This window comes from Crinia signifera, chromosome 19 (assembly GCF_055691185.1).
Source record: "Crinia signifera chromosome 19, ASM5569118v1, whole genome shotgun sequence".
Lineage (NCBI taxonomy): Eukaryota > Metazoa > Chordata > Amphibia > Anura > Myobatrachidae > Crinia > Crinia signifera.
The window spans coordinates 83,317,532-83,389,620 of record NC_139226.1 but is presented as its reverse complement, the minus strand read 5'-3'; the positions used below and the strand labels follow the sequence as shown (position 1 = coordinate 83,389,620).

Genomic DNA, 72,089 nt, shown 5'->3' with positions numbered 1-72,089 from the left:
CACGCGGATAACGCAGCTACTGTACTACGCACAGCAGCGGATAACCTGGGTGCCGACACGCGGATAACACAGCTACTGTACCTCGCACAGCAGCGGATTACCTGGATGCCGACATATGGATAACACAGCTACTGTACCTCGCACAGCAGCAGATTACCTGGATGCCGACACACTGATAACGCAGCTACTATACCACGCACAGCAGCGGATTACCTGGATGAAGACACGCAGATAACGCAGCTACAATACCTTGCACAGCAGCGGATTACCTGAACAACGACATGTGGATAACGCAGCTACTGTACTTCGCACAGCAGCGGATTACCTGGGTGCCAACATGCGGATAACGCAGCTACTGTACCTCGCACAGCAGCGGATTACCTGGATGCCGACATATGGATAACACAGCTACTGTACCTCGCACAGTACCTGGATGCCGACACACTGATAACGCAGCTACTATACCACGCACAGCAGCGGATTACCTGGATGAAGACACGCAAATAACGCAGCTACTATACCTCGCACAGCAGCGGATTACCTGAACAACGACATGTGGATAACGCAGCTACTGTACTTCGCACAGCAGCGGATTACCTGGGTGCCAACACGCGGATAACGCAGCTACTGTACCTCGCACAGCAGCGGATTACCTGGGTGCCGACACGCGGATAACGCAACTACTATACCTCGCACAGCAGCGGATTACCTGGATGCCGACACACGGATAACGCAGTTACTACACCAGCGGATTACCTGGATGCTGAAGCTCTGGGACTCTATGAAGGGTAAGGTGATGCTCTTATAATCCTCGCCAGTTTCATGGATCAGATAAACCTCCTGCCGCAGATATTTCTTTATATGTTTATCGGTCGCCGGACAGATGATCGTCGCTTTCACGTCTGTATAAAGGGTAGAAGCAGCCAGATTTTAACAAGAGGAGATACACACGTGACCTCTGCATCCTGCCAGTGTGCACTGTATGTACACACTGAGCCCAGCAATACTGTACAGTCACGTGCTTCATACATGTGGCACGTATGGACCCAATTACCGCATGTTTATAGAAGCAGCTAATGTTTGCCTTTGGCCCAAGACCAGACCAGGAAGCCGCTCATTATAGTTTAACCCCCCACCGAATACCAAGCTGTGAGTTCCTGCTGCACTACTTTTTGAGATTATGTAATTCCAAGGACTGAAGGGACGATTACTGAATATTATATTTAATAGAATGTTGCTAGTGACAGATTTGCCCCCCCCCCCCCCCCCTCCACACACACACACACATTGCAAGCACAACAACAGTACTACCTGCACTTAAGATATTTTTAATAGCCGTCTAATAATTACACTAGAGGTTGGCAACCTAAGGCTCTATCATACATTTTCATCATTAGATTTCTTTGCTATTTAAAATGGAGCCCTTCACAAATATTTAAAACCTCTGGACCACGGACAGAGGAGGCTCTCTATCCTAATAGAGAAAGGGTTAATTAACCCACAAAATTGGAAAGTCTAATTCCTATGTGTGTCCTATTGAGAGTGTTGCAATTTACTGCTGATAACAATAATTTGTGTATGTATTGCTGATAACAATAATTTGTGTATGTGCATAGGTGTCCTACATATGTCATTGTGATTAAATTTAATTTCTATTTAGAAATGTATACTTTACTATTAATAAATGTATTGATTTTTATTACAAATGCGCTGCTTTCTTTTACCAAGAATTATTTATGCTTAAAATCTTGAGCGATACAGAATCACACTTAGGAGCAGCAAACTGTTATACATTTGTATTTATTTTATATAAGGAATATCACTAACTGTAGGTTATTGAGCGCCTGATTTTCATATCTGTGGTCTGCATCGTGTGTCTAAATATATCACACGTGTGTATTACCACAGATAGGTAATTGTATTGTCTCCATCATAGATGTCCTAGCATGACCTTATAGCACACAGCTGGTTGGCACTGACTCATTCCAGCCAGAAGAGCAGAGGTTGCATAAGCCTAGTAATTGTGTCTGTGCTACAAGGTGATGGGGTAACTGCGCCACCTTGTTTATTAATAACCACACTACAGGACCATTACCATTATTAGGCCTTCAGTAAGGAAACAGCCACATACTGTAAATGCTTGCCAACATGAAGGTGATGAGGTGGATTATTCTTTTAGCCAAAGGTAAAATCAATGTAAATGTTTATTCAACTGCAGTATACATCCATTACAGGGGAGGGAGAGCAGACTTCCTGTTCTTGGAACAGGTGCATTACAAATTATACACGTCATTAAATCACAATCCCCTGCAGCTAGGCGGCAGCCAGACGTGGTTCCCTAGTCTATACATTGTCATTTCCCATCAGTTCATTGTGTGAGTGCATCAGGTCCTGACTAGTCTATAAAAGAGTCGAATTATACTCACCGATAATTCCTTTTTCTTCCTAGAGATCCCATGGCAGCCATAACACTGGGATGTAGCCCTTCCCCCATATATCAGACAGGAGTTTTTTCTCTAGGCCCACCTTGGGTATAACAGCCTCCTCCTCCTTCACCTCAGTGTCTTTTGAATGTCTCAGTACTCCTGGAGAAAAAAACACAATAATAACACGGGAGGGCAATAAGTGGCTGCCATGGGATCTCTAGGAAGAAAAATGTATTATAGGTGAGTAGAATTCGACTCTTTCTTCTACGATCCCCATGGCAGCCATAACACTGGGACATACCCAAGGTAAAAACACACGGGAGGGATAGCTGCATGAATATTTAATATGGTGAAGCCAGTCAAACGGACATAGCTCCTTGCAGAACATGGTTCCCAAAGTGGGCAGTAGATACATTAAGTGTGTAATGGTTAGAGAAAGTATGGACCGATGACCAGGTAGCAGCTCTACAGATCTCTGTAACAGATGCCTTCGCCTTATTCGCCCATGATGTGGAGACTGCCCGAGTGGAATGTGCCTGGACGATAGGAGGCGCCACCTTGTTTTCCTTCTTGTAGGCAAATAGGATAACCTCTCTTATCCACCTTGAGATAGTTTGTTTAACTGGTGCTCCTCCTTTCTTTATTCCTTCTGGAATTACGAATAGATGTTTGGTGGATCTAAAAGTCTTGGTTCTTTCCAGATATACAGAGATGGCTCTCACCAGATCTAATTTGTGCCACATTTCTTCCTCTTCATTCTGAGGGTCTGGATAGAACTCGGGAAGTGTTATCTCTTGATTGAGGTGAAATCTTGAAATAACCTTAAGTAGGAATTGTGGGTGTGTTCTCAGCACCACCCTATCAGGAAACACAATAAGATAGGGTTCCTCAATCCACAACGCCTGTAGCTCACTCACTCTCCTAGCTGAGGTGACTGCTACGAGAAAAACCACTTTCCAGGTAAGTAATTTGAGCGGAATATCTATAAGTGGTTCAAATGGATGCTTGGTTAATACTGTAAGCAATAAGTTCAAGTCCCACGGGGCCACAATCGACTTGATTGGAGGCCTAATTCTCTTCATGGCCCTGCTGAACCTCTTTACCAACTTCTCTTCAGCTAATGGTCTGTCTAGCAGAACACTTAAGGCCGAAACCTGTGCCTTGATGGTGGCTGTTGCTAAACCTAATAGAAACCCGTCAAATAGGAATTGTAATACTTCTCCAGTGGAAATCTTGGAATATTCACCTGAGAACTGACCCCATTCGATGAATTTTATCCATGTCCTGTAATACGCTAATGAGGAGACATCTTTTCTGGCCTTCAGCATCATGTCAGTGACCTGTAATGAGAGATTATGTTTCTTTAGTATTTGCCGCTCAATCTCCACGCCCTTAGACATAATGTCGCGGGTTCTGAGTGTAGCACTGGACCTTGCTTCAGCAGATCCGGTCTGTTGGGTAACTCCCATGGTTTCTGTACAGATAACCTTAGGGCATTCGAGAACCAACCCCTTCGTGGCCAATATGGTAGGATTGCCACTAGGTCTGCTTTGTCCTCTTGTACCTTCTTTATCACCCTGTTTATCAAGGGAAAAGGTGGAAATATGTACCCTAGTTTGAACTGCCATTTGATTGTAAAGGCATCCAAAGTCGCTGCGTGGGCATGATAGTATTTTGAGCAGAATGTCCTCACCTTTCTGTTGGAGTGAGTAGCCATCAGGTCTATCTCCGGAACTCCGAATCTCTGTATTATCTCCCTGAATACATCTTCGTTCAGTTCCCATTCTCCTGGATCCAGCAAATTTCGACTCAGGAAATCTGCGATTATATTCCTTCTTCCTGGTATGTATACTGCCGAGATTGAGAGAAGATATCTCTCCGCCCATGTCATAATATCCTCTGATATTCTCATCAGTTTTCTGCTTCTGGTGCCTCCTTGATGATTTATGTGCGAGACCACCGTCACATTGTCTGACATAATTCTGACATGATTCCCCTCTGTGTAATTCTTCAGTTGTCTTATTGCTTCCCAGACCGCTTGAAGTTCTCTTACATTTGAGGAATTCATTGCTTCTTCCAGGGACCATATTCCTTGTACTGATGCATTCGTCATGTGTGCACCCCAACCAGTTAGGCTGGCATCTGTGGTTAATACCACGTATCTCGGGCTCTCTAGACTGGATTTCTTTTCTTCCAGGTCTCTTGTCCACCATAATATGGATCTTTTTATTGAGTCGTTTAGCAGTATTAGATGATGGTCCCTGCATCCTCTTCGAATCAGAGGTAACAGGTACCCTTGTAGTCTCCTCATATTTGCCTGGGCCCATGGTATAACTCTTATGCAGGACGTCATCATGCCCAACAATTGTACTGCCATCATCAGAGTCACCTTCTTTGAATAGAGAACTGTCTCTATTATTCCCTGAATTCTCAAACATCTCTCTGGTGAAAGAGCAATGTGGAAGTCTACAGTGTCTATTAGGACGCCCAGGAACTGAATATTTTGGCTTGGTAAAAGATGGCTCTTGGCTTCGTTTATGACCCAGCCGTGCTTCTGTAGAGTTGATAATGTCAGATCTATACTTTGTAGAACTTCTTCTTCTGAATCCCCAGCGATTAACAGATCGTCCAGATATGGCCATATCAGAACTCCTAGCTTTCTCAATTCTGCAATCAGGGTGACCAGGACCTTTGTGAATACCCTCGGAGATGTTCTTAGCCCAAAGGGTAGACAAGCAAACTGGAAGTGCCTGTTTGACACCGAGAACCTGAGGAATCTTCTGTGATAAGAGTTTACTGGAATGTGATAATTAGCGTCCTTTAGGTCTATTGAAGCTAAGAACGCCCCCTTCTTTATTCCAGCCACTATGGATGTCAAACTCTCCATCCTAACTTTATCTTCTTTATGTTCTTGTTCAGATCCCTCAGATCCAGGATTGTCCTGTATTCTCCATTGGTTTTCTTCACCAGAAATAAGTTTGAGTAAAACCCCCTTCTATGATGTTGTTTGGGAATTTCTTCTATGGCGTTTATTTCTAGCAGTTGTTCTATCTTTAGTGACAACTCTCTCCTTTCTTCCATCAATATTGGTGTTCTGGACCTTAAAAACCGATCTTGTCTCTCGGGTATCTTGCAAATTCTATTGAATAAGCTTTCTGAATTATATTCAGGACCCATCTGTCCCCAATCGTCTTTCTCCAGACCTCTGGGAAATTCAATAGCCTTGCTCCTATCTTGATTTTTTGTGGATAGTCATAGTCTTCCACCTCTGTCAGACTGAAATCTTTCCCGAAAGGACTGACGAGATAGGTTTGGATTCCCTCTTCTATAATATGGTTTTCCAGGCCTGTAACTTCTCGCCTCCTTAAAAGATGGTTTAGGTGTTCCTGGGTAAGCGAACCGATTCCTTCTGTCCTGTGGAAGTCTGACAGATTTACCTCCTGATAGTTTCTGGATCATGGCGTCAAGTTTGGACCCGAATAAATAATTTCCCTCAAAGGGTAATGCTGTTAATTTATTTTTAGAATTTGCGTCGGCACTCCATGGCTTTAGCCACAGCGCCCTTCTTGCTGTTACTCCAGCTGCCATGGATTTTGATGCAAAGGATACAGAATCAAGCGATGCTTCACATAAATAATCAATGGATTTTTGCATTATTTCTAAGTTGCGTAATATATAAGCCTTAGATATCTTGTCTTCTACATCAGTATGTAGATTGGCTGCCCAGTGCCTGAGGGCACGGGATACAGACGCAATTGCCACTGATGACCTGAGCACTCCTGAGGAAGCAGTATGCACCTTTCGTAAGGAGGTTTCTACCTTCTTGTCCATAGAATCCTTGAAGGCTGCTGCATCTTCCACAGGTATTGTTGATCTCGACGTGAGTTCTGCAACCGCTGCATCCACCTTTGGAATTTTACACCATACAATAAATTCTTCATCCTTATACGGATACATTTTATCCACTCTATTACTAAGGGTGAGCTTCTTGTCCACATTTGTCCACTCCTTAGCAATTATTTCTCTTACTACTTTATTAACTGGGAAGGACCTTCCCTTTCTGGATCTGTCTTCAAATAGAGGATCCTTTTCAACTGAAGTACCTGGGGCTTCCTGGTAGTTCATCGCCTTGTATATGTTCTTTAGTACATTTTCCACAATATCAAGATTGAAGGTTCTATCCTCCTCAACTTCACCTGATTCATCCGTGGAATCCTTAATTGGATCATCCATTCCAGATGAGCCATCATCCTGACTCAGTCCAGCTTGTGATCTGGATCTCTTTGCTGTCTGTGACTGTACAAATTCACACAAAATTTTGTTTCATCCATGCCATAAGTTCCTTTAACATCTCAGTATGTTCTGATTTCGGTACTTGTGAGTTATCTGGGCGCCCGATTTCTAAATCGGGTCGGATCGGGCACATCGCATCGCATCGCATGCGACCATCGGATGCGATGCGATGCGATGACCCGATTTTTCCATAGGAATCAATGTTAAAATGGACTGAGTCCATTTTAACATGGAATTCAATGGGAAAAAGGGGTCCTTTTCATACCCCTACTATCCAAGTGGGCATGGAGTTGGATATAAACCTGTGGCGAGCGTAGCGAGCCACCGAGCCCGAAGCGTGGCGAGCGTAGCGAGCCCCGCGAGGGGACACAGAATACCGTCCCCTCGCGGGGCTCGCTTCGCTCGCCACGCTTCGGGCTCGGTGGCTCGCTACGCTCGCCACAGGTTTATATCCAACTCCATGCCCACTTGGATAGTAGGGGTATGAAAAGGACCCCTTTTTCCCATTGAATTCCATGTTAAAATGGACTCAGTCCATTTTAACATTGATTCCTATGGAAAAATCGGGTCATCGCATCCGATGGTCGCATGCGATGCGATGCGATGCGATATCGCATCGCATCTGATTGTATGCCTTAACTTAAGGCATACAATCAAAAAATCGGGCGCCCAGATAACTCATAAGTACCCTGATTTCTTTGTCACTTCCCTTATGGGATCCTTATGTCTTATTTCACAATCTTCACATAGTGATTTGTTTTGACTGGCAGAAAACACTTTGTCACATGACATGCAATTTGACTCAATATATTTCTTCTTAGAAAGCCTTTTCTTCGGTACAGGGGTACCTTCTGTAGGCACACTATAAGAAATAATAAGTACACTAAGTAACTAGAAATAAAAATATTTCTAAATGCCCAAAACCAAAGGGCTTACCTCACAGGGGCATTATCCAGCTCAGGGGGAGAAGGCACATCCATATCAGCGACAGCTAACTCCAGTACAGCATGTGATGCCCTGAGTAGGGAAGCCAATCCCAGAGCATTTTTTTCAATCCCGGAATTCGGGATTGAAAAATGCCCAATCCCGGAAATTGGCTTCCCTAATTAAAAAAACCCGCCCCGGCCGCCCCGCATATTTACTTACATGTGCAGTGCGGCGGGGCGGGTGTTCGGTGAAGCTGGGAGGGTGGGCGGTCCGTTGCAGGAGACGGCCACTTCACTTCCGGAGCCGGGCAGGGAGGTGTGCGGGCGGCCGGGCGATGACAGGACGGGGCTGCGCAGCTTCTTGGCCTGCGCAGCGTGACCTCTGGCCTCGTCACGCTGCGCAGAGCCACAACGCCGGGACGGGAGTAGCCGGGCAGCGTCTGAGCACTTGCTCAGACACTGCCGGCATTAGACTGCGCATGCGCAGTCTAATCCCGAGATTGGAAACTCCAATCCCGGGATTTAAATCCCGGCGTTTTAGGGGCCAAATCCCGGGATCGGCCACCCTAGCCCTGAGTAGCGTTTATGCTGTGTTAAAATAGGGCGCCATAACCCTTCAAGTGCCGTCCATGCACTAGTCAGGATGGCCGAGCGGAACAAATATTGTTTTCACTGTTTCCCGGGGACACCTTAGTGCGCACACCAGGATAGCTCTGGGCGGAAGTCAGACGCCGCCGCGTACTTCCGCCTTTACAGTGTCTTAACACCGCAGCGTGCAGTCGCGGCTTACAGCCCGGACTGCCGTATGTCTCAGCCCACGCTGCCCGGCTACAGCAGCTGCCTCCATACCGGACTCCAAGCTCCAAAAAGTATGTGCCATACCAGTATCTTTTGCAGATGTCAGCGGGCGTATGTGCAGGGGTATAGATAAATCCAATCCCCCTCACATCTTCTCCTCCTCAGGAAGCCACTCCATAATAAGAGGTAACCCTGATTGAAATAAACAAAATACTCCTACTCTGTCCTCTCTAAACGGAGACAGGAAAAAAAGACACTGAGGTGAAGGAGGAGGAGGCTGTTATACCCAAGGTGGGCGGTCCTAGAGAAAAAACTCCTGTCTGATCTATGGGGAAAGGGATACATCCCAGTGTTATGGCTGCCATGGGGATCGTAGAAGAAAATATAATATTGGGGCGACTAGGACTGTGTCATATTGGATATCCCATTAAATAATAGGACACCTGCCTTGCAGATTTATAGACGGTGTTCACCTGATTACAGGGCGTCAGCTCTGTGACCTATACTCACCGTTTAGTGCAGGCGGAGGGCTCAGCTGGTAAACGCTATATATATCATTCTTTAGCTGCAGCTTCAGTTCAGGGTTACTGCTAAGTAGAGGAGATACTGTATCCACTTGGAAGGGCGCCCTCTCCAGGATGACTATTGCATCTTCTGCGCCCTGCCCAGCACCCGTCACCTGATGAAACCAAATCACAATTACAGCAGACTTTCACAGATCACTAATAGAGGACACAATGACACAGAGTTCCCATTCCTCCACCCTGCATGTCCCCCCCCCCCCGCATATGCCCCATACCACCCCTACTGTCCCTTGCATGTCCCCCACATCCCACCAAGTCCCCCTGCTCCCCATCCCCCCTGTCCCACTCCTCCTGTCCCCTGCATATCCCCCACTACCCCCGGCTCCTCACCCCTCCCCCTCCATGCGCCCCGGTTCCCCACCCTTCCCCTGCATGCGCCCCGTCTCCCCACCCTTCCCCTGCATGCGCCCTGATTCCCAACCTGTCCCCTGCATGACCCCCTGCTCCCCACCCCTCCATGTCCCCGCTCTCCCACTCCTCCTGTCCCAGCTTTCCCACCCTCCATGTCTAGAGATGGGCAAAGTGGCTCACTAAAAAGAGCGGTGCTCATTGGATCGCTCAGTGAAAAGAACTCGTTCTTTTGAACGGATCACTAGTTTACTGACTCATGAGTCAGTACAGTACCTCTAAGCTACCATGTGTGGCACTGCTGTGCTCAGGCAAATGCATTGTGTGAAGCAGAACTATGCTGGCATGCATCTTTCCCCCAGTATATTGGGTCACAAGCTACACTCCCAATCAGCCAAAGATTCAGGGGGTTATTCTGGTTCACTCGCAAAGGCAAATTCCTTCTCAAATGGACAAAACCATGTGCACTGCAGGTGGGGCAGATGTAATGTGGAAATCTCTTGTGTACGAACCAGAGTCTGTGACGATTGATCCGGGAGGAAGATTTTTTTTTTTTGGAGTGTAGTATAAATCATGTACGATTGTGTGTTCTTACAGTATATATCCCACCCCCATTTTCCTATGAAGTTATTAAAGCGGCAGTTGAGTTTGCCGCCTCTTTTCCAGATAGTCAGGTAATTTGTTTGGGGGACTGCAACCAGGTTTTGGATCCCCAGATAGACAGATGGGAGAGACCGGTTGAAGAATTGGCTAAGGAAGGTAAAAGATTTGCTGAGTTTATGAACAAGATTGGGTGGAGGGATCCGTGGAGTTTAAGATTTCCTGATCTCCAACAATATTCATGTTATTCTTCCTCGTATAAATCGTTATCATGTCGACCTTATGACCAGTCGACCTTCCTCATGTCGACCTTTATGCAAATTCGACCTTAAGTCATGTCGACCTTGGCCCATGTCGACCTTAAGTCAGGTCGACCTTCCTGCCAGTCGACCTAGTGGGGTCGACCTAATGACTGTAGACCTAACTGCAGTCTGACGAATGATCCCATTCCATGATATTTGTCTCAGAGGGCCTTCTTAATAAAATTACACAAATAGACTATAAAGCCCGTGAAATCTCAGATCATTCCCCTGTAGTTAGGATGGTTGAATGAGAAGGGGATGCTGGATTCAAATATTGGAAACGCCAGCCGTTTTGGCTCGCACAACTGGATAAGCGCGAGAGTTAGATTTGGGTGGGGTTTTACTTCAAGGTGAAGGATGTACCTATGGGAAACCAATCAGAATCTACTAATTTATTTTTCACCTTCTAGAAAATAATAGATAGTACCTGATTGGTTGCTCATAGGAACATCCATAGGAACATCCCATGTGAAATAGAACTCCCATCTTAGTAAATGTCCCCCATAAAGTGGTGCAATTACCCCTAACAACCAATCAGCTTCTGTCACATCTTACACTGTGCAAGATAAATGACAGAAGCTGACAGCTTACTTTGCAAACTCTTTGCTTTTTCTCTCTAAGGTCTGTTAGATTGGGGCAAAGATTTCCAGTTCAGCTCAGTAAGTACAGTTCCTCTGAGCTACCATGTGTGGCACTGCTGTGCTCAGGAAAATGCATTGTATGAGAACGAAACAGAACAATAGGCCTCCAAAAACAGAAGAACTAGGGATGGCCATCATTGCCATCAATGGCAATTCTGCAACTGGCCATATAGTGCTTAACTATGCAATGGATGACCATCGATATCTTTTACATATTGATGGTCATCCATTGTGTTTGATTGATTGGCCTGTGGGCCAATCAAAACGCGAGTGTGGGGTTTTGTGGGTGTCGGGGGCGGAGCTATGCTCCGTGTACCGGCACTTTTGGAAAAAAAGCAAAACATAATTTTGCTATTCCATCGATTGAGGGAAAACATCTGGTTCTCCCCTATCAATGGCAAAAGTATTAGACATGATTGTGAATCATCTATGGTCATCCCTAAGAAGAACTACCGTTCAGCTTTTAGTGAGCAACAGCTCACGCTCTCTTTCAAGAGAACTGGTTCACTCACCAACGACATATCTCTACACCGGGTGCCGGATGGCTGGCAGACAGTCGGGATTCCAACAGTCACTACACCAACGTCGGAATCCTGACTGTTAAAACCCAGACGGCCATCGGCTATTCTCCCTCGAGGGGGTCCACGACCCGCATAGAGGCGCCCGCAAGGGGCTTTGTTGCGCTCCCCCCGCTGTCTGACTCTGGGCAATAAGGGTCCTGACATCGGGCTAATGACTGTCAGGGTCCTATACCACACCCCTCTACCCATGTCCCATGCATGTCGCACCCCTCCTATCCCCTGCATGTCCAATTGGGGGGTCCAAGTCGACAGGTGTTGACACGGACACACACAAAACTCGTGTTATGGTTCAATCCTTTTTATGACGTACTTTTGGGTGTCATCCTATTGACTGTCTACCCAGACACTGTGTAGACTTCTCCAAACCCCAGCCCATTGACCACAGCTACATACCTCCCAACATGACCCTCTCCAGGAGGGACACATTGCTCTGCTCCTACACTTCCCTGGTAATGTATGATTACCATCACCTGTGTTGAAGCACCTTTCTTAGCCATTAACCTGTTCAACACAGATGAAGGTAATCATGCATTAAGAGGAAAGTCCAGGAGCAGAGCATTGTTTGTGTCCCTCCTGAAGAGGGTCATGTTGGGAGGTATGCAGCTAGGTGTACCCGACTATCCCTTCCCCCGGGTACCTGTCCATGCAGGAAGATGGTTTTGTCCCGGGATGACTCCCGCAGGACGGTCTGCAGCCGGAACCCGGACAGTGGATGCTGAGGTGCCGCCAGGTTCCCCGCATCCCCGCTGACGCCATTCTCCTCCTCGTCCCCTCGCTTCCTCTTCTCCCCGGCATGGGCCATTGCGATCAGGAGCATGCGCAATATTGGCATAAGAGCGCCCCCTGCTACACAGCCTGGGGAAGTATAGCGACACCAAACCAGCACACTGACTATGTGACGTCATGACGTCGGCGCCAGTGCAGAACAGGAAGCGTACGCACGACTACGCAGTATATGACAGGAAGCTGCCACGGTCAGTGCCGGCTGCAGCACCAGCGGGTTCCCTGGCGTTGGTAACTATAGCAACCCCTAATAGCCCCTGCGAGGGTTACCTGTAGTTTATGAGGGGATTAGTGTAATGTGTAATAGCCCCTGTGAGGGTGCCCTGTAGTGGGTGGGATTAGTGTAATACATGCCTCTCAACATGACTCGGACACATTGCTCTGTTTTTGCACTTCCCTCTTAATTTATAATTGCCATCACCTGTGTTGAAACACCTTTCTTAGCAATTTACCTGTTCAACACAGATAAGGGTACTCCTACATTAGGAGGGAAGTCCAGTAGCAGAGCATTGTGTCCCTCCTGGAGAGGGTCATTTTGGGAGGTATGGAATTTTTTTAGGGCAGGGTGCTGACCACCAGGCAGCACGTTGTCATACTCTGCTATGCCCATTACATAGTCTGTCATAATGACAATAACACATGATTGCACACTGTGATGCCTCTTACACATAATGGCATACACCATAATCCCCATTACACATGATTGCACACATAGAAAGTTCTCAGCGGTGTGTCAGCACAGTGGGGTCAGCGTAAGGGCGCACAGTGCCACACCCAAAATGAGTTAGTGCATTTTGAGGTTTTAAAAATGGGCAGGATGCAGCACCCTGCAAAAGAAGCTTAGAGCGAACACTAATCGTCAACGTAAGGGGGCCCTGTAGTGCTTGTGTGTATTGGGGGGGGGGAAGGTAGGGTAATGTGTAATAAGCCCTGCACGGGGCCCTGTACTGTATGGGGGAGGGATTAGGTGTAATAGTCTTTGTAAGTGGGGGGGGGGTGTCTGGGAACAAAACCTTTACACATATTTGTTTCCGCAAGGTTACAATCTCAACAACGCTCCTTCTGGACGTGTCGCGGAAGCTGGTGTGGCAGATTGACCCGGGAGAGTTACCTCTTCTTTGATTACATCTCTGCGTAGTATCAAGGAAGTCGTGTTCTCTCTGGCTGCAGCATGGGGCTCCTGACTATTTTAAAGAAGATGAAGCAGAAGGAGCGAGAAGTCCGCCTACTCATGTTGTATCCTGACTCATACGGGGCCGACGGTGGTCTGAGTGCCGCAGACTTCTTTTTTGCATTGCGACTCTTATGCTGCTTTCCCACTGCCAAGCCGTTTAAAGAACCGGTATTTTTAAACGGTATTTAAAACGGTATTAGCTTTCACATTGCAGTAGATTACCGTTTTAAATACCGTTTAAGTACCATTCACATTGCAGTAATACCGTTTAAACCCCTCGTGTACCCTGGTACCTGTCCTGCCCCCCCCCATCGTACCTGCCAGCTGGTACCCTCACTCCACCCCTCCCCCCCTGCCCTGGTACCCCCTCCCCCCCTGGTACCTTGCTCCCCCCCCCCCCTCCCCTGGTACCTTGCATCCAGGCAGCGGTGTAGGCAGCGGGCATTGAAATTCTCCTAGTCGGCAGGTCCCAGACTGATTGCACCAGCCTCCTCCTGCATGATGCTTTCAGCAATCAGTCTGGGACCTGCCGACTAGGAGCCCTTCAATGCCCGCTGCCTACCATGCTGCACTGCTTCCCGTACTCTGCCTACCATGCTGCACCGCTGCCCGTACTCTGCCTACCATGCTGCCCTGCTGCAAGGTACCAGCTGCAAGGTACCAGGGGAGGGGGTGGGGAGCATGGTACCAGGGCAGTGGGGGGGAGGGGGGAAGCGAGGGTACCAGCTGGCAGGTACGGGGGGGGGGGGGGTTAAGGACAGGTACCAGGGGAGGGGGAAAACTAGTGTAGGATCTTAAATATAGTTTAAAAGGCATTCCCACTGCCTAAAAAACGGCTTTGAAACGTGTAGGACTCTGCTTTTTAAACATGTTGAAATACTGGTTATCTTTGACCGGGAAATCAACTCTGGCGCTTTCCCACTGCAGCCTTAAATGTTTAGAAAGGGGGGAAAAACTGCGATATACCGTTTAAGACCTGCAGTGGGAAAGGGGCATTATTCATCTATGTGGTAGCAAGGTTCTGTGATTATATACAGTGATTGGGAGGAGTGACAGCAGCCGCCACACTTTATATAATGAGCGATATGCATTTGTGTAAGGAATGGCTATTGTTGAAGCTTCCATAGATGGTGGGAGACAGGACACACAGCTGGAGCCATCGATGGTATTAAAGTATGTGATGCTGTGCTATAGATGGTTTTTGTACGTGCAGAGAAGGCTAGCCCTACACTGACATCAGAGGCTGATCGAGCACAGAAAGTTTCCTTTATGTATTTGTGGCGGCTGGTCTATCACTGCTGTATGTGAGCCGGGGTTGGTGCTGGAGTGCTGACTGACAGCTGTGCCGTACACCTTGTCACAATCACTGCTGTATGTGAGCCGGGGTCGGTGCGGGAGTGCTAAGTGACAGCTGTGCTCAGCCTGTCCAGTCATTGAGGTGGGCCATGCTCCCTGGCACATTCACTGCTGTATGTGAGCCGGGGCTGGTGCGGGAATGCTGAGTGACGGCTGTGTTCAGCCTGTCCAGTCAGTGAAGTGCGCCATACACCCATGCACACTACCTGCTGTATGTGAGCTGGGGGCAGTGCTCTGCCTTTCCAGTCAGTGAAGAGAGCCGTACAACCTGGCATGCTTACTGCTGTATGGAGTGCTGACTTACATTTGTACCAGTCTATCCTGGCCCACACACTGTTGTATATGTAAGCAGGGGTCACTGCTTGCTGACAGCCTAGTAGAAAGAAAAAAATAAGAAAGCCATTGTGTTCATTGTTATCATCGATGGAGAGTGAACCACTGCAATTGATGGTTAAACAATCGCCCACCATTAGTTAGCCATCAATTATTTCTAGCAGTTGATGTAAAAAACCTCAAATTAGTGATGAGCATCACTGTGTGTATTATCAGACTGCAAGCTTTTATACAATTGTGATAGCGAGACAGTTATACAGGAAAGGCTGTCCTGCTGCTCTGTCACGTAATAGACCTTGCTGTGCTGGAATGTTCTATATCCATTCCTTAACTTACTGCTTCCCATAGAGGTTTAGACAATGCTGGCAAGACCACAATCCTGAAGAAGTTTAATGGTGAAGATATAAATACAATTTCTCCAACACTTGGTTTCAACATCAAAACATTGGAGCACAGGGGGTAAGCTGCGCACCCCCCTTTATTTGGGTCACAATTTGCATGTCATCTGTATGACTACCTTACACCACCATTGGTGTGCGGTCACTGGCAGTGGCATCGCATCCCCCTTTTATAGGCCTGCACTGTTCATTGATTCATGGTCCCGTTTCTCTTTAATTGTTCTGGCAATTTTTCTATAGCTTCAAGTTGAATATGTGGGATGTTGGAGGCCAGAAGTCTCTGCGTTCATACTGGAGAAATTACTTTGAGAGCACAGATGGTTTGATTTGGGTTGTTGACAGCGCTGATCGTGCGAGGTTACAGGACTGCGCTCAAGAACTGTCGGGGCTTCTGTTGGAAGAGGTGAGAATGTAAATGTGATAAAGTATCAGCATGAAGTGACATAAGTGATGTCACTGTAACACTGTCATGTGACCGGTGCCCCATAGAGATGGCAGGAAACAACTCATAGTCCTGTGACCCTATAACACAAGTCACTGTCCACAGGATGAATCTATCCCAAAAAATAAACATAGAATAATACAATACTGTATTTTTTTTTTTTATTACATTTTTTTCAAATTACAATATCTTGTTCACAGCGTAGTGGTAACAGTACAGAGTCCACTCGCTTTAAGGCAGTTGCAGAGTATCCGGGGAATTCACTTCTTCACAATAGTCCAATCATTTTCCGCAATGGGGCTTTTTGCGGACATCAACAAAAATTACCATAAAGCAGCAAATTTGTGCCCTCCTGCGGTTAGTTCTGTTCTATAGCAAACTTGTGAAAACTGGATACCTGCAATCAAAATTGTACTCCAAAAAAAGCCAAACTAACATAGAACAACAGTGTAGTATAGGACTATTAGTGCTCATAAAAAAAATGATTCGGAGTACATAAATTGGGTCCGATGGCTGTTACATGCAAAAACGTAAAAAAATGATTAAAAGAGTGTTTCGGCAAGATAAATGCTCAATTTAAATTGGGGGGTACATAAAAATAAGATTTTAATTAGGTCATTTTAAACCAGTTACTAGCCCAGTTACTTCCACCTGCAAGCCTAAAAAAAAGCTTGTCCCACTTACCTTGTACCCCCTATTTAAATTTTTTATTTTTTTTTACTGATTCTAAAAGTAATATTTTCCAATTAAAAACTTATAAGTGCCTTATTAGTCATTCAAGGGGGGTACCCAGGGGTTCTGAACTAAATCATGACATTTTTACCTTTTTAAATATGGATTTTAGGGAGGTTTTTCACCTGCTCACAGGCGGTTGAAAGTTGCATTAAACCTATGGAGAATTGTAAAATATTTATCTCTGACAATTGAAAAGCAAGTCATGATAAAAATTTAATTCAACCGCCAGAATAGGATATCATGGCTAATTGAATTCCCCACCTAAATATACTGTATTATCCAAAAGTATAACCAGCAGCTTGTTGTATGTTTTTGATGTTGGTTTGTTGACAATTGTATAGTTACAGGACTAGTCATATTTACTATACGTTACTTGAATTCTAAAATCTCTCTTTTCGCTTGCAGAGGTTGGCTGGGGCAACGTTACTGGTGTTTGCCAACAAACAGGATTTACCTGGTGCCTTGTCTAAGGACGCCATCTGTGAGGTGGGTGCCTGTTCTGTTACAGCAGTCAATAGAGAGCAGATGTAGAACTGGTGTTTATTAGTGTGTTATTCATGGAGCCGGGGTTGAGCCGTTTCTCTGACAAAAATCCTGGGTTCATGTGCAAAAAATTTACTTTAAAACCAGAATTGGGCCCACAGTGACGAGGTTCTTCAGATTAGCCATTATGTTGCAAAGGATTCGGTATACAGCCGATCCATTCACGCACAAGTCACTCTTATTGGACCAGGGTTTTGCTTACAGACTGGATATTTTTCTTATTGTTCCTACATATTCCTCAGATTTGTACCTTGCAGTGATAGCTTACCTATAGTGTCCTTGGTACTAAGGGTTAAAGTCCTGGTGCAGCTGAGTTGTAAAGTCCGTTGGATGCTGATCAGGGTTGTTTGGCGGGATCTGAGGATAGTTGTATGGGGACACGTCTATCCTTTAGTGATAATAGGATGTATTTCCCATGTAGTCCTACCTGCCTTTGTTATGCATTAAACATCCCTAACTGCCATTGTGGTGAATTCTATTGCTCTTCACATTCGGCTTTACAGTTCAGTTTAAAATAACAAAATGGACAATTATGCTATAGATACCACCCATCCTTGTGTGTCAATATCAATGCCAATGTAAGCTTGCGAGCGGGGCCCTCTTACCTCTATGTATGGTACAGGGTTTTGCAGCTGGCGCTTCCGTCTCTGTGTATACTATATGTAGAGGCAGCGAGTTACGTGTGAAGAGACCTGCCTCACAAAAATAATGTATCAAGCAAGGGGGTTTTTGTAACCTGCGCTCACAGAAAAAACATACATATATATATATATATATATATATATATATATATATATATATATATATATATATATATATATATATATATATATATATATATATATATATATATATATATATATGTGTATGGTACAATGTGATGGCAAAGACCATGATTAACTTTAGGTTGTAGCTTTTTGATCTATGTAAATAAGGCTGAGTTTTTCCAGGTAAAACTTAAACTTTTCTCCAAAAAAAAGATGGGATGGTGGGTAATGAAGGTCAAAGTAGAAGGTCAGGCTGGGTGGGGTACGCTTGGTAGGGTAATTGGGGCTGAGGTTGGCATGTGGCATGTGGGGTAAAGAATGGGGTATGGGTGGTCAGCAGGTAAAGTCAAAGTCTGTGGTTGGAATCAGGCAGGTAAAGAGGCTGGTGTCCCGTCCACCCCTGCAGGTGGTGACCACAGACCACTTCTTAACTCCTATGCTTTATGGCTGATGTTTTGGTCACTTTTGAAAGCTGGCAGTGCTTTCACTCTAGTGGTAGCATGAGACGGAGTCTACAACCCAAGTGGTTTAGGTAGTGCAGCTCATCCAGGATGGCATATCAATGCAAGCTGTGGCAAGAAGGTTTGCTGTGTCTGTCAGCAAGGGTGGTATGAGGGCCTGATGTCCACAGGTGGGGGTTGTGCTTACAGCCCAACACCGTGCAGGACGTTTGACATTTGCCAGAGAACACCAAGATTGGCAAATTCGCCACTGGCACCCTGTGCTCTTCACAGATGAAAGCAGGTTCACACTGAGCATGTGACAGACGTGACAGAGTCTGGAGACGCCAGTGAGAACGTTCTGCTGCCTGCAACATCCACCAGCATGACCGGTTTGGCAGTTGATCAGTAAGGTGTGGGGTGGCATTTCTTTGGGGGGCTGCACAGCCCTCCTTGTGCTCACCAGAGGTAGCCTGACTGCCATTATGTACCGAGACAAGATCCTCAGATCCCTTGTGAGACCATATGCTGGTGTGGTTGGCCCTGGGATCCTCCTAATGCAAGACAATGCTAGTCCTCATGTGGGTGGGGTGTGTCAGCAGTTCCTGCAAGACGACATTAAGGACATTGCATAGCATTGATGCTATGAACTAGCCCACCCGTTCCCCAGACCTGAATCCAATTGAGAACATTTGGGACATCTTGTCTCGCTCCATCCACCAATGCCACGTTGCACCACAGACTGTCCAGGAGTTGGCAGATGCTTTAGTCCAGGTCTGGGAGGAGATCCCTCAGGACACAATCTGCCACCTCACACAATACTGAGCCTCATTTTGACTTGTTTTAAGTACATTACATCAAAGTTGGATCAGCCTGTAGTGTGTTTTTCCACTTTAATTTTGAGTGGGACTGCAAATCCAGACCTCCATGGGTTAATAAATTTGATTTTCATTGATAATTTTTGTGTGATTTTATGGTCAGCACATTCAACTATATAAAGAACAAAGTATTTAATAAGAATATTTAATTCAGATCTAGGATGTGTTACGTTAATGTTCCCTTTTATTTTTTTGAGCAGTGTATATAAAAATCGGTACTTGTGAGTTATCTGGACGCCCGATTTTTTGATTGTATGCCTTAAGTTAAGGCATACAATCAGATGCGATGCGATATCGCATCGCATGCGACCATCGGATGCGATGACCCGATTTTTCCATAGGAATCAATGTTAAAATGGACTGAGTCCATTTTAACATGGAATTCAATGGGAAAAAGGGGTCCTTTTCATACCCCTACTATCCAAGTGGGCATGGAGTTGGATATAAACCTGTGGCGAGCGTAGCGAGCCACCGAGCCCGAAGCGTGGCGAGCGAAGCGAGCCCCGCGAGGGGACGGTATTCCGTGTCCCCTCGCGGGGCTCGCTACACTCGCCACGCTTCGGGCTCGGTGGCTCGCTACGCTCGCCACAGGTTTATATCCAACTCCATGCCCACTTGGATAGTAGGGGTATGAAAAGGACCCCTTTTTCCCATTGAATTCCATGTTAAAATGGACTCAGTCCATTTTAACATTGATTCCTATGGAAAAATCGGGTCATCGCATCGCATCCGATGGTCGCATGGGATGCGATGCGATGTCCCGATCCGACCCGATTTAGAAATCGGGCGTCCGGATAACTCACAAGTACCTAAAAATCATATATATGAAGCAATTCCGATGCATTGACTGTACATCCCATGTACCTGCAGGCGCTGGAGTTGGAGAACATTAAGACGCATCACTGGTGCATACAAGGCTGCAGCGCAGTAACCGGTGAGAACCTCCTGCTGGGGATAGACTGGTTACTGGATGACATCTCCAGTCGCATCTTCACAGCAGACTGATGGAAGAGATGCAGCAAGTGGAGACTGAAGGGAGCCGCAGCTTATTTATTATTTTGTGTCTAACACGTGGCCTAACATCGCTATGACGGGCGGAGATGAGCAGACGAGCATGTCGCGGAGTTCACTTACTGGGTGGATTGGCCCATAAGGAGAATTGGGCGCTTTTCTCAGCGACTTAATTTATATTTTACAATGTAAGAACTTATAGGCGCTAATATATAAAGCACACCCGTATAACATCTGGAGGGGCTTTGTTATTGCACTTATGTATTTACACTTGGTCATTGTGCCTACACATGCACTTCTCTCATACAATGACACACACATGCCAGTACGTTTAGTATATAGTGGCTCTGACCTAGGTCCACTGTGTACATTACTACACTGCAGAGAACCGCAGCTGTTCCCCAAAGTTCCGCTACTCCATACCGAGCAGCCAATAACATCCCTCTGCGGGTGGGGGTGTAGCTCAGCTCCCAGACGGTGTCTAGGTCAATATGCACAAGGTTGAAGCAGGATAAGGTCAACATAACTTTCTTTTTTCCCCCCACTATTTTAAGTATCAATTCGGACTCCCAAATAATGTACCCCTTGCCAAGCTTCAGGCCTTTTTACCATTCCCAGTCAGAGTCCAACGTGGATGCTAAAGTAAGGAGACCCAAAAATTGTGAAAAAACAGCATGTCTGCTTTTCTATGGTTTGATCATCACAATGTTGGCCTTTTGCTTGTGTAGACCTTTTGACAATATTGACTTTGTGAATGCCGACCTTGCACATGTCAACCTAGACATGTCAGCCATCCGGGTTCTCTGCCCATTTTTTCTCCATAGTGCACACTACTTCCTCTTCCATATAAGTGCTGCCACCCTCCTCGGCCGGGCACTTTGCTAACCGGCTTTCTTCACTTGTAGAAATGAAGGCGCATACCCCCCTCCCATTATTTGTACATGCATTTTGACAACGACAGCATGATCTTGGATGTGGCCGCATAGGCGGTGCAAGGGCAAAATCGTTAACTATTTTTGGGTACTTATGTAGTATCTGGGCGTCCGATTTTGTGATTGTATGCCTTACCTTAAGGCATACATTCAGATGCGATGCGATTTTGCATAGGATTCAATGTTAAGAAGGTCCTGTTCATTTCCCCACTATCCAAGTGGGCATAGAGTTGATTTTATATAGCGTGGCGAGCGCAGCGAGCCACCGAGCCTGAAGCGGGGCTCGCCACGCTTCGGGCTCGGTGGCTCGCTACGCTCGCCACAGGTTTATATCCAACTCCATGCCCACTTGGATAGTGGGGAAAGGAAAATGACCCCTTTTTCCCATTGAATTCTATGTTAAAATGGACTCAGACCATTTTAACATTGAATCCTATGGAAAAATCTTGACCATCGCATATGATTTGGTCGCATGCGATGCGATCCGATTTCTAAATCAGACGCCCAGATACTACATAAATACCTATTTTTGTACCTTAAGGGATTGAGGATTATATTCAGCACTAATATCACATCCTATATGCGGAGTGCATTGCTAATCGGTTTTAAAAGTTGTTTTCGATGTTTATATAACAAGGTAACAGAATAATTATTGTTTATTAATTAAACAATGTCCCTGATTAATGATGACTGCTCTTTTGTGAAGAACGTGCTTGTGTCAGTGAGAATGTTTGAGTTGTACTGTGTAGCTGAAGCAGGGGCAGGCTGGGTGTGTTCTGTGGTGTTGTACTGTGTAGCTTAAGCAGAGGCAGAATGGATGTATTCTGTGGAGTTACACAGTACAACGCCACAGAACACACCCATAAAAATTGTCATGTGCTCACCTAGTGTGATGGGATACAGTCTGTTAAAGTGAAAATACTTTTATTGTGGGTTAATACAAATGTTAAAAAAAAAAAAGTTATGGTGCATAAAAATGCAAGTCTGTGACCTGGAGGTGTCTGCAGGTCGATATATGGGTAGGTGAGGAATGCAATGAGCCCTGGTGGGGAATGAGGGTCTCCTCAGAGCCCTTTTACCATAAACCGCCTGTGGTTTATGTCTCATGGGGATGTGTGGACCATGAAGGTACCACAGAACACACCCAGCCTGCCACTGCTTCAGCTACACAGTGCAACACCACAGAACACACCCAGCCTGCCACTGCTTCAGCTACACAGTGCAACGCCACAGAACACACCCAGCCTGCCACTGCTTCAGCTACACAGTACAACGCCACAGAACACACCCAGCCTGCCACTGCTTCAGCTACACAGTACGCCAGGGAACACACCCAGCCTGATTCAGCTACAGGGTACAACACCACAGAACACACCCAGCCTGCTTCAGCTAGGATACAACACCACAGAACACACCCAGCCTGCTTCAGCTACAGGGTACAACACCACAGAACACACCCAGCCTGCCCCTGCTTCAGCTACAGGGTACAACACCACAGAACACACCCAGCCTGCCCCTGCTTCAGCTACAGGGTACAACACCACAGAACACACCCAGCCTGCCCCTGCTTCCGCTACAGGGTACAATGCCAAGGAACACACCCAGCCTGCCTCAGCTACACGGTACAATGCCACAGAACACACCCAGCCTGCCTCAGCTACACGGGACAATGCCACAGAACACACCCAGCCTGCCTCAGCTACACGGGACAATGCCACAGAAGACACCCAGCCTGCCTCAGCTACACGGGACAATGCCACAGAAGACACCCAGCCTGCCCCTGCTTCAGCTACACCGTACAATGCCCCAGAACACACCCAGCCTGCCCCTACTTCAGCTACAGGGTACAATACCACATAACACACCCAGCCTGCTTCAGCTACACTATGGGGAAAATTTACTAACCTACCCCTGCTTCAGCTGCACAGTACAACGCCACAGAACACACCCAGCCTGCCTCAGCTACACAGGACAATACCACAGAACACACCCAGCCTGCCCCTGCTTCAGCTACACCGTACAATGCCCCAGAACACACCCAGCCTGCCCCTACTTCAGCTACAGGGTACAATGCCCCAGAACACACCCAGCCTGCCCCTACTTCAGCTACAGGGTACAATGCCACAGAACACACCCAGCCTGCTTCAGCTACACTATGGGGAAAATTTACTAACCTACCCCTGCTTCAGCTGCACAGTACAACGCCACAGAACACACCCAGCCTGCCTCAGCTACACAGGACAATACCACAGAACACACCCAGCCTGCCCCTGCTTCAGCTACACCGTACAATGCCCCAGAACACACCCAGCCTGCCCCTACTTCAGCTACAGGGTACAATGCCCCAGAACACACCCAGCCTGCCCCTACTTCAGCTACAGGGTACGATGCCACAGAACACACCCAGCCTGCTTCAGCTACACTATGGGGAAAATTTACTAAGATTGGAATTAGACTTCACATGTAATGTTGCTATTGTCAACCAATCAGAATCTACTTATTTATTTAGCCTCCTCTAGAAGATAGTAGACATGATCTGATTTGGTTGTCCATGGCAACATCACATGTGAAGTCTAATTCCCATCTAAGTAAATTTCTCCCTATGCAATCTATCTCTTAAGGGCCATACACACTGAGCAGTTTCCACCTGTTTTAGTGATTTTTCCCAGAGGTGGACAGCTTTGCATAGCAGAACGCTATGCTCATCGCTGCCCCGTACACACTGGGCGGCTTTTGAGCTGAAAGCAGCTCGAACGAGCTTTCACACTTTCAGCTCAGTCGCCCAGTGTGTATGGACCATTAATTTTGGGGGAAATGTATCTAATGTTCTTTACACTGGAGACAATTATAGGAAGACTTTTTCACTTCTTTTAGAAATTTTGATACATTTCCTCTGTAGTATTTGTAGCATATTTGATTTTCACTGGTTCTCAATCTCTGTAATCAGAACCCTAAACAGTGCAGATTCCAGGTCTCATTACAGAACCACAAGTGAACTAATTGGCTTAGGGGGGTATTCAATCTGCTGCCGCTATTTCGTACGTGGGAAATAGCGTCAGCTCCCTATTTAATGCTGTCATTAACGACAGCATTGATGAGGGATCACGGCAGAACGGGCCCGCTCTGCCGATAACGGCAGTGGATTGTCGTTATCTGGGCCGCAGATCGACAATCCACGGGCGTTTTCGCCGCCACGCCCCCCTTGCACCGAGCTGCAGGCTGGACATTGAATCCTGCCTGTCGTTCTGCGGTCGATCTGAACGCAAACGTGCCTGGATCACGGCTGTCGGCGGGGATCGACAGCCGTGATCCCACATTGAATACCCCCATAGTCTGTGGATCATTTAAAATGTCTGATTAATGACTACACCTGTATACCTGCTGTGCAACCTGGAAACTGTGACCCGCTTGGGGCCCCGAGGACCAAGTTTCAAAACCACTTATCTTATTGCAAAGGGTTTCACAGCGATTTCCTCATGCATCACATCTGATTTGCTTTAATCTTGCAGAGTAATAAATTTGATATTATACTCCCAAGACCCAAGAGTCCAGCCAGGTATCTACCAGAATTGGACCTGAGTAACTCAGGACCTGATATGGCGGTGCAGCAGTGCTTGTGGTGGTCTTACCCATGAGTCGGTGGTATTCGGTTACTAGGTCGACACAAGCATTAGGTCAACAATGGGAAGGTCAGCTTGTGCCGCCAGGTGGTATTTCATACCCTACCACCCACTAGGACGTGGGGGGAGAATAAAATAGTGTGCTGAGAGCAGCGAGGCACCATGCCTGAAGCATGGCGAGTGCAGCGGTACACTCATATGGTGTCCATGTAGAAATTCTTCCAAAAATGTGAAAAACAGAGCAGAACCAGACTCCTTTATTATATAGTAGCTATCACTGTGTATATTGCATCTCTTATATATTTAGCCAGATCTGTCACTCATCCCCTGTGTATATAACGTTCCCGCCCAGCGGCATACACAAACCCACCACCCCCCCCCCCCCCCCCCCACCCCCCTAGGGAAAAGACCAGTGTTTTATGTGTATAACGTTCCACCCCCTTGACATCACCTCCCCCGGCCCAACCAGGGCTACAGTACACGCCCACCATCCACCATTACTCCACAGCCACCATCCACCATTACTCCCGCACCCCCCCCCCCCCCCCTCTGCCAGCACGACCCCCGCGACACCCCCTGCGATTCGCGGGACCCATGCGACCCCCCTCCCGCGTTTCGTGGGACCCCCGCGCCCCCCCCCACGATTTACGCCCCCCTCACGCAATTCTTCACAGCACCCCGCGCACCCCCCCTCCTGCGATTCGCAGTCCCCCACGACCCCCCTCCCCCCCGATTCATGCCCCCTCCCACGATTCACGGGTCCCCGCGCCCCCCCCCTCCCTTGATTCACGACGCCCCTCCCTTGATTCTCGGACCTCCACAACCCCCCTCCCGCAATTCACTGACCCCGACAACCCCCCTCCCGCAATTTGCGGACCCCCCTTCTTGCGATTCAAGCCCCCCCCACGATTTGCGGACCCCGCCCCCTCCCGCTAATCGCGGATCCCCGCACCCCCCCCCCACACACACACAATTTGCAGACCCCTCTGACCCCCTTCCGGCAATTGCACCCGCCAGTGGACCCCCGCGACCCCGCATTTCACGTACCCCTGTGACAATGGGGGATCCTGTACCGCCACAAGCAGGTGCCGCCCCTTGGTGGGAAATCCGGCCCTGGCTGCCGCTCTGCAGGTCCCCCCACTGCCAGAAGTGTCCCCACGGTCCTCTGCACCAGCGCCACAACTTTTATCAATGTCTTGCCCACATACCACTATTATACAGCCTCCTGCTCTCATGCACGCTCACTCCCTCCCAGTGGGAGGAGACGCTCACCCACTGCCGGGAGCTGCATACTGTCCCCCACCCTCCTCCAGTTCTAGGGATGCCCATCGACCATCAATGATTTCAAATCATCGATGGTTTATGGCCGATGTTGAATACTTTTGCCATCGATGTGGGAGGACCAGATGGTTTCCCTACATTGATGGCAAAGGAGAACCGATCAAGTTTCAAATGTTTTTAAGGTGCCGGGACACGGAGCATAGCTCCGCCCCCCACACCCAGAAGTCCCGCCACCAAGTTCTGATTGACCCACGGCCTATTCAGTCAGATATAATGGATGACCATAGATAGCTACAACAATCGATGTTTATCCAAGTAATATGTTACTACTATCGATGGCAGGGTGCAAAATCGCCATCAGTGCCAACCATCGATGGTGTCTGCACCAATGCCTATCCCTACTCAGCAACAGCCAAAAACTTTTACTACCCCTCATGCCCACACACCTCTATCACTGCCCTGCCTCCTGCCCCGTAACTTCCGCCAGTGGGGACCCGCTCACCCTGTGTTGCCCACATTCCCCTATCATGCTTTACCAACCAGTCTCCTGCTCTCATGCACCCTAACTCCCACCCAGTAGGAGGAGACACTGACTCAGGGGCACCGTCCTGTACTCCTGTGCTGCCACGCTGGACCCTCACCCACTGGCAGAAGCTGCACAGTGTCCCCCACCCTTCTCTTTAGTCCCCTGTATGCCAACACACTCCTATCACTACCCAGCTTCCTGCTCTCCTGAACCGTAACTCCACCACTGGGGAGTCGCTGACACTGTTTTGACCACATACCCCTATCATGCCTCATAGCCCAGCCTCCTGCTCTCATGCACCCTAACTCCCACCCAGTAGGTGGAGACACTGACTCGAGGCCACCGTCCTGTACTCCTGTGCTGCCACGCTGGACCCTCACCCACTGGCAGAAGCTGCACAGTGTCCCCCACCCTCCTCTTTAGTCCCCCATATGCCCACACACCCCTATCACTAACCAGCCTCCTGTTTTCCTGTGTCGTGACCTCACGAGTCGTGGGAGGGGGGAACGAATCACGGGAGGGGGGCGGGAATCGTGGGAAAATCGCAGGAGGGGGGGTGCCGTAAATCGCGGGAGGGGGTTTGCAAATCGCAGGAGGGGGGTGTAGCGAACCGCGGGAGGGGGTGCGGGGATGCCGTGAATTGTGGGGGTGCCGCAAATCGCAGGAGGGGGGGCGCAAATCGTGAGAGAGGGTCCACGGGGGGTGCCGTGAATAGCGGGGGGGGGTCCGCGAATCGTGGGAGGTGGGCACAGGGAGGCTGCGAATCGCATGAGAGGGGGCGCCGTGAATCGCTGGAGGGGGGGGGGGTCGCGGGGGTGCCACGAATCGTTGGAGGCCCGCGGATTTGCAAATCGCGGAAGGGGGGGTGGCGAATCGCGGGAGGGGGCGCGGGGGTGCCGTGAATTGCGGGAGTGCCGCGATTCGCGGGAAGGGGGGTTGCAAATTGTGGGAGGAGGTCCGCGGGGGGTGCAGTGAATAGCGGGAGGGGGCTTGGGTCCGCAAATCGCGGGAGGAGGCACAGGGGGGCCGCAAGTCGCGGGAGGGGCGCCGTGAATTGCTGGAGGGGGGGGGTCACGGGGGGTGCCACGAATCACTGGAGGGGGAGTCGCGGGGGCCCGCGAATCGTGGGAGTGACAGGGGGTGCCGCAAATCGCGTGGTAGGGGGAGTCGCGGGGGCCCGCGAATCGCAGGAGGGGGTGTCGCGATTCGCGGGAGAGGTCGCGGGGGACCCGCGAATCGCGGGTTTGCTGGCAGAGGGGGGGGGTGCCGAAATAATGGTGGATGGTGGCTGGTGGGCGTGTACTGTAGCCCTGGCTGGGTGGGGGGAGGTGATGTCAAAGGGGTGGGGTGTGTAGAACGTTATACACATAGAACACTTTTCCCGGGGGGGGGGGGGGGGGTGTTTGTATCCAGCTGGGCGGGAGTGTTATATACACAGGGGATGAGTGACAGATCTGGCTAAATATATAAGAGATTTCACCTATAACTCAAGTTGCAATACAGGGCATCTTTCATACAATTCTAACCATATTTCTCACAATACCCACGTTCACAAATTAAGGGGGCGCAGCCCCTTACACCGGTGTGAAGAGCGCCCGTAGGGCGCGATGAATCACCTAGTTTGGTATATTTGCTAAAGGTCAATGTTGGCCAGGTGTTATTATTTATTTTTTTTATTGCTGGGCTTCCAGGGCTAAAACACTTCTTATTATATATGTTTTATGTTAAATTTTAATTAATTATTAATGAACTCTTCTTTGAATTAGATTACGCTAAGAAATACAATGTGTATAGATAGATTTTTTTTTTTTTAATTGTGCTTTGTATATAAGAATTGTATGTGACTTTTTAAATTGATAAAATATGTGACAATACCGCTAATGTGACCTAATCTAAACCATTTGCTATAAACCATGAAATCGAGGCATGGAATACAAAGGATTAATGAGGCATAAGATGCGGAAAAGATCCGTCTGACCCATCACTAGCCTACAATTGAAATCGAGGCGCGGAGGACAAAGGGGCGCGAGATGCGGAAGGGCTGCACTTGAGCCCACACTAGCCGGCAAGTAAAACTGAGACTTGAAGCACAAGTGAGATCATCAGTGGGCGCGAGGTGCGGAAGTCGAGCACTCGTGCCCGTGGAAAAACGGCAAATGGTCGTGACCAAACCATGTGTTGTAATTAATGAAGGTCCTTCTAGACCAGAGCAAGGCTACGTTTTTCTTTTTTTAACCAAAACATTTTTTACATTTCCTTTTTGGAAGTTAGATTTCAAATGTTAAGGTGCCCATACACTTATACTTTTCACCCAATTCTGACACATTGGCTGAGAAATCGGGTGTAAAGTATCAAATCATATGTGCCTAACCTCCAATTTGCGGTCACATGTGTATCAGATTGGAGATCGCAAGGGCTGCATTAGGGATTTGTCTGATCCCGCAGCCCTTGTGATGTATCGTATGTGATGATGAAGCCCAGCAGGTAGTTGCAATGGAGGCATGTGATACCGTGCATAAGTGTATGGGCACCTTTAAGTTGATCCTTTTGTAACCTGTAGACAAAGCCACGCTTACAGCAGACCTTAAGGACCATGTACATTTGGCAAGTATCGGAGTAATTCCCTGTTTTGCTGATGCCTAGGTCAGGAAATTTTGGGAAACCTCGATTCACCAGATCCAACCAAAAAATTATCAGGATTGGCAAGTCAGGGATTTTTACAATTAAGAATTTTGCCCACCGCTGGATCTCTGATTTTCGAGGTCCAGACAATCGGCAGAAAGGGCAATAGGGATTTGGGAGTACAGTATGGCCCACATAACTGGCACAGGCTTCGTTCGCCAGAAGTCCAAGATTCACTAGATGTGAAGACCAAGCTTAGTTTCTTTTGTTTGGAGAGGGTCTTCTCTGTGAGGGAAGGAGAAGAAATAGAAGGGGGCAGGGGGTCAGTCCCTATGGTTACCTCTCAAAACATCCTCCAGTGCCACCTTGTATTGAGTGCGGAAACCAATTGTTATACACTAACAATGATACCTTAATCCACACTTGCACTAAATGGAAGACTCACATATTTCGGTGAGTTTCCCTGACTCCCAGCAGTGAGTGTGCGCTAGTCAAACATCCTTACACCTCAGTAAATAAATCTCATGACCAGTTTCAACAATTTGATTATAACGTATTTGACATTTTAATAATCCGTGACTACAGATCCTACCCTGTACCGCTTAGAAAGTAGGGACAGATGTTAGCGCTACATATAAAGTTGGGCACGCACTATACAGCCGGCAATCTTGCAGATGGTCGGGGGGATTTGATCTCTGCCCCAGGCCATGACAGATTGCTGTTACACGCTAAACTATATCTCTCCCTGTCAAACAATATCGTCAGATTTGCCTGCACTGCGATAAACGGCGTACAGGAGCGTGCACACAGCAAACACTCCAACAGCAAATCGTCCAAAATATTGTCTAGTGTGTAACAGGCATCACAGGCAGCAAATTGTCAATACTGAAGATTAGGGAGATTTTTTACAGGGCCATATGGATGTGGATCGTATTGTTGACCCGACTTAGGTCGACACCGTTGGGTCGACAGACAGCAAGGTCGACAGGGTTCTAGTTCGACAAGGGACAAGGTCGACATGGGTTTAGGTCGACAAATGGGTTAGGTCGACATGGGTTTTTTTGACCCGAATGTCAACATGGACACAGTTGGAAGTCAACCCCAGCCCCTCGCATCGCTCACTATGCTTCGGGCATGGTGCCTCGCTGTGATTGGCACACTATTTTATTCTCCCTCGAACTAACGCATTTGTCAACCTTGTCCCATGTCGACCTAGACACCTGTCGACCTTCATCCATGTCGACCTAAGTCAGGTCGACAATATGACCATATTACAGCCATATACATATAAAGCCTCAGCCTGGCGCTGTTTACTGGGCACAGCTATTATAAAGTTGAACACTTATTGGTATTAAACCCCTCAGCTACACATTGGGGCTAATGCAGATCCCATAGCAATTGCTACAGACTAGCATGCCAGTCTGCTGTGGCTGTTGGTGGCCAGGCCATGTTGGTTACATGCAGCAGGTATCACATTCCGTGGTCGGGAACACACTGGTCTGATGGCAGCACTGAGGGGCAGATTTATTAAGCTCGGTGAAGTGATAAAGTGCCTGGTTTTATCACTGGCCAATCAGCTCCTAACTGTGAAGTTACAGGCTTGGTTTGAAAAATGACAGGTAGGAGCTGATTGTACGGGGATAAAAACCAGACACTTTATAACTTCACCGAGCTTAATAAATCTACCACTGAGTTACCTACTGAATCATTGACCATCTTATTCCTCTGGGTATAAAAGTCACTGCTGAGCTGTGTGTCCATTACTTACTGCTTCTACACTATTACAACTTGTGTATAAATCGCTATAAGAAGGACAAATGTCCTGGCTCGCTGCTTGCACACCTGTGCAACTAGTGTATATATCACACCAGTGTGCATGAAGGTCATTGGTCATTGACTGTGCCCTACTGCAACTTGTGTCTCTACCACTCCCCATGCTATGAGAGTCTTTGCCTACTCCTTGCAAACCACTGCAACCTGGACATGATTCTTTGTTAATCCCAGAGGTCAGTGATTCAGGAGCGTCACTGTTCATGTACTGCAGTGAAGGAGTGGACGCTTCTGTGCTGCAGGGTCTCTCCTGTACGTCAGCTGTAACCTTGGATTCTGTTTTTTCACACATCTTTGTCTTGGTCATGCAGTTTATGTTTGTGCTGAAGTCATGTGTCTCATAGTCCTTCAGCAACCGATTGATGTTGGAGCTGTGTGTTATACAGGTTAAGGACATCTTACTGGAGGAGCTGGTGAGGAGCTCTGCACCATGGGAAACGTCACTCATAGAGCACCTCACAGACATGTTACTGATGGAATCCTGTGTCCCACAGCTACCGACAGACATGTCAGTGGTAAACTTCTGTGTTCCAGAGGTCCTCATGGCTAGGTCAGAGATGGACTCCCGTGTCTCTGAGGTCCTCATGGCCAGGTCCGAGGTGGACTCCTGTGTCCCAGAGGTCCTTATGGGCAGGTCAGAGGTGGACTCCTGTGTCCCAGATGTCCTCATGGCTAGGTCAGAGGTGGACTCCCGTGTCTCTGAGGACCTCAGGGCCAGGTCCGAGGTGGACTCCTGTGTCCCAGAGGTCCTTATGGGCAGGTCAGAGGTGGACTCCTGTGTCCCAGAGCTCCTCATGGCCAGGTCAAAGGTTGACTCTTTGTACTCCTGTGTTGTAGAACTCATGGAGATGCCATTGGTAGATTCCTGTGTTGTTGAACTCCTCATGGAGATGCCACTGGTGGTTTCCTGTGTTGTAGAGATCCTCATGGAAATGCCACTGGTGGATTCCTGTGTTGTAGAGCTCCTCATGGAGATGTCACTGGTGGATTCCTGTGTCCCAGAGCTCCTCATTGTGCTGCTTCTTTCGCTGATGGATTGGCTGCTTTCCGAGTTGCTGCTACTGGCTGTCACTGAGGGAACTTGCTCAGTAGTAATAGTCAGCAGTTTCGTCAGGTCTATAAAATAAATATATATGAAGATACATTACAAATCTGATGGCTCTTTATTTATTACCAGTTACTTATATAGCGCACACATATTCTGCAGTGCTTTATAGAGAATATTTGAACATTCACATCGGTCCTTGCCTGTGGAGCTTACAATCTATATTCCCTACCACATGTACACACACACAGACATTTTAGGGCTAATTTTGTTGGGAGCGAGTAACCTACCAGTGTATTTTTGGAATGTGGGAGGAAACCGGAGTACCAGGAGGAAACCCACGCAAGCACGGAGAGCATATACAAACTCCCAGTGCTTGCGGGCAACTTTAATAACAGAACTGAAGGTGCTCTGGTCAATGTTCACTATACTAGAAATAGCTTATTTACATTACATTGTACATGTTCTAGTCAATGTTGAGTTGCCCACACAGTCTATTTTTGTTTGCGATACCAACCCCGTGGGGGAGCACATCGGCATCGCAAGCTGTATACACACGGAGCAGTATGGACTATGTGTTATAGTGTTTTACCAATATGGACTATATAGTCGTTCAAATGTGTAAACCCTTTCTGTCACTGGGTGCCGGATGACGCTCCGACAGGGGGGATCCAGACAGTCAGTATCCCGACGTCGGAATCCTGACTGCCGGTGCTCCGACAGGGGGGATTCCAACTCACAGGGGATATTCTCCCTTGTAGTGAACGCAGCGAGCCCGCAAGGGGCTACTTTTCACTCGCCCCCCTGTCGGAGCACGGGCAATCGTTATTCCGACCGTCGGGATCCCCCCTGTCGGAGCGCCATACCACACCCCTGTCACTTCCTGGGGTTTCTGTAAAATGGCATCACACTCCCCACGTCCACTCCTATCTGTTCATTCTGTTCTCTCTTTCCACTCACTCTCACATTGGGCCAGATGCACTAAGCTTCAAAAGTGATAAAATGGAGAGTGATAAACAACCAACCAATCAGCTCCTGCCTGACATTTTTCAAACACAGCGGGGGAAATTTACTAACAGAAACTCGTGAAAAAAAATTGTATAAGTACTCATAAAGTCGTATATTTATGTCGTATTCGTATTTTCACCATTTACTAATTGTAAAATCCGTATATTCGTACACTGAGTATAGTCGTAATCATGCCAAAGTGAGGTCGTATTCGTATTTTAAAATTGGAATACGAATGTTTACGAATCTCTACACCATCGATAGAAAATGGCTAATGTTAACATTGATTATTTGTATTTTCATAATTTACTAACAAGTCGTATTTGTAAAAAATACGAATACGAATCGAAAACACATACGAATTGTAAAAAAATACGACAAAAAAATACACCTTGATTTGGAAGTGTATTTCACATCTTAGAGTGGAGGGAAAAAAAAGAAAATAACTCCCAGTTGATCAAAATCACAAATGTGTGACTTAAAAGCCCACTAAGCACACATACACACTTTTTAAATGATTTATTTATTTTAACATTTTTTTTACACTGCAGCCTGCACAGATCTGACTGATCCATGCAGGCTAAAACCAATACGAATTTGTATTTTAAAATACGAATTTGTATTTTAAAATACGAATTTGTATTTTAACATACAAATTTGTATTTACAAATACGAATTTGTGTTTAAAAATACGAATTTGTATTTAAAATACGAATTCGTATAAGAAAAAATACGAATCAATACGCCATTGGATAATACGAACCAATCAAATACGACTACATGATTAGTAAATTATCCTCCGGAATACGAATGAAAATACGACTACACCAGTCGTATTCATTCATATTAAGAATACAAATACTATTTTTTGGATTTGTATTCTTAGTAAATTTCCCCCAGAATGTGACATTGCAGGTAGGAGCTGATTGGCTGGCTGTTTATCACTCTCCATTTTATCACTTTTGAAGCTTAGTGCATCTGGCCCATTATCCACTGTATCGTGCTGTGCACTCTCACCCGCAAACCCACTTATATGCAACTCACTTCGCTCTTTGTCATGCTTCCCATCCACGCCACACACTTACATCCCACTCATTCTTATCTCCCTCATTCTCACCTTTCCCACTTACATTCCACTCATTCTCACCTTTCACACTCACCTCCCTCATTCTCACCTTTCCCACTTACATCCCACTCATTCTCACCTTTCCCACTAACATTCAACTTATTCTCACCTTTATTTATTTAGTTATGAACAATTTATTATATAGTGCACACATATTCCGCAGCGCTTTACAGAGTATAGTTGAACACTCACATCAGTCCCTGCCCCAGTGGAGCTTACAGTCTATATTCCCTACCACATATACAAGCACACACACAGACATTCTAGGGTTAATTTTTTTGTTGGGAGCCAATTAGCCTACCAGTATATTTTTGGATTTCTCACTTATCTCCCACTCAATTCGCTCTTTGTCATGCTGCCCATCCACACCACACACTTACATCCCACTCATTGTTATCTCCCTCATTTTTGCCACTTACATCCCACTAACTCTCACCTTTCCCAATTACATCCCACTCATTCTCACCTTTCCCACTTACATCCCACTCACTCTCATCTTTCCAACTTACATCCCACTCACTCTCACCTTTCCCACTTACATCCCACTCATTCTCACCTTTCCCACATACTCACCTCTCTCATTCTCACCTATCCCACTTACATCCTACTCATTCTCATCTTTCCCACTTACATTCTACTCATTCTCACTTATATCCCACTCACTTCGCTCTTTGTCATGCTGCCCATCCACGCCACACACTTACATCCCACTCATTCTTACCTCCCTCACCTTTCCCACTTACATCCCACTCATTCTCACCTTTCCCACATACATTCTACTCATTCTCACCTTTCCCACTTACATCCCACACATTCTCACCTATCCCACTCATTCTCACCTTCCTCACTTACATCCCACTCATTCTCACCTTTCCCACTCACATTCTACTCATTCTCACTTATATCCCACTCACTTCGCTCTTTGTCATGCTGCCCATCCACGCCACACACTTACATCCCACTCATTCTTATCTCCCTCACCTTTCCCACTGACATCCCCCCACCCGTTCTCACCTCTCTCATTCTCACCTTTCCCACTTACATCCTACACATTTTCAGCTCCCTCAGTCTCACCTTTCCAACTGACATCCCACTCATTCTCACCTTTCCCACTCACATTCTACTCATTCTCACTTATATCCCACTCACTTCGCTCTTTGTCATGCTGCCCATCCACGCTACACACTTACATCCCACTCATTCTTATTTCCCTCACCTTTCCCACTGACATCCCCCCACTCGTTCTCACCTCTCTCATTCTCACCTTTCCCACTTACATCCTACACATTCTCACCTCTCTCATTCTCACCTATCCCACTTACATCCCACTTATTCTCACCTCTCTCATTCTCACCTACTGTATTCCTCTTACATCACACTCATTATCACCTATCCCACTTACATCCCACTCATTCTCACCTCTCTCATTCTCACCTACTGTGTCCCTCTTACATCACATTCACTCACCTTTCCACTTACATCCCACTCATTCTCACCTTTCCCACTTACATTTTACTCTCTCACCTCCCTCATTCGCACCTTCCCCACTTACATTTTACTCTCTCACCTACCTCATTCTCACCTTTCCCACTTACATCCCACACATTCTCACCTCTCTCATTCTCACCTATCACACTTATTCTCACCTTTCCCACTTACATCCCACTCACCCTCACCTTTCCCACTTGCATCCCACTCATTCTCACCTACTGTATCCCACTTACATCCCACTTATTCTCACCTACTGTTTTACTAAAGTTTCTAAAAATGACAAGTGCTGACTAGTAGCAACCAATTAGATTTGTAACTGTTTCTAGAATGCAACAGGGAAACAAAAGCTATAAACTGATTGGTTGATAATGGCAACACTTACACTTGTCTCTTTTCAATGCATTATTAAATCTATCTCATAGAATCTCGTTGCTTGATACAGTATATATTTACTTAATTATCTCCCTCTATACTTTCAAAATGAATCTAGGGGCCTATTTCAAACGGAAGTCATTGTGCGGCAATTCTTCCCAGTGTATTGTGCGGTGTGTCCCATTATTTACACAGTGTCGCATTGTGTAATGCATTAACATACGTGCCTGAGGTATTTACTTACATGTCAGTATGGCTCTCTTAATTTGAGTGAACACTCTCTGGTCGCCGAGCGAGCCACTAAAGGCATACATGTGTCTCATCTCCGCTGGGTACTGTGAAAACGGCAGGCCCATCATCACGGGGATGATGCGCCCTTCTGCGCAGGGATCCTGGGTGAGGAACTGGTGCATCTGATAATTGCACCAAGTGTCCGATAGGAAGTGCGGAGTCAGCAGCATCACCCAGCAGTGGCTGCTCTTTGCCCCCCGGCACATCTCTGTACACATGGGGCTGCCACATTCCATGTCCCGAAGAGGCAGAAAGCATCGCAGCTTCTCCAGTTGCTCCTCCAGGTACGATAGCATCTGTATAGCATAAGAAGTATCTGCTTCTTCCCCGCTGTGACAGATGTACACGTCGTATGGCCTCTGCCAGCGGGCGCTGTTCTCCGGCCACACGAGGATGGGCCTGGCGGGTCTTGAGCTTGCTGATTGCAGCCGGATCATGTGGGTGCGGCTTCCAGTAGCAGGGGTGTTGTTTTTGGACCCTGATCCTATGGGGTCTGTGACGGAGGAGTTGTGTTTGCTCTCCCTGGTGCCCATCCCCAAGAACCTGCAACAAAAGAACAATCATGTTCATTAGACATTCTCTGCAATGGAATTTGTCGGTATTGTTAGCTTTCCACTTTGTTGAAACAGTCTTGCTGCTCGTAAAAAGGTTCAATGACGTTTTGCAGCAAAACAACCCTGGTCATACAAAATTATTTTTTTCTCAATGGCTGCCTGGCTCCTACACTGGGTTCCGAAGGAAACATAGGGCTAATAAGTAATAAATCACCCTTTATGGTGTGCATTCATAAATGTGCTCAGATTGTACGTTTTGTATGGGAGAGTGGGGTGCAAGTAGGAACAGGAAAATCCAGTGGTGAAATAGCCTCCCATCAGAGGTGGTAGAGGCAAATACAGTAGAACAATGTAAACATGCTTGGGATAGGCATATTGACATCCTTACAAAAAACATTAAGCATCAAATATGGTTTGAGGTAACATGTTTAAAAAGGAGGCATACTAGATGGGCCAAGTGGTTCTTATCTGCTGTCAAATTCTATGTTTCTATGTTACCCAGATAAAATCAGATTACATTGTGTTCATTCCAGAATCCCGCACCTTTCAAAACCTCTGTAGTTCATCCTTACTGCCTGGGGTGTCATGCTTTGTTTAGGTGCTTCTAGCACACACTGGTCTGTATTGCAATGCTGAGGTATATACCAGACCATGCTAGACGCACCTCAGCAAAAGAAAAAAAAAGACTCACCAGGCAGCAAAGAGGAACTACATGAGTTGGGGTGGGGTGCTAGAATGAACACTAGATTACGGTGATGCAGTATGATCAGGAGGCAACAGGGTCCACCTGTACGTAGTTGGTGCCCAAAGCTTGATAATGTAACGCCAGTCCTAAGACACAACCTCCCCCTTGGGGTCTGGTCACACAGGCATGTGTCAGATTGGCTAGATCGTGCTGCTGGGTCGGACGATTGTGCGTGCACAGCCATAGTGACACAGCTATTGGCACTGGAGCTTCACGTGTGGTGAAGTTGCTGAAGATGCTGCGCACTCCAGTTAACCAAATAGAACTAATCTAATGCAATATTACTGTCGGCATTGACCAATAGAATTTTTAAACAGCAACTGTATTAAATGCTAAATAAGCTTGCTTAAGTATTTGTCTTATATAGCGCAGCAGATTTCATTGAGCTTTACAATTGTGGACAGTGATAGAACAAACGGTAACAACAGCAGACTTGGAGGTTGGAGGGCCCTGCTGGAAGCTTACATTCTATAGGGACATAGGAGGGAAACACAAGGACAGGCACCAGTAATAGCAGAGCAGTCTAACCAAGTTGTAAGTCCAGAAGGGAAGCTATATAATACATAAGTGAGTTTGAAAAAACTCAGGAGCCCGAGGTGTGCTCCCTACCACCAGTGCTGTGCCTAAACACGTGCAAAGGGGGCCGTGCGATCGAAGTGGGTCCGTCTCCCGAAGGAGACAGGGCCCTGTTTTTCCCCTAACCCCTCTCAACCATAAGGCCGAAGAGGGGAAAATAGGGAACGGTGGGTCCTCTTCGCCGAAGCTTAGAGAGACCCTCATTCCTCAACCCCCGGAAGGGTTAGGATGGTGGGTCCTCCGCACCCGAAGGTTTGGAGAGACCCTCAGTAGACTTCCCTCGGCCTTGCGGCTCGGGGTCGTCCTCGGGGGGCACGAAGCTCTCCCCAAAAGGCGAGAGCTTTGGCACATTGGGGAAATGGAAGGCCCGAAAGGGTCGACCACACTACCCAAAAAAACGTGACAAAACTACAAAAAACAAGGAACGTGAAAAAGTGACGAACGTGAGAGGGGAAGAGAAATAAATAATAAAGATACCCTAGCCAGAGGGCCAGGGTGGGGGTGTGAAAAATTGTCCTACCCCATCCAAAAGGACGGGGTAAGGACGTGAAGCGCTACCTGAAGGGAAGTGCGCAGTGCAAGTGCCATACTAGTGCATAGTGATTTTGGGATCACCCGTGCATGTTCGGCACCCCCGAGTTTCCCCGGGGGCACAGTGCAGTCGTGGACTCCAAGCAACTGACCAAGGTTTCTCTGTTCCCATCGTAGGGCATTTTCCAGCCCCTGGCATGGGAATGGGTACTCCACTGGGCTTTTCAACTGACTCCCTTAGGGGCTGCAACCCCCTCGGAAGAGCAATCTACTCAGTCCCAGTGTTTCTCCGCTCCCAGGGTTAAGATACTAGGCTGAGCTTTTCGCTGTGCCCAGGCTGGTGGCTTGCCCAACCTGGACCAATCTACTCGGTCTCAGCTTTTCTCCGCTCCCTGGGAATGGATACTAGACTGAGCCTTTCGCTGTCTCATCCTTCGGGGGCTACGAACCCCGTCAAGAGAGCCAAACTACTAGGCCCAGTGTTTCTCCCCCCCTCTCACCAGTGGGTTTACGGAAACAACACCTCCTACCACTGGCAGAGGTGAAGGTACTCAGCCAGACTTTTCACCACTCCCAGGCAAAAAAGAGGGGTCCCACACCCTCCGCCCATCAGAGCAGCTACTCAGTCCAGCCTTTCTCTATTCTCTGCCAGAGGCCAGTCCATACCCACTGATAAGAACAGATACTACACTTGATCTTAGCCAAAAGGCTAATACATATAATACACTAGGTGATTCATCGCGCCCTACGGGCGCTCTTCACACCGGCGTAAGGGGCTACGCCCCTTAATTTGTGAACATTTGTATTGTGAGAAATATGGTTAGAATTGTATGAAAGATGCCCTGTATTGCAGCTTCTGGCAGTGGGTGAGGGTCCAGCGTGGCAGCACAGGAGTACCGGACAGTGGCCCTGAGTCAGTGTCTCCTCCTACTGGGTGGGAGTTAGGGTGCATGAGAGCAGGAGGCTGGGATATGAGGCATGATAGGGGTATGTGGGCAACACAGCGTCAGCGATTACCCAGTGGTGGAAGTTACGGTTCAGGAGAGCAGGAAGCTGGGTAGTGATAGGGGTGTGTGGGCATACGGGGGACTAAAGAGGGTGGTGGACACTGTGCAGCTTCTGCCAGTGGGTGAGGGTCCAGCGTGGCAGCACAGAAATACAGGAGTCAGTGTCTCCTCCGACTGGGTGGGAGTTAGGGTGCATGAGAGCAGGAGGCTGGGCGGTAAAGCATGATAGGGGAATGTGGGCAACACAGGGTGAGCGGGTCTCCACTGGCGGAAGTTACGGGGCAGGAGAACAGGAGGCAGGGCAGTGTCCTCCCACATTGATGGCAAAAGTATTCAACATCGGCCATAAACCATCGATTATTTGAAAATCATTGATGGTCGATGGGCATCCCTAGAACTGGAGGAGGGTGGGGGACAGTATGCAGCTCCCGGCAGTGGGTGAGTGTCTCCTCCCACTGGGAGGGAGTGAGCGTGCATGAGAGCAGGAGGCTGTATAATAGTGGTATGTGGGCAAGACATTGATAAAAGTTGTGGGGCTGGTGCAGAGGGCAGTGGGGAAACCTGCAGTGCGGCAGCCAGGGCCGGATTTCCCACCTAGGGGCGGTACCTGCTTGTGGTGGTACAGGATCCCCCATTGTCACAGGGGTACGTGAAATGCGGGAGCGGGGGCCGCGGTGGTCCGCTGGGGGGTGGAATTGCCGGAAGGGGGTCTGCAAATTGCGGGAGGGGGGGTGGTGTGTGGGGATCCGCGGTTAGCGGGAGGGGGCGGGGGTCCGCAAATCGTGGGCGGGGGCGCGGGGGGGCTTGAATCGTGGGAAGGGGGGTCCGCAAATTGCGGGAGGGGGGTTGTCGGGGTTAGTGAATTGCGGGAGGGGGGGTTGCGGAGGTCCGTGAATTGCGGGAGGGGCGCGTGGGGTGCCGTGAGTCAAGAGGGGGTGGTGCGGGGGTCCGTGAATCACGGGAGGGGTCATGAATCACAGGAGGCGGGGGTCGTGGGGGGGCTGCGAATCGCAGGAGGGGGGGTGTGGGGGGTTGCCGTGAATTGCATGAGGGGGGCGTGAATCAAGGGAGGGTGGGCGCAGGGGGGTGGTGCGGGGGTCCGTGAATCGCGGGAGGGGGCATGAATCGCGGGAGGGGGGGGTCGTGGGGGGTTCCGAATCGCAGGAAGGGGGGTATGGGGGGTGCCGTGAATTGCGTGAGGGGGGCATGAATCGCGGGAGGGGGGGTCCCCGAATGTGTGAATTACGGGGCGGTCGCAAATCGCGAGAGGTGCCGAGGGGGCCCGCAAATCGCGGGAGGGGGGCGCTACGGGGGGTTTTGTGAATCGCGGGAGGGGGGGTCGTGAGGGGTTGCGAATCGCAGGAAGGGGGGTGTGGGGGGTGCCGTGAATTGCGTGAGAGGGGCATGAATCGCGGGAGGTGGGGTCCCCGAATGTGTGAATTAGGGGGCGGTCGCAAATCGCGAGAAGTGCCGAGGGGGCCCGCAAATCGCGGGAGGGGGGCGCTACGGGGGGTTCCGTGAATCACGGGAGTGGGCGGCGCGAATTGCGGGAGGGGGGTCGCAAATCACAGTAGGGGGGAGGTGCCGTGAATCGCGGGAGGGGGGGTCGCGGGGGGCCCTTTTAATGCTGGGAGGGGGGGTCGCAGGGGTCCCGCGAATCGTGGGAGGGGAGGATGCAGGGGTCCTGCGAATCGCGGGAGGGGGCTCGCGGGAGGGGTCGCTGGGGTCCCGCGATTTGCGGGAGGGTCGCGGGGGTCCCGCGTTTCGCGGGAGGGGGTGGTCGCGGAGGTCCAGCGAATCGCGGGAGGGGGTGGTCGGGTCTGGGACGGATATTAGACAGCCATTACATCGACACCATTAGTTCGACAGCTCAATAGGTCGACATGGTTTTAGGTCGACATATCATTAGGTCGACATGTCATTATGTCGTCAGCTCATTAGGTCGACATGTCATTATGTCGTCAGCTCATTAGGTCGACAGCTCATTAGGTCGACAGCTTATTAGGTCGACATGTTTTTAGGTCGACACTGCCATTAGGTCGACAGAGTCTATGTCAACAGTCAAAAGGTCGACATGGGTTTTTTCAATGTTTTTTGGCCGAAATGTCGACACAGTCGACATGGACACAGTCTGAAGTGTACCGCAGCCGCTCGCTATGCTTCGGGCACGGTGCCTCGCTGCGCTCGGCACACTATTTTATTCTCCCACCACACCCTAGTGGATAGTAGGGCATGAAATACCGCCTGTCGGCACATGTCGGCTCAATAAACAGTGAAAAAACCCATGTCGACCTTTTGACTGTCGACATAGACACTGTCGACCTAATGGCAGTGTCGACCTAAAAACATGTCGACCTAATGAGCTGTCGACCTAATGAGCTGTCGACATAATGACATGTCGACCTAATGTTATGTCGACCTAAAACCATGTCGACCTATTGAGGTGTCGAACTAATGGTGTCGATGTAATGGCTGTCGATGTAAGTGCTGTCTAACAATAGTCCGGATACCGGGGTGGTCGCGGGGGTCCCGCGAATCGCGGGAGGGGGGTCGCAGGGGTCCCGCGAATCGCGGGAGGGTGGGTTCGCGGGGGTCCCGCGAATCACGGGAGGGGGGGTTCGCGGGGGTCCCGCGAATCACGGGAGGGGGGGTCGCGGGGGTCCCGCGACTTGCGGGAGGGTGGAAAGCGGGGGTCCAACGAATCGCGGGAGGGGGGGTGCGGGGTCCTGCGAATGGTGGGAGGGGGGGTCACGGGGGTTCCGCAAATCGCGGGAGGGGGGGTCGCGGGGGTCCCGCGAATCGTGGGAGGGGGGGTCGCGGGGGTCCCGCGATTCGCGGGAGGGGGGGGTCGCGGGGGTCCCGCGATTCGCGGGAGGGGGGGTCACGGGGGATCCCGCGAATCGCGGGAGGGGGGGTAGCGGGGGGGTCCCGCAAATCGCGGGAGGTTGGGGTCACGGGGGGTCCCGCGAATCGCGGGAGGGGGGTCGCGGGGGTCCTGGCAGGGATGTGCAGGAGTAATGGTGGATGGTGGCTGTGGAGTAATGGTGGATGGTGGGCGTGTACTGTAGCCCTGGCTGGGCGGGGGGAGGTTATGTCAAGGGGGTGGAACGTCAGACACATGAAAGTGAAACTGTTCTACACAGGAACGTTCTCCACAGGGGTTGAGTGACAGATCTGGCTAAATATATAAGAGATAAGTGCCTCAGAGGGTTATGCATGTGGTATTTAAATATGATAGGCTTGCCTGAAGAGGTGAGTTTTTAGGGAACGCTTGAAAGTTTGGAGGCTAGTGGAGAGTCTTATTGTGCGTGGAAGCCCCATTCCATGGGGTGCGAGCAGCCCGACAAAAGTATTGTAATAGCGAATGGGAGCTAGTGATCCATGCAGAAGAGAAATGCACATCTTGTGCAGAGCGGAGATATTTTATAATAACTAAAGAGATGTATGCTGGTGCAGCTGTATATGCAAATAGACGTATTTTATATTGAATACGGTAAAATACAGGCAACCAATGGAGGGACTGGCAGAGCGGATCGGCAGACAATGAGCGTCTTGCTAGGAAGATCAGCCTACAGTATCAGCAGCATTTAAAATGGATTGCAGTGGTGAGAGTCTGTTCTTGGGAAGACCAGTTAGGAGACTATTGCAATAGTCAATGTGTCACACCAGGCAGAGACTAAGACCTCTGGTGGGGGCCTGGACCGATACTGGAATCGGGGAGGCTGCAGAAGACCCCTGCACATATACCTTGCGTGACAGTGCACCCAGAGGCAGAAAAGAGTCAGTGGTAATATACAACTGGTTTTATTATAATGCAGGAAGGTTGTAATGTAACAGGCAGTAGGGTTTGCAAGGTGCAAGTCTCTGAACAATAAGTCTCTTGAACAGGAATATGTTACTGTAATGATGGAATGGTGGATCGATGTTGGAACATCGGAATCAGGATGACTTGATGAGATATGGAAGCAGGATGGAATATGAAGAAACGGAATCCGGAATATCGGAACTACTGTTGATGATGGAACATCAGAGTTAGGATCGATGACGGAACATCAGGGGTGGAGTGTATCCCTGTCTGTAGACCAAGGGAAACACAGCCACCAGGGATTGCTCCCAAATATGGGGTGTCATGAAGAAGCTAAACTGCGAAGCGCGTGCCGGCTAGCGGTGCGCAGGCAGTTGTTCTGTTTTGTTATTTTCTTTACAATGTATTTTGATTGATGTACCACAGTGTGTTGTCTTGGAAGCCCTTGTAAGGGCTACAATCCACACCTATGCCGCAGTGTGAACACCCCACCTTGGGAGTTCTCACTTTCTCTGACACCCCATATTTGGGAGCAATCCCTGGTGGCTGTGTTTCCCTTGGTCTACAGACAGGGATACACTCCACCCCTGAGTCCACACTAACAGCTGTTCCTATTTTTGCCACATTACTAGGTTTCTTGGGGTTGAGGTCTCTCTGATATTTTGACAGAGTAGACACCCCATTAGAAACTTATTTGGTACAGCTGGTAGGTGTCTGTGATTTATTACACACAGCACCTCAGATTTAAGTGTCAGATGCGGTACATTCATGTGTGCAATTCCTGACAATATGTGGAGCAACTAGAGGTCTGCTGACCCAGTTCCTCCTGGCACCCAATAGCCCTGATAGCAGGTGGAGATTGTAGATCCACCGCACGGACGTGGGCAGCCACACACTGTACAATCATCACACACCATAAATAAACAGTTTTCAGCTACACCTGCCTGCCACCTTTGTTTTAAATTGTGTTATCCCACCTCTGTATGGGGTTTATTCTAGTTCATTCTTTCTGACAAAATCCTTCTTAGATGGACAAAACCATGTGCACTGCAGGGGGGCAGATGTAACATGTGCAGAGAGAATTAGATTTGGGTGAGTTATTTTGTTTCTGTGCAGGGAAAATACTGACTGCATGATTTTACACTTCAATATAGATCTCACTTTGAAGAAACCCCCCCCCCCCAATCTAATTCTCTCTGCACAAGTTACATCTGCCCCACCTGCAGTGCACATGGTTTTGTCCATCTAAGAAGGATTTTGTCAGAAAGAATGTACTAGAATAACCCCCTATGTTATGCATGTTTTTTAATCATTATCGTAGCCCTTTTAGAGAATACTAATAAAGGTTATATTTTACTTATTTCTTGTGGTGCACCCGCAATAGGACACTCTTTTCCTTTTTTTCTCCTTATGCTCTCAATTTTAGTGTCCAGAGGTAGCACACTCCTGTCTATATAGTTAACAATCTAAGTACTATTTCAGGGTTCCATCTAAATTAAGTCTTGTGCGACCGACCAAAAACCCCCTAGTTTCCGAGAACTTGAGCTTAACTTGGAGAAGAGAGCACAGGCTTCGCCAGAATTTGGCCACGAACTGGACTCCTCTATCTGAAATAATTTCAAGTGGCAGTCCATGAAGCTTGAATATCTCCTTTACAAATAATTGTGACAGTTTGGAAGCTGAAGGAAGGCCGTGAGAGGGACGAAATGAGCCATCTTGGTGAAACGGTCAACAATCACCCAGATGGTATTGAATTTGTCAGATTCTGGAAGATCAGTTACAAAGTCCATTGAAAGGTGCGTCCAAGGATGATGTGGCACTGACAGTGGCATCAATTGCCCAGGAGGAGACTGACGACTGATCTTGTGCTGGGCACACTTAGCACAAGAAGAGACAAAGTCCTGTACATCTTGTTTAAGGGACGGCCACCAGTAGGACCTGGTGATAAACTCGTAAGTTTTCTGAATGCCTGCATGACCAGCAAACTTGGAAGAATGCGCCCAATTAAGCAACTTCTTTCTTAAGGCCGGTTTTACAAAACTTTTCCTTGTAGGAGGCGTGAGATTTGTTACTCCTGTCACGGAGAAAGCCGCTGGATCAATAATGAAGTGTTGATTCGTGGACTTCCACTCACCATCTTGCTCCCATGAATGGGAAAGGGCATCAGTTTTTCGATTCTGTGTCCCAGGACAGAATGACAGCTTCAAACTAAATCTGGAAAAGAAGAGCGCCCATCTGGCTTGGACGGGGATTAAGACATTGAGCAGACTTGAGATACAGAAGATTCTTGTGATCTGTGATTATTGTGACCTCATGAGCAGCACCCTCTAGAACAGGGCTGGGCAACACCGGCACTCCAGATGTTGATGAACTACACATCCCAGCATGCCTTGCATCAGTTTCAGCATGGCCACATAGCAAAACTAATGCAAAGCATCCTGGGATGTGTAGTTCATTAACATCTGGAGGGCCGGTGTTGCCCAGCCCTGCTCTAGAAGATATCTCCATTCTTCTAATGCCAACTTATTGGCAAGGAGTCTTGATCACCAATGGCATAATTACACTCCGCAGGTAAGAACTTACGTGAGAAGAACCCACAAGGGTGAAGACGTCCATCAGGTGCTTTCTGGGAGAGCACTGCCCAAACACCCACGGAGGAGGTGTCGACCTCAAGGATAAAGGGCAATGTGGTGTCAGGTTGTCTTAACACAGGAGCAGAAGTAAACCTCCGTTTCAACAGATGGAAGGCTTGGATGGCTTCTGCCGGCCACTTTGCTGGGTTGGCCCCTTTACGTGTTAGGGCAGTGATGGGTGCCACAATAGAAGAGAAATTACAGATTAACTTTCTGTAATAATTGGAGAATCCCAAGAAGCGTTGAATACCTTTCAATGAAGAAGGAATTGGCCAATCTTGGATAGCCTGCAATTTACCTGGATCCATTTGAAGACTGGAACAGGAGACTATGTATCCCAGGAAGGGTATGGACTTCACCTCAAAGACACATTTCTCCAGTTTAAAATAAAGATGATTAGCTTGCAGCTGAGACAGGACCTCTTTTACCCAATAACGATGATCCTCGAGATTGTTTGATTAAAATGTCATCGAGATACACGACCACATGTCGGTAGAGAATGTCCCGAAAGATCTCGTTGACATAGTTCTGAAATACGGCTGGGGCATTACTGAGCCCAAAGGGCATTACGAGGAACTCATAGTGGCCATCTCTGGTGTTAAATGCCGTCTTCCACTCCCTCTCGTATACGGATAAGATTGTACACGCCTCTCAGGTCGAGTTTGGTGAAGAGAGTCGCTCCACTGACGCGATCAAACAACTCGGCGATGAGGGGTAGAGGATACCTGTTTTTCACAGTAATTTCGTTGAGACCACGATAATCTATGCAGGGACGCAAACCTCCATCCTTCTTTTTCATGAAAAAGAACCCTGCACCAGCAGGGGAAGTTGAAGGACGAATAAATCCCTTGGCGAGATTTTCTTTTATGTAGTCAGCCATGGCCTGGGTCTCTGGAAGAGATAATGGATAGGTCATACCTTTCGGTGGCTCTTTACCGGGAACAAGATCAATAGGACAGTCCCACGGTCTATGAGGAGGCAGGATATCAGCACCAGATTTGCTGAACACATCAGAATAGTCTCTATATGGAAGAAGTTGAAGGTCATCAGAATCTGTGGAAGAATTGCGAGCTGGAAGTACCTTTTGAAGGCAGGTACTGGAGCAGGAAGGATCCCAGGCAAAAATTTGAGAAGTCTTCCAATCGATTCGAGGATTGTGGAGACGAAGCCAGGGCAGGCCCAGGACCAGTGAATGGGTGGCTATGGGTAACACAAGAAAATACAAAAGTTCTCCCACTTTAACTGAGACGCAATGTTCAGCGGGAGGCATCAGGAATCCTACTGCCATCCACTGCAGTAAGAAAGATAGCCTTGGGTAGGTAACCCCCACTTCTGGACCAGTTCAGCAGTTACAAAGTTCCCAGCGGCACCGGAATCAAGAAGCACGTGACTGTATTGAAATGCTGGCCAACTTGTAAGGATACATTCAGTCGCGGTTGGAGAGGACTTAATTACTCCTAGCCTAACCTCTCCTTGAAGGGCTAGGAGGAGGAGTTTTCCTGATGCTTGGGGCATGCAGAGATTTGATGTGATGGAGCCGCACAGTATAGGCATAGCTGTGCCAATCGGCGACGGTGACATTCTACTGGAGATAGAAGAAAGAGATTTACCTCCATAGGCTCTTCCTTGGGCTGTAGCACCGGAGTAGCAGGTGTAGGAGCTGGAGAAGCTTGTGTATTGTCTGGAGAAGATTTAATGCGTTCAATAGCCCTTTCACGAAAACGCAGGTCCACTTTAATACATAGTGAAACTAAATCCTCTAGTTTAGACGGTAAGTCTCTGATAGCGAGTTCATCTTTAAATCGGTCGGACAGACCATGCCAGAATGCTGCATACAGAGCCCCATCACACCAGGAGAGTTCAGAAGCAAGTATCTGGAATTGAACCAGATACTGCCCAACGGAGCGGGAACCTTGTCTGAGACGCAGTATTTCAGTGGAGGCAGAGTTACTCGCCCAGGCTCATCAAAGATGCGCTGGAATGCTGTGACAAAGTTAGATGACAGAATGGCGTCAGATCTTTCCCATAACGGTGAAGCCCAGTCCAAAGCTGCTCCAGACAGGAGTGAGATGATGTAGGCGACTTTAACTCTCTCCGTGGGAAACTTGCTGGGCTGTACCTCGAAATGGATCTCACACTGGTTTGAAAACCCTCTGCAGGTTTTTGGGTTCCCATTAAACTTGGTAGGAACGGATAGGTGAAGACGAGGTGCGGCAGCAAATACAGGAGGATGAACTGTGACTTGAGGAGCACTGACAGTCGTCTGAATTTTATCCAGCCTAGACTGAGGATAGGTCTTGAAGGCAATGGATCACTTGACCCTGCGCCGCTTCTTGCTGGTCCAAGTGGGCAGCCAGTTGTTGCACAGGGCTGGGTGGTGACGCTTGGCCTGAGGCTGGATCCATCTGGCTAGTGCTTACTGTCACACCAGGGGTTTGTGTCGCAGAGACTAAGACCTCTGGTGGGGGCTTGGACCGATACTGGAATCGGGGAGGCTGCAGAAGACCCCTGCGCATATACCTTGAGCGGCAGTGCACCCAGAGGCAGAAAAGAGTCAGTGGTAAAATACAACCGGTTTTATTATAATGCAGGAAGGTTGTAATGTAACAGGCAGTAAGGTGTGCAAGGTGGAAGTATCTGAACAATAAGTCTCTTGAACAGGAATTGCAATACGTTACTGTAATGATGTATCGATGTTGGACATCGGAATCAGAATGACTTGATGAGATATGGAAGCAGGATGGAATATGAAGAAACGGAATCTGGAATATCGGAACTACTGTTGATGATGGAACATCGGAGTTAGGATCGATGATGGAACATCGGAACTGGATCGATGGCGGAACATCGGATGAGGATCGGAATCCTGGAGCTAGGCTGGAACCGGCAGGTGAGTCTGGCAGCGGACACTGAATCACAGGAGATGGTAAACCTGGATGATCACAGGAGATGGTAAACCTGGATGGTCACAGGAGATGGTAAACCTGGACAGGCTCAGGAACACCTGGAGAATCACACTGCAGCAAGGAGAGACAAACACCAGCAGGCAACACTTGCATGTAGAAATGACAACTGAAGCACCAGCAATGGAGTGAGCGCTCCCAGCATACTTATACCCACAGGTTAGCCATGATTGCCGGGCAGGTATTACAGGGAGATCACTCCACGCAGGATTGGACAAGGAAGACATGTGACTGTGAAAATATGGCAGCCCCCATGTCAGACTAAGGCGGGAAAGACTGTTTGTAGTTGCCATGCTTGTGGCCGGGAGTAATGGCGGCAGAAAGGAAGATTGCTGAGCACTGGACACTGTCACTGTGTGTGAGGGAAGCGCTGCGCAGCCGCAGACTCAGCAGCGCTGAGAGGACTGGAGGATGACTGAGATGAAAGCGCACAGAACTCAGGATGCCGGCTGCATCGGGACTTGAAACGCAAGCTGAGCCTGCACAGACACTTAGCTGGTAAGAGAGCTTGCTTCAATACCCGGATCGTGACACAATGCAGGATATAATGAGTGCATGGATAAGAGATTTAGTAGTGTTTTGTGTAAGATAGGTTGTATTTTGGATATGTTTTGTAGATAAAACATAGAATTTGACAGCAGATAAGAACCATTTGGCCCATCTAGTCTGCCCCTTTTTTATCCTTCAGGTAATCTCAACCCTTTTTGATCCTTATTTCTTTGTAAGCATATTCGGGATGCAGTTGATTTGCCGGCGGTCGGAATCCCGACACTGGAATCCCGACCGCCGAAATCCCGAAACTTTCTCCCTCCGTGGGTGTCCACGACACCCATAGAGGGAGAATAAAATAGCGTGCCGAGCGTAGTGAGGCACCGGGCCCGCTGCGTGGCGAGCGCAGCGAGCCCGCAAGGGGGGGCGATCCATGTCCCCCCCTTGTCGGGATTTCGGCGGTCGGGATTCCAGTGTCGGGATTCCGACCGCCGGGATCCCGACCGCCGGGAAATCGTATCGGATCCGCATATTCATATGCCTGTCCCAAGCATGTTTAAATTGTTCTACTGTCTTAGCCTCTACTACCTCTGATGGGAGGCTATTCCACTTATCCACTACCCTTTCTGTGAAGTAATTTTTACTAACATTTCCCCTGAACCTACCTCCCTCCAGTTTCAGTGCATGTCCTCCTGTTCTATTACTTATTTTCCTTTGAAGAAAATTTCCCTCCTGTACTATGTTAAAACCATTGATATATTTGAAGATTTCTATCATGTCCCCCCTTTCCATTCTCTGCTATTAACTATACATGTTAAGATCTTTTAGTCTTTCCTGGTACGTTTTGTGATGTAGGCCATGCACCATTTTAGTTGCCCTTCTTTGTACACTCTCTAATCGTCTAATGTATTTATATCCTTCTGATATTCTGGTCTCCAGAACTGGACACAGTATTCCATATGAGGCCGTACCAATGACCTATAAAGTGGCATTATTACTTCTTTTTTTCTGCTACTGATTTCTCTTCCTATGCAACCAAGCATCTGCCTAGCCTTCCTCATTGCTTTGCTACATTGCTTTTCTGCCTTTAAGTCACTTGAAATAGTGACTCCTAGATCCCTTTCCTCCTCAGTAGTTTCCATTATAGTACCCTTAATACTACATTGAGCCTTTGGGTTTTTGAGTTCCAAGTGCATAATTTTTTAGCATTAAACTGTAGTTGCCGTGCTCTTGACCAATTCTCAAGTTTACCTAGATCATCAGTCATTTGATTTACCCCTCCTGGTGTGTCTACTCTGTTGCATTTCTTTGTATCATCTGCAAAAAGGCATACTTTCCCTTCAATACCATTTGCAATGTCACTAACAAAGATATTAAAGAGCACTGGTCCAAGTACAGATCCCTGGGGTACTCCACTGGTAACATGTCCCTCCATAGAATGCACTCCATTTACTACAACTGTCTGTTTCCTATCCTGCAACCAGGTTCTTATCCATTTAATTGTTTTATAATCCAATCCTACACTTTCAAGTTTATTTAGAATTCTGCGATGTGGGACAATGTCAAATACCTTACTGAAGTCTAGATATGCCACATCTACGGCCCCCCTTCATCTATTATTTTGGTCAGGGAGTCAAAAAAGTCCATAAGATTTGTTTGGCATGATCTCCCTGCAGTAAAACCATGCTGTTTTGGATCCTGTAAATTGTTTAATTTAAGATGTTCCACTTTTCTTTCTTTTAATAGTGTTTCCTTTCATTTCCCTACTACTGATGTAAAGCTCACTGGCCTGTAGTTACTTGCTTCTTCTTTGCTTCCGCTTTTTTTGCAGTGGAACTACATTTGCTCTTTTCCAGTCCTCTGGTACTCCACCTGTATCTAGTGACTGGTTGAATAAATGTGTTAATGGCGCTACCAGCACATCTTTTAGTTCTTTTAGTATCCTTGGATGTATTCTGTCAGGCCCCATTGATTTATCCACTTTCAGTCTTGAGAGTTCTGTTAGGACTTTCTCCTTAGTAAATGTACTTCTATCTACCTTATTCAGTGTCTGTCCGAAGTCTTATTATTCCTCCATTTGATTTTCTCCTTTCACTTATAAACTTTAAAAAAAAAAATCTTCCTTTATCTACTGCCATTTTCTCCTCAGCTTGTGCCTTTGCACGCCTGATCACTTTCTTAGCCTCCTTGCGTCTGGCAAGATACACCTCTTTGTCATTCTTATTTTGAGTCTGCTTGTATGTCCTAAAGGCCATCTTTTTGCTTTTACAGTTGATACCTCTTTTGTAAACCACACTGGTTCCTTTTCCTGGTGCTTTTCTTAACCCTTTTTATACAAAGGTCCGTTGCCTTTAGTATTGAACTTTTAAATATTTTCCACCTCTCCTGCACTCCTTTCAAGTTCCTCCAATGCGCTAATGAACCGCTTAAACATCTCCCCATTTTTGCAGTCAGCCTTCCTAAAATCCAACACCTTAGTTTTTGTCTGACTGGAGTAGGACTCTGCCTTGTTACTAAACCATGTAGATGCATGTAGGGAAACCAATCCCAGGGCAATTTTTTAATTCCGGAATTCGGGATTGAAAAATGCTCAATCCTGGAATGGCTTCCCTATTAAAAAAAAGTGCCCCGGCTGCCCCACATTTACATTGCCTGGCCGGGTGCGGCCAGGAGCCAGACAGGTGTGCAGCGCTTAGCCACGCAGGTGGCTGGAAGCCAGGCCGGGACAGCAATACGGGTGGGCTTTGCGGCTATCAGAGCGTCTGAACGGCCTGTGCAGCGTGACCTCTGACCAGGTCCCGCTTTTATATAGCATTACTGCCTCACAGCGCTGAGGTCATGGGTTCAATTCCCACCATGGCTCTAACTGTGCAGAGTTTTTATATTCTCCCCATGCTTGCATGGGTTTACTCCGGTTTCCTCCAACAATCCAAAAATATACTGGTAGGTTAATTAGCTCCCAACAAAAATTAACCCTAGAATTATTATTATTATTATAATTGTATTTATAAGGCGCCACAAGTGTTTCGCAGCGCCGTACAAAGGAACAATACAGGGAAACAAAACTTGGCATAACATTGAATAAATAACAGAATGTCTGTGTGTGAGTGGAAACATATATTGTAAACTCCACTGGGGCAGGGACTGATGTCAATGTTCAACTATACTCTGGAAAAACGCTGCGGAATATGTATGCGCTATATAAGAAACTGTTAATAAATAAAATAATACTATATTGCATTATGAGTTACTGTGGAAGATACCAGATGTCTCCTGTTCCAGCACAAGTAGACAATGAGGCTCAGTACAGAACAGGAAATGTGATCTGGGTATGTCACAGTCCGCAGCACACTGCTCTAATTAAACTGTGTTATGCCCGAGCGGCACTAATCCTAGTCTACAGCAACTTCCACCAGGGCTTTTACTTAATCTTACAAACACCCTGACCACCAGTTATGCAATAACACCACCTACCAGCCACTTCCCAAATGGCAACAACCTGTTTTCTGGCACCTGTGCTGTCTGTTATGTAATATTATCTGGGTGCGGTACAGCTCACAGAAAATGTTTAGTCATCACCAAAAGTTAGACGTAAGTTAGACTGGTTCCTCTTGATAAGTCATCAGTCACTAATTCAACCATTATTGGTTGACATGGACAAAAGCTCGACATGCACTATCTTGCTCAACACAATCAAAATGTTGACATGTCAACTTTTGTCACTGTCTAACTAATGCATTTCGGAACTTTTGGTTCTTAGTAAATAAACCCCACCTTCTCTACCGTGACCTCTTTTCTCCGGCCAGTGGCAGCATGCCAGAGATCAGACGGATGGGACCTCCTGTCACTATCCTGACCTACACTATCAAAGGTCTTTTAGAGTTGCACCTGTGTACTGTATATGCAATTTTGGCATTTGCATGCACCCGACCCAGAATCCGGCACTATGTACAGGTTAGCGCATTGAGTGCCAACTGAATAGGTTTGAAAATTGCCAAGAAAACATTTTTATTCATCATAATGTCCTGTAACATTTACCTTATATAGGAAATATAATCTTTTTTACACAACATTTTTTATTTACATTTATATAACAAATGTGAGCGATAATGAATCTATTCTGTACTGTGCACGGAATGTCTCAATAAAAAAGTTTATTTAAAAAAAAAAAGTGAGCGACGCTGGTATTTTTAGCAAATATTTTGCACATCTCTCACAGAGGTGTTGGCACTCAAAGGGTTAATAAATCTGTGTAGATGGCCCGGCAGAGGAAGGCTTTACAGAATGTCTCTGCAACCCCCGCTTTTACTGACGTTTTCCACAGTTGTGTGTGTGTATAATGATGCCACTTACCAGACATCCCTCTTCTGGTGGCTCCTTGGCGGTGTCTCATATGTTACGGTGCCTCCTGTGTAATGTGTCCTGTAAAGTGAAACAGAGAGAAATGAACACAGAGTGTTCTGCAGATCCTTATCACAGATGTCTGGTGAACTCTCACAGAGTTCACAACCGCAAATTGCAACTGTATTGTAACTTTTCCCGAATGACCTCATAGGTGGAGGCAGCACACATCAGTCAGCTGGTCGAGAATGAACTATGAGTTAATAAAGGGCCCCTTACACTTGCGATTTTGGGAGATTTTACCCAATTCAGGTGGATTGAGTAAATTTAACTGACAAAATCTGATGTGCCTGATGCCATTCGGTATAACCAAGAGATTGTAAGAGATTGATCCTCCTGCGCATAGGATACATCTCGAGTGAATCAGGTCCAATTTGTTGAACAATAAGTTGAACAAGTGTAAGGGGGCCTTAAGAATGAAGCCAGCACAAAAGTCGTGACAGTATCTACGCTGCTCACTGACCACTGCAAGTGTGTTTCTGGTTTGTGTTTATGTAGATGCATCATCCTCAATGGGGTTGGGATCATTTGGTCTACAGCATGATGGTCGACAGTCATTAGGTCAACATGGGTCTAGGTCGAAAGGTCATTAGTTTGACAGGTCGTTAGTTCGACAATGTCTAGGTCGACATGGGTTTTTTTACTGTTTTTTTTACCTGAATGTCAACACAGTTGACATGGACACAGTTTGAAGTGCACCGCATCCCCTCGCATCGCTCACTATGCGTCGGGCACGGTGCCTCGCTATGCTTTGCACACTATTTTATTCTCCCACCATGCCGTAGTGGATGGTAGGGCATGAAATACCGCCTGTCGGCTCAAAAAACAGAGAAAAACCCCATGTCGATCTTTTCACTGTCGACCTAGACACTGTCGAACTAATGACCTGTCGAACTAACGACCTATCGAACTAATGACCTTTCGACCTAGAACCATGTCGACCTTTTCCCATGTCGACCTAATGGTGTTGACCTAATGACTGTCTACCATCATGCTGTAGACCAAATGACCGCATCCCCCTCATTGGGCTAAATTCAGCAATATGTATACAGTGTATCAGTCAACATTGACAAAAGTTTGACGCGCAAAAACTCAACACACACACACACACACATACACACTTTTTCATACTTCAACATTCACATGGACTCCGATTAAGAATGGTAAAGTGCAGAAAGCAGTGTGATCAAAGAGAGACACTAATTGAGGGTACATGTTGACAGGTGTCAACATCAACACAACAAAACTCCTTAAAAACAACTCCCATTAACCGTTTGTCAATGTCGGCCTTTTGCTGTCGACCTATTGACCGGTTACCTAGATGGGATACGGTCACTGGGTCTACAGCAAGTTGGTCAACAGTCATTAGGTCGACATTGGGATAGGTCGACATGGGTCAAGGTCGACATGGGTTTAGGTTGACAGGTCATTAGGTCGACACAAGCAATAGGCCGACATGGCCTGTTTTTTTGAGCCGACATGTGCCGACAGGCGGTATTTCATACCCTACCATCCACTAGGGCGTGGCGGGAGAACAAAATAGTGTGCAGAGAGCAGCGAGGCACCGTGGCCGAAGCATTGCGAGCGAGGGGATGCAGTGAACTGGAAACAGTGTCCATGTCGACTGTGTCGACATTCGGCAAAAAAAAAACAGTGAAAACCCCCATGTTGACATAGACACTGTCGACCTAATGCTTGTGTTGACCTACACCAATGTCGACCTTGTCCCATGTCGACCTAATGACTGTTGACCAAATTGCTGTAGACCAAACGATCCCAACCCACCTAGACACAGTAGCCTTCCCATTCACACCCTTCTTTGCTTGCAGGGGAGAGGTCTCAAGCCTTGGGGAGTGATAGAGTGGAGAAGTTGACCAAACCAACCAATCAGCATTTAACTGTCATGTCAAAGACTGTGCTAGATAAGTGACAGAAGCTGATTGGTCACTAGGGACACATGCACACTTTAGTACTCTCCAAGGCGTGAATAATAAGACTTTGGAAAGTTTCCCCATCCCACCAGTAATATGCTGCAGGCTACTTATGTGCCCCATAGACAGAATGCATTGTCAGCAGCCCAGGAGGACTGGACTGGCTCTGTCTATATAACTATCTGTGTGGCTAGTCCTGTGTCTGTATATCAGTGAGCCCGATGCTGTCACTGTGTGTGTGTCAGTGTGCCCCGTGCTGTTTCTGTGTATGTCTCAGTGTGCCCAGTGCTGTCTCTGTATATCAGTGTGCCCGGTGCTGTTACTGTGTGTGCGTCAGTGTGCCTGATGCTGTCTCTGAATGTTAATGTGCCCGATACTGTCACTGTGTGTGTGTCAGTGTGCCCAGTGCTGTCTCTGTATATCAGTGTGCCCGATGCTGTCACTGTGTGTGCGTCAGTGTGCCTGATGCTGTCTCTGTGTGTTTCCACCCAGTGCTATCTCTATACAGTATATCAGTATGCCCGGAGCTGTCTCTGTATATCAGTGTGCCCGGAGCTGTCTGTGTAGATCAGTGTGCCCGGTGCTGTCTCTGTATATCAGTGTGCCCGGTGCTGTCTCTGTATATCAGTGTGCCCGGAGCTGTCTCTGTATATCAGTGTGCCCGGTGCTGTCTCTGTATATCAGTGTGCCCGGTGCTGTCTCTGTATATCAGTGTGCCCGGAGCTGTCTCTGTATATCAGTGTGCCCGGTGCTGTCTCTGTATATCAGTGTGCCCGGTGCTGTCTCTGTATATCAGTGTGCCCGGAGCTGTCTCTGTATATCAGTGTGCCCGGTGCTGTCTCTGTATATCAGTGTGCCCGGTGCTGTCTCTGTATATCAGTGTGCCCGGAGCTGTCTCTGTATATCAGTGTGCCCGGTGTTGTCGGTATCCGGACCATGGATCGACTTACTTTACATCGACAATCTCCTGCTCGACACCCTTAGAGCGTCAAACTAATCTTCGACAGTAATGAATGTCCTACACATACATGGTCGACATACACATTAGGTCGACAACACTCATCATCGACCGGTCACATAGGCGACGGTACAGATAATCGTTCATTATGCCAATGACACATAAGATCGACAAACGGAACATCGGCATACTCATGATCAACATGTCACATAGACGACAGCAAATAGGATCAACATTCATTAGGTAAACGTCCACAACATCGACAACAGGAACATCGGCATGGTCCTAATCGACTTGTCACATAAACCACAGCACATATGATTAATACATCGACATTGGTCAACAGCTAATATAGGTTGACAGTTACTATGCTGACCATAGTGGAGGCGCCCGCTGCAGAACTACAAGTGCCACAATGTGCCCTATCGGAATCGGTACATCTGTCAGAATGAACTTAGGTCTACAATCATTAGGTCGACCCCATTAGGTCGACTGGCTGGAAGGTCGACCTGATTTAAGGTCGACATGGGCCAAGGTCGACATGACTTAAGGTCGAATTTGCATAAAGGTCGACATGAGGAAGGTCGACTGGTCATAAGGTCGACATGGGTTTTTCACTGTTTTTTTATCCGTTGGCAATGAGAATCGGACCCTCGCATCGCTCGCTTCGCTCGCAATGCATCAGGCACGGTGGCTCGCTTCGCTCGCCACAGCTTTAATAACCTCCTCCACGCCCTAGTGGATGGTAGGGCATGAAATACCGCCTGTCGGCACATGTCGGCTCAAAAAACAGTGAAAAAACCCATGTCGACCTTATGACCAGTCGACCTTACTCATGTCGACCTTTATGCAAATTGGACCTTAAGTCATGTCGACCTTAGCCCATGTCGACCTTAAGTCAGATCGACCTTCCTGCCAGTCGACCTAGTGGGGTCTACCTAATGACTGTAGACCTAAGTTCAGTCTAATAGATGACCGCTTCCCGCCCTATCATACTCCCGGCTACCTTTGCAACCATGTCCCTATACCCACCTCATTCACCCCGTCATCCACCCCCACCACGCAAACAGCCACGATAGCTGTCTACATGTAGACGCGCAGACATAGTGCTCGTTATGTCTCTACCGTGCCACTACAAGTACCAGGATGCCCTGGCACTATTCCCTACTATGGTAGCACTATAACCCATTTCACACCCCCATCCATGATGCACACTGCCTCCGGCGCACCCCCATAGCCGTCTAAACATGGATGCTACAAGCCTGCCCCTAGTCACCCCACCGGCTGTCTACATGCAGACGCGCACCCCATCTTAACATTAACAATGGGTTGCTGTTCGCCGCCAGCCTGTCCCTAGTCACTCCACCAGCTGTCGACATGTAGACGTGCATCCCATCTTTATAGTGGGTTGCCATACTATATTGTTTCCGTCTAATCCTGGACACCACCTGTCTACATGTAGATGGCCAGCTACACCGTTCTTCAGAACGGTTTACCGGACTTAATTTTTTACGTGGCACAACAGGTACCAGAATGACCTGGCACTGCACTATGCTATGCTAGCGCTGCAACCCCCATCAGCCACCTAAACCTCATGTTCAGCAACCTTGGGTACCTTCCTTAACCCCTGGGGCACAATATAAAATCTGCACCCCAATTTTCTCTATATGCTACAGATAAGGTTAGCTGTACGGAGATCGGGTGATCCAATTACTGTCCACCTATAAGCGGTAGACGCTGTCGACCAATTACTGTCGATCTATTAGCGGTAGACACTATTAACTGTCGACCTATGGGAAGTCATCTATTAACGGCCGATCAAATTAATGTCAATCAAATGTACCATCGGCTATGTGCGTCGTCGACCTAATAAATAATAATAAACTATTACCAGTCGACCTGTTAATACTGTAAATTAAATGTACCTCGACCTATTGTTATAATCGATATAATGCATCGACCATATGATTGTCTATCAAACTCCGCCTACTATTTATACCACAACTGGTGCTGTCTCTGTGTGCCAGTGTGCCCAGTGCTGTCATTATTTATTAGTGTGCCCGTCGACCATATGATTGTCTATCAAACTCCATCTACTATTTATACCACAACTGGTGCTGTCTATGTGTCAGTGTGCCCAGTGCTGTGTCGGTGTGACTAGTCCTATGTCGTGTCTGGTGCTGTCTCTGTGTATATTTGTTGTTGTGCCCGGTGCTGTCTATCATTAGGTAAACCTTATTTCTTTGTAAGGTACCAATGTGCCCAGTGCTGTGTTGGTGTGCCTGCTCCTGTGTCGTGTGAGCAGTGCTGTATAGGTGCCAGTGCACACGGTTCTGTCTCTGTTTATAGCTGCTACTGTGCCTGGTGGTGTCTCTGTGTATAGGTGCCAGTGTGCCCGGTGCTGTCTCTGTGTATAGGTGCCAGTGGGCCCAGTGCTGTCTCTGTGCATAGGTGCCAGTGGGCCCAGTGCTGTCTCTGTGTATAGGTGTTAGTGTGCCTGGTGATGTCTCTGTGTATAGGTCCCAGTGTGCCCGGTGCCGTCTCTGTGTATAGGTGCCAGTGTGCCCGGTGCCGTCTCTGTGTATAGGTGTTAGTGTGCCCAGTGCTGTCTCTGTGTATAGGTGCCAGTGTGCCCGGTGCTGCCTATGTGTATAGGTGCCAGTGTGCCTGGTGCTTTCTCTGTGTATAGGTGCCAGTGTGCCCGGTGCCGTCTCTGTGTATAGGTGTTAGTGTGCCCGGTGCTGGCTCTGTGTATGGGTGCCAGTGTGCCCGTTGCTGTCTATGTGTATAGGTGCCGTGTGTCTGATGTTGTCTCTGTGTATAGGTGTTAGTGTGCCCGGTGCTGTCTCTGTGTATAGGTGCCAGTGTGCCCGGTGCTGTCTCTGTGTATAGGTGCCAGTGTGCCCGGTGTGCTGTCTATGTGAATAGGTGCCAGTGTGCCCGGTGCTGTCTCTGTGTACAGGTGTAAGTTCGCCCGGTGCTGTCTGTGTATAGGTGTCAGACAGTGTACCCGGTGCTGTGCCCATATGTCTGCAGTGCACACTGCTTAGGCGGGTGTAACTATAGCTCGGAGAATCCTCACCTGTTTACCGGCGGCTGCTGCGTCTCTGCCCGGCTCATCCACGCAGCCTGTGGCACAGGGGGCACTACCAGGGCTTTCGCATCCCTGCCAGCAACACCGACCTGTGCGTCGAGTCCTGTGCCCGCACACGGCGCACACACTCAGGGCCGCATCTACCCGCCAGCAGGAGGAGGAAGCCAGGACGCAGCCTCCGGGGGAGTGACCGTGACCGGGAGCCGGAGCCGCCCAGCCGCCGCCTCTGAGTGTCATCTACTTGCGGACACTTTCACTTTCTACCGGCCGCCAGCTACCTCCAGTCGGACTCGCAGCCAGTGCCTCCAGTATTCTCAGTCACCAGCCAGTGCCCTCAGTGTTACCAGTCACCAGTCAGTGCCCTCAGTGTACCAGTCACCAGCCGTGTGCCCTCAGTGTTCCCAGCCTCAGGTGCCCACTCACCATCCAGTGCCCCCAGTGTTACCAGCCAGTGCCCCCAGTGTTCCCAGTCTCAGGTGCCCAGACAGTGCCCCCAGTGTTACCAGCAAGGGCGTAACTACCATAGGTGCAAGGGGTGCAGCTGCTATGGGGCCCAGAGCTGCAGGGGGGCCATCTTTGCTGTTTAAGTAATATGTTTTACATATATTTATCATCATCAGTTGCTAAATAGGGGGGCCCTTACAAACTTTTGCTATGGGCCTATGAATATCTAGTTACGCCCCTGGTTACCAGTCACCAGCCAATACCCCCAGTGTTACCCGCCTCAGGTGCCCACTCATCAGCCAGTGCCCCCAGTATTCCCAGTCATGTCCTCACTCCCAGTCACCAGCTAATGCCCCAGTGTTCCCAGCCTTAGGTGCCCGGACAGTGTCCCCAATCTCAGGTGCCCGGACAGTGCTCCAGTGTTCCCAGTCTCAGGTGCCCGGACAGTGCCGCAGTGTTCCCAGCCTCAGGTGCCCGGACAGTGCCCCAGTGTTCCCAGCCTCAGGTGCCCGGACAGTGCACCAGTGTTCCCAGTCTCAGGTGCCCAGTCAATCCCCCAGTGTTCCCAGACTCAGGTGCCCAGCAGGTCCGCCAGTGCCCCAGTGTTCCCAGTCTCAGGTGCACGGCCAGTGCCCCAGTGTCATCTGCTTGCGGCCACTTTCACTTTGTACCGGCCGCCAACTACCTCCAGTCGGACTCGCAGCCAGTGCCCCCAGTATTCTCAGTCACCAGCCAGTGCCCTCAGTGTTACCAGTCTTAGGTGCCCAGCCGGTCCCCCAGTGTCCCCAGCCTCAGGTTCCAGGCCAGTGCCCCAGTGTTCCCAGTCTCAGGTGCCCGGCCAGTGCCCCAGTGTTCCCAGTCTCAGGTGCCCGGACAGTGCCCCGGTGTTCCCAGCCTCAGGTGCCCAGCCGGTCCCCCGGTGTTCCCAGACTCAGGTGTCTAGCTGGTCCACAAGTGTTCCCAGCCTCAGTTGCCCGGCCAGTGCCCCAGTGTTCCCAGTCTCAGGTGTCCGGCCAGTGCCCCGGTGTTCCCAGTCTCAGGTGCCCTGACAGTGCCCCAGTGGTCTCAGGAGCATGGACAGTGCCCCAGTGTTCCCAGCCTCAGGTGCCCGGACAGTGCCCCAGTGTTCCCAGCCTTAGGTGCCCAGACAGTGCCCCAGTCTCAGGTGCCCGGACAGTGCCCCGGTGTTCCCAGCCTTAGGTGCCCGGACAGTGCCCCAGTGTTCCCAGCCTCAGGTGCCCGGACAGTGCCCCTGTGTTCCCAGTCTCAGGTGCCCGGACAGTGCCCCAGTGTTCCCAGCCTCAGATGCCCGGACTGTTCCCCCGTGTTCCCAGTCTCAGGTGCCCGGACAGTGCCCCAGTGTTCCCAGCCTCAGGTGCTCGGATAGTGCCCCAGTGTTTCCAGTCTCAGGTGCCCGGACAGTGCCCCAGTGTTCCCAGCCTCAGATGCCTCAGTATTCCTATTCCCAGGTACCCAGCAATTGCCACCCTGGTGCCCTGTACAGATTTTCTTGAGAAGATACTATGAAAGTTGATTGGCTAGTGCATTCTCACCTTCCAGTTTATCTCTTCACCTGGTTTAGTACATCTGCCCCATTGTTTTTATAGCCATAACATTACTCACTGATTATCCTGGGCCACGTACTCGTATCACATAATACTTAGTACAGGATTGCCATATTACATTGTTATATACAAGGTGTGTCTATTAAATTCCAGGACTGTACGTGTAGTTAATGAATGAAAATGTGTAGGAATGTGGCATCATGCGGATGTGATAGCGTAACCAATGAGGCGTGAAGGTGGAACAAATGCGCAGTGATTGCGTCAGCATTTCCGGTTTGGCGAAGGTAAACGCAGGTGGTTCATTAGAGCGCGTGTCACTGTCGGTGATGGAGCAAAGAGTGAATATCAAGTTTTGTTTCAAAATTGGGAAAACGCAGAGTGAAACCTACGAGTTACTGAAAATTATTATGTGCGACCGAATATTGATAAAGGCAGCTGGCTTATACTGCACGACAACGAGGCCCCACTGTGCTCTCAATGTGAAGCGCTTTTTGGCAAAACATGACATCGTAGAGGTTAATCATCCTCCAAATTCTCCTGATTTGTCACCTCCTGACTTGTACTTGTTCCCAAAACTTAAGACTGCTCTTAAAGGGCATCGATTTCAGGACGTAGAGGACATAAAGAAAAAGGTAACCGCTCAACTTCGAAGCATATATTCAGAGGACTACGAAATCTGTTTCAGGGTGAGGGGCAGGGGTTAATGTGAGCTGGAATGGGGCAGAACTGTGTTCAAGCAATTCCTCCATGCAGCATCATGCACACGCCACAGCACCTGTGTGTCAGCTCCAGGTCTCCGAGCGTAACAAACATGGCTAACATCGGCATCGTTCTGCTTTGTGGAGCAATTTCAACCAGGGAACTATTCTATGACCAGGTCCCTTTCTTGCTCCCCCACCTACTCCTGTTCTCACCCTCTCTCCTCTGCCTCTCTCCAGGGCCGGTGCAAGGCACCGGAGCGCCCCAGGCGAGTCGGGCTGGGGGCGCCCCGGTGCCGGGGTGGGGGGGGGGGGGTACCTGGCGTTCGGCGCTATCTATTTAAAGCTGGCGGCGGAGGCAGCGGGGGTCCCTGCAGTCTATTAAAAACCACGAGCGCTATCCGCCGGGCTATGCGGAAGCGCTTCTAGTGTGAAAACTCTGGCAGCACGCTGATTGGCTGAGATCAGCGTGCGCCGTGCTGCCAGAGTTTTCACACTAGAAGCGCTTCCGCATAGCCCGGCGGATAGCGCTCGTGGTTTTTAATAGACTGCAGGGACCCCCGCTGCCTCCGCCGCCAGATTGAAATAGACAGCGCCGGTAGGACAGGTACCCGGGCGGCATTTTCCGCCCTCCAGTGGCCGGCGCCCTAGGCAAATGCCTAGGTTTGCCTAGTGGTGGCGCCGGCCCTGCCTCTCTCCATGGACCCCTTTTTTCTCAACCTTCTCTCACCACTTTATCTTTCTCTCTGCTTCATGTCTCTTATTTTTTTCCACTGTGGTTCCCACCTCTTGTGCTCCCCACTTATGTGTAATGGCCAAGCCCCCTTCTTGTGTGACCATTCCCCCTCTTCTGGAGCGCGCGCACCGAACGCATGCGCAGAAGAACGTTGCTATCTTTCCATACCCCCACTTCAAAATTTCCACTTCGACCACTGTGTATATATATATATATATATATATATATATATATATATATATATATATATATATATATATATAGACTTTAGTGGGTGTGAACGTAGCACTCCAGACACTTGGATAATCCAAAGAAGAAAAGACTTTATTGAAGACAAGCTTGTCTTCAATAAAGTCTTTTCTTCTTTGGATTATCCAAGTGTCTGGAGTGCTACGTCCACACCCACTAAAGTCTAAATACCCGCTGACGAGGCACCCGACCAGTAACAGCAACAGGGCAGCTGTGCTCGGCCAAACCAACCAAGTATACATACCTCCCAACATGACCCTCTCCAGGAGGGACATAATGCTCTGCTCCTGGACTTTTCTCTTAATTTATAATCACCATCACCTTTGGAGAAACACCTTTCTTATTTAGTTAACCTGTTCAAAGTTATCATGTCAATGGCATGCAAACAGGCGTCACAACACTGTAAGGGCAGGAACTGTTGTGCTAGTTATGTTAATACACCCACACTCTCACACCCACACACAATGGGCCTGATTCTGGTTCTCTCAGAAAAGTAAACTTCTTGAATGGACAAAACCATACTGCATTGCAGGAGGGGCAGATGTAACATGTGCGGAGAGAGTTACGCTGTGTACACACAAAAAACGGAGATGTGCCAGTCGCACTGAAGGTGTATTGATTAAATATGATAGGAAACCCTTTTAATAGGGTAATCACTGTAATTAATTACGGGAGGGGGTGCTACCACGGACACAATACAAGGCAATTAAAGAGAAAAAAGGAAAGTGTGTCACTGTGTGGTGCACAGGAGGTGAATTTCACATAAAATGTAACCTTCATTGATTTCTTTATAAAATGTTGCGAAATATTGACATAAAATATACACAAATTGACACGGTAATAAAAAGGATACTCGATCCTCACACAGGGGTTCCCCCGCTGCACTATCTCCCTGAAATAAGTTGGTTCTTCTTAAACAGCACACGCTACTCAAATGCCCCTTTCCCACTGCAGGCTTTACACGGTAAAATGTCATTTTTTTAGCCTTTTTAAACGGGTACAGCTGCAGTGGGAAAGCTCCAGGTTGCTGTACCCGTTTAAAAATACCGTGTTTTTTTAAACGGGTAAAAAGCAGTGTTTTACCCGCTTAAAAGCCGTTTTTTTGGCAGTGGGAAAGGGGTAGCCCTTTACCCGTTAAAAAAAAAAACAGCATGGGGTCCCCCCCCCACTGCCGTAACCAGCACCAGGCTGAAGGAGCCGGGGCTGGTATTAAAAAAATCAGGAAACCCGACAAATAGGGGTTCCCTGCTTTTTTACAACCAGCCCCAGGCTCCAGGTCCGGGGCTGGTTCCCAAAATACGGGGGACAAAATGACTAGGGGTCCCCCATATTTTAAGAACCAGCCCCAGGCACAATCAGCCAGCAGGGTAATACCACAGCCGGGGGACACTTATTATATAAGGTCCCGCGGCCAAAGCATTAACCCTACCGACCAGTCAGCCTGGCCAGGGGCCCTGGGGGAGTGGGGACCCCCCAATGAAGGGGTGCTGTCCCCGATGCCCCTGGGCGGTGGGCATCGGGCTGATGGAATGGTGTAAAAAATAGAATAAAAACTATTGTCTTTTACTGGTGAACTATGAGTCCCAGCAAGCCTCCCCCGCAAGCTGGGACTTGGAGAACCACAAGTCCCAGCCTGCGGGGCATTAAAGGGCCCGCTGGGTCTTGTAGTTCCACAGTAAAAGAAATAGTACAATAAACACACTGACACACGTGAAAAATAAAAGTTTAATACATACATAACACATACATACTGATACTTACCTATCTTGAGCCCGTAGGTAGCCCTGGTCCTGATGTCCTGGTCCGTGTCGGCGTCTGTATCCATGTCAGCATCCCTGTCGGCGGTCCGGAGTCCGAAGAAATCCATGTGGGAACCTATGGAAGGAAACCATACTCACCTGTCCCAGCGCGACGTAGTCCAGGTAAGGGTCTTTGCAAAAAAACAAACCGAGAACGCGAAACCAGCCGGACAGATGAGCCGCACGGTGTTTGTGTACATCGTGCGGCTCCGTCTCCCGAATGCCGCTATTGGCCGCCTTGCGGCCTAGCGGCTCCTGATTGGCCGCTAGGCCGCAAGGCGGCCAATAGCGGCATTCGGGAGGCGGAGCTGCACGATGTAAACAAACACCGTGCGGCTCCTTCTGTCCGGCTGGTTTCGCGTTCTCGGTTTGTTTTTTTGCAAAGACCCTTACCTGGACTACGTCGCGCTGGGACAGGTGAGTATGGTTTCCTTCCATAGGTTCCCACATGGATTTCTTCGGACTCCGGACTGTCGGCGCCGACAGGGATGTCGTACTGGCAATATCTCTCAGCAATATATCGCTCAGTGCACCGTTTTCATCAGCGACCAGCGATTTTGGCTGAAAATTGCAAGCTATTCTGTCTCATTCTGTCTCTACCTCATTTTGACTAGAAATCACTGGTCGCTGGTGCATAGTGCATTGTGCACCAGCGACCAGCGATTTTTACCCATAATCGGAGAAGCATGCTCCTGTGACCAGCGACCATGAAGGGCTGGCCACGGGAGCATGATCCCGGCGATATATCTCCCACAGCACATGAGATCACTGGCAATATGGTTGCTCAGCGACAATATTGCCAGCGATATGTGCTGAAAATGCCCCCGTGTGTACACAGCTTAAGATTTGGGTGATGTTTGTACTTCAAACTAATATCTATATTGTAGTATAAAAATAAAGCAGCCAGTATTTATCCTGCACAGAAACAAAATAACTCACCCAAATTTAACTCTCTCTGCACATGTTACATCTGCCCCACCTGCAGTGCAAATGTTTTTGTCCATTAAAGAAGAAGTTTGTTTTTGCGAACCAGAATCAGGCCCAATATGCAAAACACATTTGCTCATACATGCCTCTTTATGGTAACAATAGGTATTATATAATATAAACAGACAAGGTGATATTTGAAATGCTTTAGCCAGACTACAAAGTTTTATATGAAATGCTTAGGAGTTTTGATATTGCAAATAATGAACCCATTACCGAGCTGTGCATTCAAAATATCCTTATTTTATTTGTATGAACTCTGACATTGGGCCCGATTCAGGTCCTGACATTCTACCTGCACCACGTCACCCACGGGAGGGTTGCGCAGCTAACTGTTGGTGTCTCAGTTAATCCGATGCTGCATCCCACAAATACTGCATGCCCTGAATGTGTAAGCATTGTGATGCCCATACTTGCCATCACCAGTAGTGTCATCTGAACACCCACCAGCTCTATGGAGGTGCAGTTTCTGCATCTGACCATGGTCTCCTATGCCTCTGTGCATACCTCCTCTAACACCATGCTCACTGAACGGACCAGTTTGACATGTATTTCTAAACACCTCCCAGTCAGTGCCCAAGAATGCCCATAACTTTTCCGCAACATGTCTGATAATGTGTTTCCTGATTACACATTTGTGCATACTGACAGTGTACTGCGCGCGACTGGGGGATCCAAGCAGGTCATAGTGTAGTTACTGATACTGTGGGGGAGATGATAGAACTGGTGGGTGGAGGAGAAAGGACTGTTGGGTGGAGGGTGCAGACAACTGGCACTGGATGGTGGTGGAGGAGACAGGATTGGTGGTGGAGGAGAGATGATAGGTGGATGGAGGAGAGGATTGGTGGTAGAGGAAAGAGGATTGGTGGTGGAGGAGCAGGAACTGGCACTGGGAGGAGAGAGGATTGGAGAGTGGAGGAGAAGGAACTGGCACTGGGAGGAGAGAGGATTGGTGGGTGGAGGAGAGAGGATTGGTGGGTGGAGCAGAGAGGATTGGTGGAAGGACGAGAGGGAATGGGCGCTGGGAGGAGAGAGGATTGGTGGTGGAGGTAAGAGGATATGAAACTGGAGCTGGGAGGAGTGAGGACTGATGGTGGAGGAGAGGACTGATATTGGGAGGAGAGAGGATTGGTGGATGGAGGAGAAGGATTGGTAGATGGAGGAGAGAGGATTGCTGAGTGGATGAGAAAGGATTGGTGGGTGGAGGAGAGAGGATTGGTGGTGGAGGAAAGAGAATTGGCGGTGGAAGAAAGAGGATATGAAACTGGAGCTGGGAGGAGTGAGGACTGATGGTGGAGGAGAGGACTGATACTGGGAGGAGAGAGGATTGGTGGATGGAGGAGAAGGATTGGTGGATGGAGGAGAGAGGATTGGTGTATGGAGGAAAGATGATTGGTGGTGAAGAGAGGATTGGTGGTGGAGGAGAGAGGATTGGTGGTGGAGGAGAGAGGATTGGTGGTGGAAAAGAGAGGATTGGTGGTAGAGGAGGAGAGGAAACCGGTGCTGGGAGGAGAGAGGATTGGTGCTGGAGGAGAGAGGATTGGAGAGTGAAGGAGAGGGAACTGGTGCTGGGAGGAGAGAGGATTGGTGCTTTAAAGAGAGAGGGTTAGTGGTGGAGAAGAGAGGATTGGTGGTGGAGGAGAGAGGATTGGTGGTAGAGAAGAGAGGATTGGTGGTGAAAAATAGAGGATTATTGGTGGAGGAGGAGGGGGAGGAGAGGAAACCGGTGCTGGGAGGAGAGAGGATTGGTGATGGAGGAGAGAGGATTGGTTGTGGAGGAGAGAGGATTGGAGGATGGAGGAGAGGGAACTGGTGCTGGGAGAAGAGAGGATTGGTGGTAGAGGAGAGAGGATTGGTGCTTTGAGGAGAGAGGATTGGTGGGTGGAGGAGAGAGGATTGGTGGGTGGAGGAGAGAGGATTGGTGCTTTGAGGAGAGAGGGTTGGTGGTGGAGGAGAGAGGGTTGGTGGTGGAGGAGAGAGGGTTGGTGGTGGAGGAGAGAGGATTGGTGCTGGAGGAGAGAGGATTGGTGCTGGAGGAGAGAGGATTGGTGCTGGAGGAGAGAGGATTGGTGGGTGGAGGAGAGAGGATTGGTGGGTGGAGGAGAGAGGATTGGGGGGTGGAGGAGAGAGGATTGGGGGGTGGAGGAGAGAGGATTGGGGGGTGGAGGAGAGAGGACCAGTGGTGGAGCAGAGAGGATTGGAGGATGGAGGAGAGGGAACTGGTGCTGGGAGGAGAGAGGATTGGAGGGTGGTGGAGGAGAGGGAAATGGCGCTGGGAGGAGAAGGATTGGTGGATAGAGTGAGAGGATTGGTGGATGGAGGAGAGAGGATTTGTGGGTGGAGGAGAGAGGATTTGTGGGTGGAGGAGAGGATTAGAGGGTGGAGGAGATGTAACTGGTGCTGGGAGGAGAGAGGATTTTCTATGTGTAGGAGATAGGATTGGTGGTGGAGAAGAGAGGATTGGAGGTGGAGGAAAGAGGATTGGTGCTGGGAGGAGAAAGGATTGGTGCTTCGAGTAGAAAGGATTTGTGGTGGAGGAGAGAGGATCGGTGGTAGAGGAGATTCCCATACTTGCTGTAAGGGGAGAGGATAGGTGGGTGGAGCCCATACTTGCTGTAAGGGGAGAGGATAGGTGGGTGGAGGAGTGAGGATTGTGAGGTGGAGGAGAGAGGATTGGGGGTGGAGGAGAGAGGATTGGCGGTGGAGGAGAGAGGGTTGGTGGTAGAGGCGAGAGGATTGGAGGGTGGAGGAGAGGGAACTGGTGCTGGGAAGAGAAAGGATTGGTGGGTGGTGGATTAGAGGGAAATGGCGCTTGGAGGAGAAGTGTCACGACTGGGGATTTGGGACCCGGGAGTGACCTTGGTGGCTAGCTGACAACCCAATGGAAACAGGACGGAGGCAAGTGGATACAAATGGGTAATGTTTATTGCATATAATGAACTGGTACAGGGGACATTTGAAAGTCTGTAAAAGTCTTTGGAAAACTGGGAACTGATAAGTTACTTGGAGGCACGGCAGCACAGGAGCTGGAAAGCACAGAGTAGGGCCACTGAAGTGCAGGTGCCGGAAGCACGGAGTTGGACCACTGGAGGGCAGGTGCCGGAAGCACGGAGTTGGACCACTGGAGAGCAGGTGCCGGAAGCACTGTAGGCAGTGGTGAAGGTGGTTGCGGGTGCAGGTACTGAGGCACGCAGAGACAGGTGGACACAGGTGCAGATGCTGGAGCGTGCGGGTGCAAGTGGTCACAGGTGCAGGTAACTCGGAAGAACAGGTGCAGGAAACTCGGAAGAACAGGTGCAGGAAACTCGGAAGCACAGGTGCAGGAAACTCGGAAGCACAGGTGCAGGAAACTCGGAAGCACAGGTGCAGGAAACTCGGAAGCACAGGTGCAGGTAACTCGGAAGCACAGGTGCAGGTAACTCGAAATGCAGGAACGGATGAACACTGGTGCAGATGAACACAGGTGCAGGTAACTCGGAAGCACAGGTGCAGGTAACTCGGAAGCACAGGTGCAGGTAACTCGGAAGCACAGGTGCAGGTAACTCGGAAGCACAGGTGCAGGTAACTCGGAAGCACAGGTGCAGGTAACTCAGAAGCACAGGTAACTCAGAAGCACAGGTGCAGGTAACTCGGAAGCACAGGTACGGATGAACACTGGCACAGATGAACACAGGTGCAGATAACTTGGAAGCACAGGTGCAGGTAACTGGAAGCACAGGTACGGATGAACACTGGCACAGATGAACACAGGTGCAGATAACTTGGAAGCACAGGTGCAGGTACTTGTAATGCAGGAACAGGTGAACACTGGTGCAGGGTCTTGAAGGCACACAGGTATAGGAACGCTGGTGCAGGGTCTTGGAAGCACACAGGTGTAGGAATGCTGGTGCAGGTACTTGGAGACACACAGGTGTAGGAATGCTGGTGCAGGGTCTTGGAATCTCACAGGTGTAGGAATGCTGGTGCAGGGTCTTGGAAGCTCACAGGTGTAGGAATGCTGGTGCAGGGTCTTGGAAGCAGGATACAAATGCTGGGTAACTGGAATACCACAGAGCTAAAGCAGGAACACAAGCTGAAGCTTCCTCCCAAGTTATTGACAACAATGCAAAAGCAAAGTGTCTATGCAGGGCTGGGAGGATAACCCCTCAGAGCAGCACTGATTGGCCATCCGGGTGATTGGGAATGGCCACACCTGGAACAGTCTCTGGATGAGGCCAACAGGGAACTTGTATCTTTCAAGTGGTAACCACAGAGTTAATGGCTGAATCAGAATCACCCAGGTGCTCTTACAAGCAAATACTCAGATCTTGCTGCAGCAGGCTGAGAAACAAGACTGACAGGCAGGTAAGACAGGACAAACACACTGAGTTCTGGCAGGATTGTGACAGTACCCCCCCTTTACGGGTGGCCACCGGACACTTCAGGAACTTTGAAGAAAAGTCACAATTCTGCCTCATCATCAGAACAGGTGGACCATCCATCGTCGACGTAAACGGAATTCCCGTTCCATTGGACACGATAATGAGGATGACTTCCGTCCGGAAGGAACACTTGACTTGGACGAAGAGGACCACTGGAGAAAGACGTAGAATCAAATTCATCAGGGATAACTGAAGTATTTTTGACTGGAACTGAGAGACGAGAAGATCGGGCCCTTGAGGCTAAGGCACCACTAAGACTCAAATTAAATCTTGTTCGATATCCAGGGGCTTTCGGATAGCCATCTTTAGCATCTAACTGAATTTTTCTCAGAGGTAAGACAGGGCAAGGTGAAACAGGATTTTCAAGGAAAGGGGTAGAGTCATAATCCTCATCATACTCGGAATCAGAATCCATGTCTAGAGTTAAGACTGCCTTGCTCTGACTGGAGGTTTCTGAAGACTTGTTGGGGCAAGGTACCGTAGAAGGTTCCACTTGAGGATGAGACAGAGAAACACAGCCAACTCTTAAGCTCATGGGTACAGACCTTGAAGATGTGGGATATTCAGCAGAAAACTCGAAGGAATCTTTGGAAAGAGACAGAGCCATATAATTTAGTTCCATATCTATGGACTGAGTCTTCGGTGACGACTGTGAACCAGCCTGTTTTCTGGCAGCCCGAAAATTTTTGATATATTGGTCAAGAAGAGCTTGATCTTGTTCGGAGAGTTCCATCTTGGAGGACTGAGCTAAATCTGTGTTAAAGTATAGAGTCTCTGGGCTGAAGGATAGTACAGACGTGGAAGTAGACAAACTTGGACCAGCTGGAACCGGAGGACATCCGATTGTACTTGAACCAGCTAGGACCGGCAGGGACTCTGGATTGACGGATGGGACCGGATGATCATTGAAGATGCTTAAACCGGCTGGGACCGGCATGGACTCAGGATTGATGGATGGCAACGGATGATCCCTGAATATACTTGAACCGGCTGGGACCGG

General features: G+C 48.5%; 3 protein-coding genes and 1 pseudogene across 3 annotated transcripts in view; 1 reads left to right on the top strand and 3 right to left on the bottom strand.

Annotated features, from left to right (window-relative positions):
• The window catches only part of DCPS (decapping enzyme, scavenger), a 22,462-nt gene extending 10,041 nt beyond the window's left edge, over positions 1-12,421 (bottom strand). Inside the window, exons 1-3 of the mRNA XM_083162820.1 lie at positions 12,137-12,421; positions 8,954-9,122; positions 757-902 (exon numbers count right to left, since the gene is read on the bottom strand). Coding sequence (XP_083018946.1) covers positions 757-902; positions 8,954-9,122; positions 12,137-12,331 — 510 coding nt within the window. The 5' untranslated portion in view covers positions 12,332-12,421. The remainder of the gene's footprint in view (positions 1-756; positions 903-8,953; positions 9,123-12,136) is intronic.
• Positions 12,391-20,594, top strand: ARL2 (ARF like GTPase 2). Its single transcript, XM_083162821.1, has 6 exons — positions 12,391-12,513; positions 13,321-13,518; positions 15,494-15,604; positions 15,784-15,946; positions 17,126-17,206; positions 20,219-20,594. The coding sequence occupies exons 2-6, from the start codon at positions 13,454-13,456 to the stop codon at positions 20,351-20,353; spliced, it is 555 nt and encodes a 184-aa protein (XP_083018947.1). The 5' UTR covers positions 12,391-12,513; positions 13,321-13,453; the 3' UTR covers positions 20,354-20,594.
• A 9,287-nt stretch (positions 20,595-29,881) lies between these two features.
• Positions 29,882-60,637, bottom strand: TIRAP (TIR domain containing adaptor protein). The gene is made up of 4 exons (XM_083162817.1): positions 60,179-60,637; positions 54,160-54,228; positions 36,457-37,046; positions 29,882-32,286 (listed from the first exon to the last, which is right to left on the bottom strand). Exons 1-4 carry the CDS (start codon positions 60,214-60,216, stop codon positions 31,079-31,081), a joined length of 1,905 nt encoding a protein of 634 aa, XP_083018943.1. The 5' UTR covers positions 60,217-60,637; the 3' UTR covers positions 29,882-31,078.
• Positions 39,495-39,631, bottom strand: LOC146044485 (U2 spliceosomal RNA; annotated as a pseudogene).
• Positions 60,638-72,089: the final 11,452 nt, after the last annotated feature.

Excerpts from the sequence above, each read along its gene's own strand:
- TIRAP (XM_083162817.1), bottom strand. The coding sequence starts at position 60,216 with ATGAGCCGGGCAGAGACGCAGCAGCCGCCGGTAAACAG. Across the intron at positions 37,047-54,159 it reads CACCAGAAGAGGGATGTCTG|GTTCTTGGGGATGGGCACCA; the intron begins GTAAGTGGCATC and ends CTTTTGTTGCAG. Across the intron at positions 32,287-36,456 it reads TAAGAGAGCCATACTGACAT|ACCTGACGAAACTGCTGACT; the intron begins GTAAGTAAATAC and ends TTTATTTTATAG.
- ARL2 (XM_083162821.1), top strand. The coding sequence starts at position 13,454 with ATGGGGCTCCTGACTATTTTAAAGAAGATGAAGCAGAAGGAGCGAGAA. Across the intron at positions 15,605-15,783 it reads AAAACATTGGAGCACAGGGG|CTTCAAGTTGAATATGTGGG; the intron begins GTAAGCTGCGCA and ends ATTTTTCTATAG. Across the intron at positions 15,947-17,125 it reads CGGGGCTTCTGTTGGAAGAG|AGGTTGGCTGGGGCAACGTT; the intron begins GTGAGAATGTAA and ends TTTCGCTTGCAG.